The sequence below is a fragment of the Triticum urartu genome, chromosome 3A, assembly GCF_056163025.1.
Source record: "Triticum urartu cultivar PI428250 chromosome 3A, HENAU_Tu73, whole genome shotgun sequence".
Classification (NCBI taxonomy): domain Eukaryota; kingdom Viridiplantae; phylum Streptophyta; class Magnoliopsida; order Poales; family Poaceae; genus Triticum; species Triticum urartu.
This window is the reverse complement of record NC_141875.1, coordinates 532,609,769-532,681,857: the sequence shown is the minus strand read 5'-3', so window position 1 is coordinate 532,681,857 and position 72,089 is coordinate 532,609,769. Positions and strand designations below refer to the sequence as shown.

General features: G+C 41.7%; 2 protein-coding genes and 1 pseudogene across 2 annotated transcripts; 1 reads left to right on the top strand and 2 right to left on the bottom strand.

Annotated features, from left to right (window-relative positions):
• Nucleotides 1-41,210: 41,210 nt before the first annotated feature.
• On the bottom strand, nucleotides 41,211-45,187 carry LOC125544864 (glutathione S-transferase 1). The gene is made up of 3 exons (XM_048708638.2): nucleotides 44,791-45,187; nucleotides 42,472-42,520; nucleotides 41,211-41,858 (listed from the first exon to the last, which is right to left on the bottom strand). Exons 1-3 carry the CDS (start codon nucleotides 44,938-44,940, stop codon nucleotides 41,419-41,421), a joined length of 639 nt encoding a protein of 212 aa, XP_048564595.1. The 5' UTR covers nucleotides 44,941-45,187; the 3' UTR covers nucleotides 41,211-41,418.
• Nucleotides 45,188-50,797: 5,610 nt separating this feature from the next.
• Nucleotides 50,798-53,819, top strand: LOC147980386 (uncharacterized; annotated as a pseudogene).
• Nucleotides 53,820-56,377: 2,558 nt separating this feature from the next.
• LOC147980385 (uncharacterized) lies at nucleotides 56,378-57,259 on the bottom strand. Its single transcript, XM_087515585.1, has 3 exons — nucleotides 57,200-57,259; nucleotides 56,958-57,104; nucleotides 56,378-56,824 (listed from the first exon to the last, which is right to left on the bottom strand). Exons 1-3 carry the CDS (start codon nucleotides 57,254-57,256, stop codon nucleotides 56,378-56,380), a joined length of 651 nt encoding a protein of 216 aa, XP_087371711.1. The 5' UTR covers nucleotides 57,257-57,259.
• Between the last annotated feature and the right edge of the window lie 14,830 nt (nucleotides 57,260-72,089).

Sequence of the window (72,089 nt, the reverse complement as noted above, 5' to 3'; positions counted from 1 at the left end):
AACAAATCGCTTATATCTTCACAAGCTACTCGGCAAGACGGCATACGAGCTTCTCACCGGTAACAAACCCCAAGTTGGATACTTTAGAGTATTCGGCTCAGAGTGCTACATTCTTGATAACCATCGTCGTTCAAAGTTTGCTCCTAAATCTCATGAAGGTTTTCTACTTGGTTATGGCTCAAACTCTCACACTTACCGTGTCTACAAAAATTTCACCCGAAAGGTTGAAGAGACGGTAGATGTGAAGTTTGATGAATCTAATGGCTCGCAAGTAGAGCAATTGCCAATTGATGTAGGAGACAAAGACCCTTCAGAAGCAATTCAAGACTTGTCCATTGGCAAAATTTGTCCAACGGAGGTGAAGGAGAGTACTTCATCCGTCCAAGTGGAAGCTTCTACTTCATGACAAGGTGAACCAAGAATCGACACGGAAGCATCCACAAGTGGGACACACCAAAATGAAGAAAACGAGGAAATACATCAAGACAAACATCAACAACCTCCTTCTCCACCACAACAAGAGAACGACGACGTCAACAATGAAGAAGGCCAAGAAGAAGAACAAGATGAAGAAGATGTTCAACGAAGACCCAAGCAAAAGCTTTCACGAGTTCGAGCAAGAATTGCCAAAGATCATCCCGTCGAGCAAATCCTCAATGATATACAAACTGGGAGAATCACTCGCTCAAAAACTCGTTTAGCTAACTTTTGTGAAAACTATTCATTCATCTCTAGCATTGAACCTATGAAGGTTGAAGAAGCATTGGAAGATCCGGATTGAATAAACGCTATGCATGAAGAGCTACACAATTTTGAGAGAAACCAAGTTTGGACATTGGTTGAGAAGCCCAACAACAACCACAACATCATTGGTACCAAATGGGTGTTTCGCAACAAGCAAGATGAAGATGGACAAGTGGTTCGCAACAAAGCGCGTCTCGTCGCCCAAGGATACACACAAGTCGAAGGTATGGACTATGGTGAGACATATGCTCCCGTTGCTAGACTTGAGTCCATTCGCATCTTACTTGCCTATGCTAATCACCATAATATCACCTTGTACCAAATGGACATTAAAAGTGCTTTTCTAAATGGTGAAATAGAGGAGGAAGTTTATGTCAAACAACCTCCCGGCTTTGTCAATCCTAAGAAACCAAATCATGTTTACAAACTTCACAAAGCTCTTTATGGTCTTAAACAAGCTCCTAGAGCATGGTATAAATGCTTGACCAAGTTCCTTACTACAAGCGGTTTTGAAATTGGTAAAATTGATTCTACTCGTTTTACTAAAAGGGTTAATGGAGAACTATTTGTATGCCAAATTTATGTCAATGATATCATATTTGGTTCAACTAACCCTCTCTTTAGTGAAAAGTTTGGAAAGCTAATGTCAGAGAAGTTTGAGATGTCTATGATGAGTGAACTCAAATTCTTTCTCGGTTTGCAAATCAAGCAAACTAAGGAAGGTACATTTGTCTCTCAAACGAAGTACACCAAGGACTTATTCAAGAAGTTCAATATGCAAGAATGCAAAGGTATGTATACACCCATGCCTACTAGTGGACATAATGATTTAACCAAAGATGGTGAACCGGTTGATCAAAAGGTTTATCGCTCTATGATTGGTTCATTATTATACCTATGTGCTTCACGTCCCGATATTATGCTAAGTGTGTGCATGTGTGCACGATATCAAGCTGCTCCTAAAGAATGTCATCTTAAGGCTGTGAAAAGGATAGTGAGATATTTAATCCATACACCAAATTTTGGCATTTGGTATCCTAAGAGGTCTTCTTTTTATCTTGTTGGCTATTCCAACTCGGATTATGCCGGAGACAAGATTGATAGAAAGTCCACTTCGGGTACTTGTCAATTTCTTGGTAGATCTCTTGTGTCTTGGTCTTCCAAGAAACAAAACTCCGTATCCTTATCCACCGCTGAAGCGGAATACATTGCCGCTGGTTCATGTTGTGCTCAATTACTTTGGATGACCCAAACTCTTAAAGATTATGGGATTTATGTGAAACATGTTCCACTGCTTTGTGACAATGAAAGTGCTATCAAAATTGGTCATAATCCTGTACAACATTCTCGAACTAAGCATATTGAAGTTCGTCATCATTTCATTCGAGATCATGTTGCTAAGGGTGACATTAATCTTAAGCACGTTCGCACCGATAAACAATTAGCGGATATATTTACTAAACCTCTTGATGAGAAAGTGTTTTGCAGGTTGAGAGGTGAATTGAACATCATTGATGCTTCGAACTTGGAGTAGAAACTCCATTGGATACATGCAAGACATGAGCTTATGACTAATCCATGATATATCTCTTATGATAACTATCTTATGTCTTGGATATATTTGTACCATGCATGTTGTCTAACCCATGTAGGTGCTTGGTTGAATCTAATTCCATGAGATTGCGACTCACTCACATCTTGAGCAATCTCTACATCACCAAGACTCTACACAATGGTGGTTGAAGACAAGGAAGCACAAAACCATTCAAACATATCCTTTGACAAATTCTATGATTGAGCTTCATGATTGTCATTTTTGGATACACAAGTGCTCTTCCTTGCAAAGAACTAACCCATGTAGGTAGATGAACTCAAACTCCAAGTGGTGCTCCCAACTCTTGATGAGCTACATCAACCTTGAGCACCCACACAAGTTCAACTACATGAGCAAGAACCACACCGCCACCCAAGGTATGTTATTCCATCTTAGAGAAGCTTTACTCCAAGACATGAGTCAAAGAAACTCAATAAGATGAGAATACATCAAGATGCTTAAACGAAAAATGGTAACCCCATTTTGAGCTTAAACGATGAGTATGACCTATGATCAAGTGTTCTCACTTGACTCCTAAGTCAATATACTCTAACATAAGTGACTATGTCACCGCCCAATTTTAGATGAAGTTCGCTTGTGTTCTTTTCTGAGTTATTGCATTTGTCCCTTGCATATTTGTTTCTTTCTTTTTCAAAAAAAAAACTTCATCCAGAAACTTTCACTCTTTTCTTCTTGATTTTTGTTCTGCATATTTCTGCATCAAATTCATTGCAAATCTGTGTGAGATCTTACTTGACTAGTGAGCTGAGGTGACAAGTGTTTTTCTCTGTGATGAACTCGGTTTCACCGAATTGTCATTTTCGGTCCAACTGAATCCCTTCGGTACTACCGAAACATGCCACTCGGTGCCACCGATTTCGCAACAGGAAAAACAGTTTGCCACATATTCTATATTTCTTCTGATCCAGCTCCACTCAATGAATCTTCTCCTCTACAAGCATCACAGTTCTATTCACTGCTTTGCGCTGAATCTCAAGGACCAAACCTATTCGACGGATTCCAGGAAAAACCTTCTTGGAAATTGATGTCAAAGGGGGAGAGAGAGATCACATCAAAGCTTATCATCGGGGAGAAAGAGATCACATCAAAAGCTTATCACCTACAAAGGAGAAAGTACTAAGGGGGAGAGAATACTCAAGGATCCCAAATATTAAGGGGGAGAAAGAAATCTCCAAGGGGAGAGAATACTCAAGGATCCCAGATGCTTGATGTTCAAGAGGAGAGATGTCACATGTCTTTTTGGGGGAAAGACATGTTCATATGTACTCATTTGAGTTAAATTCTATTCATATCTTTCAGCTCTGATTTTCTGTTCCCTATCTTCTCCCAATATCCCATGTCAGATTCAGGGGGAGCAAGACACCTAAGGGAAATAAATCAGTCAAATTCTTTGCATATCTTTATTCTTGGGGACATGTTGAATCCAATGTGGTACCTTGTACTCACTCTCTACATGTCATCCCAGTCTTGGTATTCTTGTGGTTTCTTTTGTTTGCTCTGGCTAGTGGATGTACCTGTGTTATCTAACTTTATTTGTGCAGGTTCATTCCATCCTAAGCCAACCAAAGACTACAAGGTAAGTATATGCATCAAAATCATGAGTATGAGGAGTTCTTGCTTTTGTACATACTGTTTGCAAGAAGGACTCATGAGCATGAAGGTATTTTCCTTGATAATCTTTTGCTCTGATGCATATGGCCAAGATACATGTAACACATTGCCTACTCTGTCATGGTTATGCTCTCACATGCCTCTATATTTCATATTTACATGAGTGCATACATGTAGGGGGAGCCTATGCTTGTTACATGTCCTTCCAAAGCTTTACTTGCTACTCTTTATATCTTTATCTAAAGATTTGATGTATGTTGTCATCAATTACCAAAAGGGGGAGATTGAAAGCACAAGTGCTCCCTAGGTGGTTCTGATAATTGATGACAACATATCTCTTGTTGGACTAACATTTCTATCTAGCATGTTTCAGATAAGTTCAACAATGGAGTGGCATGGACTAAAGGTTGTGGGAACTCCTTCAAGATGCTAAGGACAAAGGATTGGCTAAAGCTTCAAGCTCAAGACTCTTCATTTTACATTTTAGTGATCCAAGATCACACAGAGTCCATAGGAAAAGCCAATATTATCAAGAAGGGATGAGGTGTTGCTTAATGAGCCTCTTGCTTCGTGTGCTTAATGATATGCTCCAAAATCCTCAGCTACTTCCCCACTTCCACAAATGACCTAAACCCTAAGCCAAACTCGGTCATACCGATTCTTTCTATCCGGCGCCACCGAGTTTCACTTTCATAAGCCACTGCCAAACCCTAGCAATTCGGTTCTACCGATAGGGATCTCGGTCTCACCGAGATGGGATTGCAAACTCTCTGTTACCTATTGCAATATTTTCGGTCCCACTGAAATATGCAATCGGTCCCACCGAGATTGCAATGTAAATTCAGTGTTTCCTTTTTGTAACTTCTCGGTCTCACCGAAAGAGCAAATCGGTCCCACCGAGTTTGCCTGACCAACTCTCTGGTTAGCTAATTACCAAATTCGGTCTCACCGAGTTTGTGTAATCGGTCTCACCGAGATTACGTTATGCCCAAACCCTAACCATATCGGTCCTACCGAGTTGCATGTCAGTCCCACCGAAAATCTCTAATTGTCACTAGGTTTACATTTTCGGTCCAACCGAGTTTATTGATTCGGTCCCACCGAGATTGGAAAACTGTGTGTAACGGTTGGATTTTGTGTGGAGGCTATATATACCCCTCCACCTCCTCTTCATTCGTGGAGAGAGCCATCAGACTAAGCCTACACTTCCAGCATCCTATTTCTGAGAGAGAACTACCTACTCATGTGTTGAGGCCAAGATATTCCATTCCTACCATATGAATCTTGATCTCTAGCCTTCCCCAAGTTGCTTTCCACTCAAACCTTCTTTCCACCAGATCCAAATCCTATGGGAGAGATTTGAGTGTTGGGGAGACTATCATTTGAAGCACAAGAGCAAGGAGTTCATTACCTACACACCATTTGTTACTTCTTGGAGAGTGGTGTCTCCTAGATTGGCTAGGTGTCACTTGGGAGCCTCCGACAAGATTGTGGAGTTGAACCAAGGAGTTTGTAAGGGCAAGGAGATCGCCTACTTCATGAAGATCTACCGCTAGTGAGGCAAGTCCTGTGTGGGCGATGGCCATGGTGGGATAGACAAGGTTGCTTCTTTGTGGACCCTTTGTGGGTGGTTGCTTCTTCATGGACCCTTCGTGGGTGGAGCCCTTTGTGGACTCGCGCAACCGTTACCCTTCGTGGGTGGAGCCCTTTGTGGACTCGCGCAACCGTTACCCTTTGTGGGTTGAAGTCTCCATCAACGTGGATGTAGGATAGCACCACCTATCCGAACCACGGGAAAAACATCCGTGTCTCCAATTGCGTTTGAATTCTCCAAACCCTTCCCTTTACATTCTTGCAAGTTGCATGCTTTACATTCCGCTGCTCATATACTCTTTGCATGCTTGCTTGATATGTATTGTGTATGTTGAAATTGTGCCTAAACTCGACTTAAACCGAAAAAGCTTAAATATCATAAATTTAGCATTAAGTGTCTAATCCCCCCCTCTAGACACATCTACTTCTAGATCCTACAATTGTGTCCCTAAGAAGGGAGGTATTACTGTTGTTCCTAATGATAAAGATGAATTGATTCCACAAAGAATTATTACCGGTTATAGGATGGTAATTGATTTCCGCAAATTAAATAAGGCTACTAAGAAAGATCATTACCCCTTGCCTTTTATCGATCAAATGCTAGAAAGATTATGCAAACATACACATTACTGCTTTCTAGATGGTTATTCTGGTTTCTCTCAAATACCTGTGTCGGCTAAAGATCAATCAAAGACTACTTTTACATGCCCTTTTGGTACTTTTGCTTATAGACGTATGCCTTTTGGTTTATGTAATGCACCTGCTACTTTTCAAAGATGCATGATGGCTATATTCTCTGACTTTTGTGAAAAGATTTGTGAGGTTTTCATGGACGACTTTTCCGTCTATGGATCTTCTTTTGATGATTGCTTGGGCAATCTTGATCGAGTTTTGCAGAGATGTGAAGAAACTAATCTTGTCTTGAATTGGGAAAAGTACCACTTTATGGCTAATGAAGGTATTGTTTTGGGGCATAAAGTTTCTGAAAGAGGTATTGAAGTTGATAAAGCCAAGGTTGATGCTATTGAAAAGATGCCATGTCCCAAGGACATCAAAGGTATAAGAAGTTTGCTTGGTCACGCCGGATTTTATAGGAGGTTCATCAAGGACTTCTCAAAAATTTCTCGGCCTCTGACTAATTTATTACAAAAAGATATACCATTTGTCTTTGATGATGATTGTGTAGAAGCATTTGAAATACTTAAGAAAGCATTAGTCTCTGCACCTATTGTTCAGCCACCTGATTGGAATTTACCCTTTGAAATTATGTCTGATGCTAGTGATTATGTTGTAGGTGCTGTTCTAGGGCAAAGAGTTGATAAGAAATTAAATGTTATCCATTATGCTAGTAAGACTCTAGACAATGCTCAAATAAATTATGCTACTACTGAAAAAGAACTTTTAGCAGTTGTATTTGCTTGTGATAAGTTCAGACCTTATATTGTTGATTCTAAAGTAAGTATCCACACTGATCATGCTGCTATTAAATATCTTATGGAAAAGAAAGATGCTAAACCTAGACTTATTAGATGGGTTCTCTTGCTACAAGAATTTGATTTGCATATTGTTGATAGAAAAGGAGCTAAAAACCCCGTTGCAGACAACTTATCTAGGTTAGAGAATGTTCTTGATGACCCACTACCTATTGATGATAGTTTTCCTGATGAACAATTAAATGTCATAAGTACTTCTCGTAGTACCCCTTGGTATGCTGATTATGCTAATTATATAGTTGCTAAATTTATACCACCTAGCTTCACATACCAACAAAATAAAAAGTTCTTCTATGATTTGAGACATTACTTTTGGGATGACCCACATCTTTATAAAGGAGTAGATGGTGTTATTAGACATTGTGTACCTGAGCATGAACATGAACAGATCCTACACAAGTGCCACTCCGAAACTTATGGAGGACACCACGCGAGAGATAGAGCTGCACATAAGGTATTGCAATCCGGTTTTTATTGGCCTACTCTCTTCAAGGATGCCCGTAAGTTTGTCCTATCTTGTGATGAATGTCAAAGAATTGGTAATATTAGTAGACGTCAAGAAATGCCTATGAATTATTCACTTGTTATTGAACCGTTTGATGTTTGGGGCTTTGATTATATGGGACCTTTTCCTGCCTCTAATGGATATACACATATTTTAGTTGCTATTGATTACGTTACTAAGCGGGTAGAATCTATTCCAACTAGTAGTGCTGATCATAACACTTCTATTAAAATGCTTAAAGAAGTTATTTTTCCGAGGTTTGGAGTCCCTAGATATTTAATGACTGATGGTGGTTCACATTTTATTCATAGTGCTTTCCGTAAAATGCTTTCTAAATATGACGTCAATCATAGAATTGCATCTCTGTATCACCCACAGTCTAGTGGTCAAGTAGAATTGAGTAATAGACAACTCAAATTAATTTTGCAAAAGACTGTCAATAGGTCTAGAATGAATTGGTCCAAGAAACTTGATGATGCATTATGGGCCTATAGAACTGCATATAAAAATCCTATGGGTATGTCTCCGTAGAAAATGGTATATGGAAAAGCATGTCACTTACCTCTCGAACTAGAACATAAGGCATATTGGGCTATTAAAGAGCTCAACTATGATTTCAAACTTGCCAGTGAAAAGAGGTTATTTGATATTAGCTCACTTGATGAATGGAGAACCCAAGCTTATGAAAATGCCAAGTTGTTTAAAGAAAAGGTTAAAAGATGGCATGACAAAAGGATAAAAAAGCGTGAGTTTAATGTAGGTGATTATGTATTGCTATACAACTCTCGTTTAAGATTTTTGCAGGGAAACTTCTCTCTAAATGGGAAGGCCCCTATGTTATCGAGGAGGTCTATCGTTCCGGTGCCATAAAAATCAACAACTTCGAAGGCACAAATCCGAAGGTGGTAAACGGTCAAAGAATCAAACATTATATCTCAGGTAATCCCATAAATGTTGAAACCAATATTATTGAAACCGTAACCCCGGAGGAATACATAAGGGACACTTTCCAAAATGTTTCAGACTCCGAAAAGGAATAGGTATGTGGTACGGTAAGAAAACCGACTCCAAAACAATTTTTAAGGCAATATTTCTCCGTTTTGGAATATTTAGAAAAATAGGAAATTAAGTAGCAGTCCGGGAAGGACACGAGGGCCTCACGAGGGTGGAGGGCACGCCCTGCCCCCCTGGGCGCGCCTCCCTACCTCGTGAGCACCTCATGTGCCTTCCGGACTCCGTTTTCTTGCACGATACGTATTTTGGTCAATAAAAATTCATTGTATAATCTCCCGGGGGTTTTGACTCCCGTATCACGCAAGAATCCCTTGTTTTTGTTTTGAGTTGTCCTACAGCAGACAGAGCAACATGTCGTCCCAGGATTCAGAAGGAGAAAGCTATGTGGGTGATTACCTTGCAGATCCTAAGGTTTATGGGGATGTGGAGCATTGTGGTTGGACTACGGAAGAAGAAGAAGAAGAAGAAGACTATGAACCGAAGAGAAAGGAGGAGACAAGCTCAGATGAAGATGAAGTCCCACTACCTCAACCTGGGGACATGCATGTGGAGTTCAAAAAGTCAAGCCTCCCGGGTAGGGTAAAGAAACCTAAGATCGAGTTTATCCCTTTTCGCCTCTTGCAGGAAAACAAGCAGGAACTATGCAAAAAGATACTGAGCTTGGAGCAGGAGATCGAGGACCTAAGGGACCAAAATTCTGTCCTCAAACGTACATTAAGGAAGAAGCCTACGCCATCAACAAAATCACCACCGTCTCCTCCAACAAAGAAGAATTGAGTATCTGGGTATGGGCACTCCACCTGGCAACTGCCAAGCTTGGGGGAGTGCCCCAGTATCGTATCACAACTCCTATCTTTACCGTTTTCCTTAGTTCGATCTTATTAGTAGTATTTTGATCTAGTAGAATAAAGTTTGTGGCATGATCTAGTTGTGAGTTTTGCTTTATTATCCTTCTATGTAGTCGAGTCCGTGAGCTATATAATAAAGATTAGTGTTGAGTCAAGGGGCTTGATTGTTTTGCCATGATACTAAGTGAATAAAAGAAAAGAGAAAGAAATAAAAAGAAACAAAGAGATCATATGGATCTCATTGAGAGTAATGAGCTCACATAGAAAAAGTATGATGAATAAAAGTTGTTGAGAGTTGACAAGCATAGTTTTGGTAGTCGTTGCAATTAATAGGAAGTAATAAAGAAAGAGAGGTCTTCACATATAAATATACTATCTTGGACATCTTTCATGATTGTGAGCACTCGTTAAAATATGACATGCTAAAGAGTTGACATTGGACAAGGAAGACAACATAATGGGTGATGTTTTCTTACATCTGAGATAAATTATATTGTCTTGGATCTTCCAACATGTTGAGCTTGCCTTTTCCCCTCATGCTAGCCAAATTCATTGCACCAAGTAGAGATACTACTTGTGCTTCCAAATACCCTTAAACCAGTTTTGCCACGAGAGTCCAGCATATCTACCTATGGATTGAATAAGATCCTTCAAGTAAGTTGTCATCAGTGCAAAGCAATGAAAATTGCTCTCTAAATATGTATGATTGATTGGTGTGGGAGAAATAAGCTTTATACGATCTTGTGATGTGGAAGTAACAAAAGCGGCGGACTGCATAATAAAGGTTCATATCACAAGGGGCAATATAAAGTGACGTTCTTTCGCATTAAGATTTTGTGCATCCAACCATAAAAGCGCATGGCAACCTCTACTTCCCTCTGCGAAGGGCCTATCTTTTATCATTATCTTCTACCTTATGCACGAGTCATGGTGATTTTCACCCTTCCTTTTTACACTTTATCCTTTGGCAAGCACAGTATGTTGGAAAGATCCTGGTATATATGGCTAATTGGATGTTAGTTTTCATGAACTATTACTGTTGACATTACCCTTGAGGTAAAACGTTGGGAGCCAAGACTATAAGCCCTATCTTTCTCTGTGTCCGATTAAAACTCCATACCCATAAGTATTGCGCGAGTGTCAGCAATTGTGAAAGATTATATGATAGTTGAGTATGTGGACTTGCTAAAAAGCTCTTATACATTGACTCTTTCCTATGTTATGATAAATTGCAATTGCTTCAATGACCAAGATTTTAGTTTGTTAGTTTTCAATGAATTTTACGATTCATACCTGATATCGTGATTGAATTATTACTCTAGCATTAGAGATCATATGACAATAATTATATAAGTTGTTGTTATAAGAATGATCATGATGCACTCATGTCCGTATTTTATTTTTATCGACACCTTCATCTCTAAACATGTGGACATGTTTTTCGATTTCGGCTTTTTGCTTGAGGACAAGCGAGGTCTAAGCTTGGGGGAGTTGATACGTCCATTTTGCATCATGCTTTTATATCGATATTTATTGCATTATGGGATGTTATTTCACATTATGTCACAATACTTATGGCTATTCTCTCTTATTTTACAAGGTTTACATAAGGAGGGAGAATGCCGACAGCTGGAGTTCTGGGCTAGAAAAGGAGAAAATATTAGAGACCTATTCTGCACAACTCCAAAAGTCCTGAAACTCCACGGAACACCTTATAATAAATAATGAAAAATCCTCGCCAAAGATGAAGACTAGGGGGCCCACACCCTTCTCACGAGGGTGGGGGCGCCCCCCTAGGGCGCGCCCCCTGCCTCGTGGGCCCCCTGGTGGCTCTCCGATGACCATCTTCTCCTATATGAAGTTTTTCATCGAGAGAAAAAAAGAAGCAACCTTTCGGGACGAAACTCCGCCGCCATGAGGCGGAACCTTGGCGGATCCAATCTAGAGCTCCGGCAGAGCTGTTCTGCCGGGCAAACTTCCCTCCCAGAGGGGGAAATCATCGCCATTGTCATCACCAACGCTCCTCTCATCGAGAGAGGGAAATCTCCATCAACATCTTCATCAGCACCATCTCATCTCAAAACCCTAGTTCATCTCTTGTATCCGATTCTTGTCTTCAAGTCGGGGATTGGTGCTAGTAGGTTGCTAGTAGTGTTAATTACTCCTTGTAGTTGATGCTAGTTGGTTTAATTGGTGGAAGATCATATGTTCAGATCCTTTATGCATATTAATACCCCTCTGATTATGAACATGTTTATGCTTTGTGAGTAGTTACGTTTGTTCCTGAGGACAAGGGAGAAGTCTTGCTATTAGTAGTCATGTGAATTTGGTATTCCTTCGATATTTTGATGAGATGTATGTTGTCTCTCCTCTAGTGGTGTTATGTGAATGTCGACTACATGACACTTCACCATTGTTTGGGCCTAGAGGAAGGCATTGGGAAGTAATAAGTAGATGATGGGTTGCTAGAGTGACAGAAACTTAAACCCTAGTTTATGCGTTGCTTCGTAAGGGGCTGATTTGGATCCATATGTTTCATGCCATGGTTAGGTTTACCTTAATACTTTTGTTGTATTTGCGGATGCTTGCAATAGAGGTTAATCATAAGTGGGATGCTTGTCCAAGTAAGGGCAGCACCCAAGCATCGGTCCACCCACATATCAAATTATCAAAGTATCGAACGCGAATCATATGAGCGTGATGAAAACTAGCTTGATGATATTCCCATGTGTCCTCGGGAGCGCTTTTCCTTATATAAGAGTTTGTCCAAGCTTGTCCTTTTCTACAAAAAGGATTGGGCCACCTTGCCGCACTTTATTTACTTTTGTTACTTGTTGCTCGTTACAAATTATCTCATTACAAAACTATCTGTTACCACTTATTTCAGTACTTGCAGAGAATACCTTGCTGAAAACCGTTTATCATTTCCTTCTGCTCCTCGTTGGGTTCGACACTCTTACTTATCAAAAGGACTACGATAGATCCCCTATACTTGTGGGTCATCAAGGACAAGCAAAGGTTTAAGCTTGGGGGAGTTGATACGTCTCCGTCGTATCTACTTTTCCAAACACTTTTGCCCTTGTTTTGGACTCTAACTTGCATGATTTGAATGGAACTAACCCGGACTGACGCTGTTTTCAGCAGAATTACCATGGTGTTATTTATGTGCAGAAACAAAAGTTCTCGGAATGACCTGAAACTTCACGGAACATCTTTTCGGAAATAATGAAAAATCCCTGCAAAAGATGAAGGCCAGGGAGCCCACCACCTGTCCACGAGGGTGGGGGGCGCGCCTGCCCCCCTAGGGCACACCCCCCTACCTCGTGGGCCCCCTGGAGCTCCTCCGACCTGAAGACCAACTCTATATATTTGCTTTCGGGGAGAAAAAAATCAAAGAGAAGGATTCATCGTGTTTTATGATACGGAGCCGCCGCTAAGCCCTAAAACCTATAGGGAGGGCTGATCTAGAGTCCGTTCGGGGCTCCGGAGAGGGGAATCTGTCGCCATCGTCATCATCAACCATCCTCCATCACCAATTTCATGATGCTCTCCGCCGTGTGTGAGTAATTCCATCGTAGGCTTGCTGGACGGTGATGGGTTGGATGGGATCTATCATGTAATCGAGTTAGTTTTGTAGGGTTTGATCCCTAGTATCCACAATGTTCTGAGATTAATGTTTCTATGACTTTGCTATGCTTAATGCTTGTCACTAGGGCCCGAGTGCCATGATTTCATATCTGAACCTATTATGTTTTCATCAATATATGAGAGTTCTTGATCCTATCTTGCAAGTCTATAGTCACCTATTATGTGTTATGATCCGTTAACCCCGAAGTGACAGTAATCAGGATACTTACCGGTGATGACCGTAGTTTGAGGAGTTCATGTATTCACCATGTGTTAATGCTTTGTTCTTGTACTCTATTAAAAGGAGGCCTTTATATCCCTTAGTTTCCGTTAGGACCCCGCTGCCACGGGAGGGTAGGACAAAAGATGTTATGCAAGTTCTTTTCCATAAGCATGTATGACTATATTCGGAATACATGCCTGCATTATATCACTGAACTGGAGCTAGTTCTATGTCACCCTAGGTTATGATTGTTACATGATGAACCGCATCTAGCATAATTCTCCATCACTGATCCATTGCCTACGAGCTTTCCACATATTGTTCTTCGCTTATTTACTTTTCTGTTGCTATTGCTATCATCACTACAAAATACCAAAAATATTACTTTTGCTACTATTACCTTTTGCTACCGTTACCACTACTATCATATTACTTTGCTACTAGACACTTTGCTGTAGATATTAAGTTTCCAGGTGTGGTTGAATTGACAACTCAGCTGCTAATACTTGAGAATATTCTTTGGCTCCCCTTATGTCGAATCAATAAATTTGGGTTGAATACTCTACCCTCGAAAACTGTTGTGATCCCCTATACTTGTGGCTTATCAGGCACAACCCACTAGGGTGCGCCCCCCTCACCAGGCGCGCCCAGGTGGGTTGTCCCCACCTGGTGGCCCGCAGACCCTGATTCCAACTCCATAAATACCTATTTTTCAAAATAAAACAGGGAGAAAGAATTATGGCGATCCACGAGACGGAGCCGCCGTCACCTCCTATTCTTCATCAAGACGCCAGATCTGGAGTCTTTTTGGGGATCCGGAGAGGGGGATCTTCGTTCTTCGTCATCACCAACCCTTCTCCATCGCCAATTCCATGATGCTCCCCACTGAGTAATTCCTTCGTAGGCTCGCTGGTCGGTGAGCAGTTGGATGAGATTCATCATGTAATCGAGTTAGTTTTGTTAGGGCTTGATCCCTAGTATCCACTATGTTATAAGATTGATGTTGCTATGACTTTGCCATGCTTAATGCTTGTCCCTTTGGGCTCGAGTGTCATGATTTCAGATCTGAACCGTTTATGTTATCACCATTATATCTATGTTCAAGATCCGATATTGCAAGTTATAGTCACCTACTACGTGTTATGATCCGACAACCCAGAGTGACAATAGTCGGGACCACTCCCGGTGATGACCGTAGTTTGAGTTAATGTATTCACTGTGTGTTAATGCTTTGTTCTGGTTCTCTATTAAAAGGAGGCCTTAATATCCCTTAGTTTCCAATATGGACCCCGCTGCCATGGGAGGGTAGGACAAAAGATGTCATGCAAGTTCTTTCCATAAGCACGCATGACTATTTACGGAATACATGCCTACATTATATTGACGAACTGGAGCTAGTGTCATATCGCCCTAGGTTATAATTATCTCATGATGAGTATCATCCAACAAGTCACCGATCCAATGCCTACGAATTTATCTTATATTGTTCTTGCTAAGTTACTACTGCTATCATCACTATTACACTTGCTACAAAATTACTGCTATCACTATTACCGTTACCGTTACTGCTGCTACTATTATCAAAACTATCATACTACATTGCTACTGATCACTTTGCTGCAGATAATTAATCTCCGGGTGTGGTTGAATTGACAACTTAGTTGCTAATACCTTCAAATATTCTTTGGCTCCCCTCGTGTCGAATCTATAAATTTGGGTTGAATACTCTATCCTCGAAAACTATTGCGATCCCCTATACTTGTGGGTTATCACCCCCAGGCACTGCCTTGGCTCATTAGGTGTCTTCTGGTCCATAAAAAAATCTCTGTAAAGTTTCGCTGCGTTTGGACTCCATTTGGTATTGATTTTCTATGATGTAAAAAACATGCAAAAAACAACAACTGACACTTGGCACTATGTCAATAGGTTAGTACCAAAAAATGATATAAAATGACTATAAAATGATTATAAAACATCCAAGATTGATAATATAACAACATGGAACAATAAAAAATTATATATACGTTAGAGACGTGTCAGAATCCCCGAGCTTAACTCCTACTCGTCCTCGAGTAGGTAAGTGATAAAAACAGAATTTTTGATGTGGAATGGTGCCTAACATGTCATATCATATTCTTTTCTTCATAGCATGGACATTTGGACTTTTATATTGTTCAAATTAATAGTCTAGTTTTCACATGATAACTTAAATACTCAAGCATATCAACAAGCAACCATGTCTTTCAAAATATCAATGCTAAATTAAGCTATCCCTAGCCCATCATGCTCAATCATTGATCCATTCATGAAACACACTCACATATTAACTACACCCAATGCTCAAGTATGATCAGAGTGCCTCCTAGTTGGTGATTTTATAAGAGAATATGGAGACTCAAATTCAAAATAAAAATTGCATAAAGTAAAAGAAAAGGCCCTTCGCAGAGGGAAGTAGGGTTTTGTAGAGGTGCCATAGCTCAAAGCGAAAAACTTAGAGATAAAAACATTTTGGGAGGTGTGTCCTTCCCACCAACGAAAACGACTTAGAGTTCCCAACACTTTCCATGCTAGATATATCATAGGCGGTTCCCAAATAGAAAATAAATTTTATTCCTTTTTCCACCATACTTTCACTTTCCATGGAAAACCATATCCACGGGTGCCTTCCATACCAACACTTTCCAAGGAATTTATTATTTGACAACATAAAGTAAATTCGTTTTTTTTTCATTTCGGGACTGGACATCCCTAATACCTTTGCCCTACTCTCGTGCAATGACAAGTGAATAAACACTCATCGTGAGAATAACACATTTAGCATGGAAAATATTAGCCACCCCTCACCGCTCCGCGAGCGAAACAAACACACAAAAGAGAAGTTTATTTTGAAAATTAGAGATGGCACATACAAATTTGCTTAGAACGGCAAAAGAATACCGCATATAGGTAGATATAGTGGACTCATGTGGCAAAACTGGTTTAAAGGTTTTTGGATGCACAAGTAGTGATCATACTTGGTGCAAAATGAAGGCTAGCAAAAGATTGAGAAGCGACCAACCAAGAAACGAATAATCTCATAAGCGAGCATTAAGCATAATTAACACCAAATAATGCACCACAAGTAGGATATAATTTCATTGCATGATTATTGACTTTCGAACTTGCATAGGGAATCACAAACCTTAACACCAATATTCTTACTAAAGCATAATTACTCATCAACATAACTCAGATATCACATCATCATATCTCAAAACTATTACAAGGAATCATGTTTATTTTGTCCAATGATCTTCATGAAAGTTTTTATCATATCCTTCTTGGATATCTATCACTTTGGGACTAATTTTTTCATATCTTTCTTTTGATAGGCTCAAACAAATATAAGTGAAGATCACGAGCATAATTTTTCTTTCTCCCAAATTAATTTAAGTGAAGCAAGAGAGAATTTCTTGAAAATTTTACTAACTCTCAGATAATCTAAGTAAAGCAAGAGAGCATTTCTTCAAAAATAGTAAAGCACAGTGTGCTAAAAAAGATATATGTGAAGCACTAGAGCAAGTCCATAGCTCATAAAAATTTAAGTGAAGCATAGAGAGCAATTCTAACAAGTCATGACATAATTTTGGCTCTCTCAAATAGGTGCATCCAGCAAGGAATCAAGACTTAAAACACAAAATAAAACAAGCAAAGACTCGTATCATACAAGACGCTCCAAGCAAAACACATAGTATGTGACAAATAAAAATATAGCTTCGAGTAAAATACTGAGGGTTGTTAGAAGAAAGAGGGGATGCCACTCGGGGGGCATCCCCAAGCTTAGTGGCTTGCTTTCTTTTGGATAATAGCTTGGGATGTTGGGGCATCCCCAAGTTTAGGCTCTTCACACTCCTTATTCCTTCATCCATCGTAAGATAACCTAAAACTTGAAAACATCAACCACACAAAATTCAACAAAAGCCTTCGTGAGATCCGTTAGTATAAGAAAACAAATCACTACTATAAGTGCAGTAGTAAACCAACCATATTTTGTTCTTGCATTATATCTACTGTATTCCAACTTTTCTATGGAAAAATCTCATCAAAGAAAACCATAGATCCATCAAAATAAGCACACAACACAAAGAAAACAGAATCTGTCAAAACAGAACAGTGTGTAGCAATCTGGGTGTTTTGAATACTTTTGTAACTCCAAAAACTCTGAAAAAATAGCATGACCTGAGAAATTTGCATATTGATCTACTACAAAAGGAATGGGTATTTTATGATCTCTGGTTAAAAATTATAATTATTTTCGTAAGCGCAAAAGTTTCTGTTTTTTCAGCAAGATCAAACAACTATCACCCAAGAAGATCCTAAAGGCTTTACTTGGCACAAACACAAATTAAAACATAAAAAACACAATAATAATAGTTTCATAATTGTGTAAACACTCAAGAACATGAAGCAAAAAGCAAAAATAAATTTTATTCATTGGGTTGCCTCCCAACAAGCGCTATAGTTTTACGCCCTTAGCTAGGCATAAAGCAAGGATCTAAGTTTTGTCATCTTTGGTTCTAGATCCATAAGATGCTCTCATGATTGATTCATATGGTGGCCTAATTCTTGTTCTAGGAAAGTGTTCCATACCCTTCCTCAAAGGAAATTGGAGCTTAATATTGCCTTCTTTCATATCAATCACGGCACCGATAGTGCGTAAAAACAGTCTACCAAGAATAATTGGACAAGACGGATTGCAATCAATATCAAGAACAATAAAATCTATGGGAACATAATTCCCATTTGCAAGAATAAGAACATCATTAATTCTTCCTATAGGCTTTTTAATAGTGGAATCCGCCGGGTGCAAATTTAAATAATATGATTCAATATCGGTAAGACCAAGCACATCACATAAAGATTTCGGAATTGTAGAAACACTAGCACCCAAGTCACACAAAGCAAAACACTCATTATTTTTAATCTTGACTTTGATAGTAGGTTCCCATTCATCATGTAATTTTCTAGGAATCGACACTTCTAATTCCAACTTTTCTTCTAAAGCTTTCATCATGGCATCAACAATATGTTTAGTAAAAGCCTTATTTTGTTCATAAGAATGGGGTGAATTTATCATGGATTGCAACAAATAAATACAATCAATAAAAGGGAAACTATCATAATTAAAGTCTTTGTAATCCAAAAGAGTGGGTACATCACTAGCTAAAGTTTTGACCTCTTCAAACCCACTTTTATCAATTTTATCAATACGATTTTCACCCTCCGAATCATCGGGATGCCTTCTAGCTAAAGTTGACTCTTATCTAGTCCCTTTTTCATCACTCTTAACTTTACTAAACAAGGAATCAATAGAAGAAACACCAATCATTTTAAGATCTTCATTTTTATCCTCTAGTGAGATTGGTTTAGCGGCCATTTGATTTACTAGAGTAGCTTGTGCATCGGATATCTTTCCTAACATACTTTCAACAAAAGCATACTTAGATTGGAGATTGCAAACTTCTCTACTAATATCATCAAGTTGTTTTGTTATATCATCAAGCACAACAGAGTGTTCCTTAAGTTCTTCGGTAAAATACTTATTATGCTCAAACTGTGTAGTCATATATTCCTTAGTACTTTTTTCAATTTCAAGTATAATATTGGGGTAAGGAACATCATAATATTTTTCTTTGAGGCATCATGACTACACAAACAAGAACACACACAAAAACAGATCCGACAAGAAAACAACGAACAAAAAAGAGGGTGAATAAAACGATAAATTTTTGTGAAGTGGGAGAAGGAAAATGAGAGGCAAATGGAAAATAATATAAATTGCGAGGAGATGAGATTTGTGATTAGGAACCTGGTATATGTTGAAGATTCTCCCCGGCAACGACGCCAGAAATTCCTTTTGATGTCGCTTGAAGCTACGTCGGTATTTCCCCAAAGAGGAAGGGATGATGCAGCACAGCGACGGTAGGTACTTCCCTCAGATATGAAACCAAGGTTATCGAACCAGTAGGAGAACCAAGCAACACAATGTAAACAACACCTGCACACAAATAACAACTACTCGCAACCCGACGTGCAAAAGGGGTTATCATTCCCTTTCGGGTAACGGTGCCAGAAATTGGCAAACGGACGGGAGAAAGTTGTAAATATTGATAGATCAGACGTCAAATAAAATAAATAAGAATAAATTATAGCAAGGTATTTTTGTATTTTTGGTTTAATAGATCTGAAAATAAAAGGCAAATAAAATAGATCGTGAAGGCAAACAATATGAGAAAGAGGCCCGGGGGCCGTAGGTTTCACTAGTGGCTTCTCTCGAGAAAAATAGCAAACGGTGGGTAAATAAATTATTGTTGGGCAATTGATAGAACTTCAAATAATCATGACGATATCCAGACAATGATCATTATATAGGCTAATAGGCATCACGTCCAAGATTAGTAGACCGACTCCTGCCTGCATCTACTACTATTACTCCACACATCGACTGCTATCCAGCATGCATCTAGTGTATTAAGTTCATGGAGAAACGGATTAATGCAATAAGAACGATGCCATGATGTAGACAAGATCTATCTATGTAGAGATAGACCCCATCGTTTTATCCTTAGTAGCAACGATACATACGTGTCGGTTCCCTTTCTGTCACTAGGATCAAGCACCGTAAGATCGAACCCACTACAAAGCACCTCTTCCCATTGCAAGATAAATAGATCAAGTTGGCCAAAAAAAACCAAATATCAGTGAAGAAATATGAGTCTATAAGCAATCATGCATATAAGAGATCAAAGAAACTCAAATAACTTCCATGGATATAAAAAGATAGATCTTATCATAACTCAAAGTTCATCCAATCCCAACAAACACACCACAAAAAGAGTTACATCATATGGATCTCCAAGAGACCATTTTATTGAGAATCAAACGAGAGAGAGGAAGCCATCTAGATACTAACTACGGACCCAAAGGTCTACAAAGAACTACTCACGCATCATCGGAGAGGCACCAATGGAAGTGGTGAACCCCTCCGTGATGGTGTCTAGATTGGATCTGGTGGTTCTGGACTCTGCGGCGGCTGGAATTGATTTTTCGTCGACTCCCCTAGGGTTTCTGGAATATTGGGGTATTTATAGAGCAAAGAGGTAGTCCAAGGGGCACCCTAGGTGGGCACAACCCACCAGGGCACGCTTGGGCCTCCTGGCGCGCCCTGGTGGGTTGTGCTCTCCTCGAAGCACCCCCAGGCGCTGCCTTGACCCATTAGGTGTCTTCTGGTCCATAAAAAATCTCCGTAAAGTTTTGTTGCGTTTGGACTTCGTTTGGTATTAATTTTCTGTGATGTAAAAAACATGCAAAAAACAGCAACTAGCACTTGGCACTATGTCAATAGGTTAGTACCAAAAATGATATAAAATGATTATAAAACATCCAAGATTGATAATATAACAGCATGGAACAATCAAAAATTATTGATACATTGGAGACGTATCATACCACAATAATATGATAGTTTTGATAGCAGCGGTAACAGTAGCAATAGTAAGAGTAACAGTGACAATAACATATTTGTACTCCCTCCGTCCAGTGAAGAGTGTACGTTTTGCTTTAAAATTTGTCCATAGAAGAGTGTACTTCTATCTTCTCAATGCACTTTAAAGTAGAAAAAAATATTTTTCTGTCAACACACGGTAATCAAGACCAATAATATTTTACACATGGTCACGTTAATTTCTACATGCACTTAGCTCACTATGGGTTGGGTAATTAAAGAGGAGAGAGATGGTGATTTGCATCTTCCTAGTGCATTTTGTACTCTACTTCATACTTTGTTCCAAAATTTCTATATGTACATTTTTCACCGGACGGATGGAGTGGTAATTGGAACAACAACAACAATAGTAGTAACTTAACACAGACAATATGAGCAAAGCGTAGGAATGGAGTAGCGATGGATATTTGGATGTAATTCATCATGTAACAGTCACAACCTAGAGCGATATGCAATAGCATCGATTCATCAATTATATGTCAGCATGTATTCCGTATATAGTCATAGGTGCTTATAATAAGAACTTGTATAACATCTTTTGTCCTACCCTCCCGTAGCAGTTGGGTCCTGATGGAAATCTAAGGGTAATTAAGGTGCTTCTTTTAATAAAGAACCGAAACAAAGCATTAACTCTTAGTGAATACATGGACTCCTCAAATTACCGTCATCCCCGGAGAGTATCCCAATTATTGTCACCTTGGTGTCTAGGGTTTAGGACAATAATTGGTGCATATAACTTGCATATAGGATCAAGAACTCAAATATATTCTTGAAAATATAATGCATTCGAATCTAAAATCATGACACTCGAGTCCTAGTGACAAGCATTAAGCATAGCAAAGTTATAGCAACATCAATCTCAGAACAAAGTGGATACTAGGGATCAAGCCCTAACAAATTGACTCGATTACATGATAAATCTTATCCATCTCCATCTACCTCCAGTATGCCTACGATGAAATTACTCACTCCCAATGGTGAGCATGATGAGGTCATTTATGAAGAATGGTCGTTGATGATGACAATGACGAATTGCCCCCTCCAGAGCCCCGAACAGACTCCATGTCAGGCATCCTGATAAAGAACACGAGGTGGCAGCGGCTCCGTATCGTAAAATGATACGTCTCCCACATATCTATAATTTTTGATTGTTCCATGTTGTTAAATTATCATTCTTGCATGTTTTACATTCATTCGATAGCAACTTTATATCATTTTTGGGACTAACCTATTGACATAGTGACCAGTGCCGATTGCTGTTTTTTGCTTGTCTTTTACTTCGCAGAATAGCAGTACCAAATGAAGTCCAAATGCCACGAAACTTTTTGGAGATTTTTTTGGACCAGAAGACAACTTGGGAGCCAAGGAAGCATCAGAGGGGAGGCCCGCGGGGCCCACAACCCACCAGGGTGCGCCAAAGGCCACGCCCAGGTGGGTGGTGGGGCCCACGGGAGTCCTTTGCACCGCCTCTCAGCTCTATAAATTTCCAAATATTCCAGAAACCCTAGGGGAGTCGACGAAACACAATTCCAGTCGCCGCAAATTCCAGAACCACGAGATCCAATCTAGAGCCCTTTTCGGGCACCTTGCCGGAGGGGAACATGATCACGAAGGGGTTCATAATCCTCATTGGTGCCCCTCCGATGATGCTTGAGTAGTTTACCATAGACCTACGGGTCCGTAGGCAATAGCTAGATGGCTTCTTCTCTCTTTTTGATTCTCAATACAATGTTCTCCTCGATATTCTTGGAGATCTATTTGATGTAATGACTTTTTGCAGTGTGTTTGTTGGGATCCGATGAATTGCGAGTTTATGATGAGATCTATCTATGAATATTATTTGAGTCTTCCTTGATCTCTTATATGCATGATTATTACAGCCTCGTATTTCTTCTTCGAAACTTTGGTTTAGTTAGGCCAACTAGATTGATTTTTCTTGCAATGGGAAGAGGTTTTTTGTGATGGGTTCAATCTTGCGGTGTCCTCACCCAGTGACAGAAGGGGTAGCGAGGCACGTATGTATTGTTGCTATTAAGGATAAAAAGATGGGTCTATTCCTACATGAATAGATCTTGTCTACATCATGTCATCGTTCTTATTGCATCACTCCATTTCTCCATGAACTTAATACACTAGATGCATGCTGGATAGCGATCAATGTGTGGAGTAGTAGCAGTAGATGCAGGCAGGAGTCAGCCTACTAATCTTGGACGTGATGCCTATATACATGATCATTGCCTTGAATATTGTCATAATTATTTGCTCTTCTATAAATTGCCCAACAATAATTTGTTTACCCACAGTATGCTATTTTCTCAAGAGAAGCCACTAGTGAAATCTACGGGCACCGGGTCTATTTCCTATCATATTGTTTTCAGATCTATTATTCCAAAAAACTAAAAATACCTTGCTGCATTTTTTCTTTCTTTATTTTATTTTGTGTTTTTGTCAGATCTATGTATCCAATCTCACACAATTTAATCTATCTCAATACTGAGGAGGGATCGGCAACCCCTCTTACGCGTTGGGTTGCAAGTATTTGTTCTTTGTGTGCGGGTACCGTTTACATAGTGTTGCTTGGTTCTCCTACTGGATTGATAACCTTGGTTTCATAACTGAGGGAAATACTTACCGTGATGTGCTGCATCATCCTTTACTCTTCGGGGAAATATCAACGCAGATACGAGCAATCATAAAACACGATGAAACTTCTTCTCTTATTTTTTTCTAGGGAAGGCAGAACTGATAGGACTAGAATTAGGTCAAACGGTCGAACGTGGGCCCCACAAGGCACCAGGGCGCGCCCTAGAGGGTAGGCGTGCCCCTACCTTGTGGGCAGCTGATGGCCTCCTCTAGTAGATGTTTGCACCAATATTTTTGTTGGGAAACATAGTAGAAAACAAAATTTTCGCCCTACGATCACCTAGGAACAATATGAAAATATGACCGAGGGAGTAAACGGTGGACGGGGATGCCACACACGCCTAAGACAATGTCATGTCCTTGTGTGGCGCCCTCTCCCCATGTATATATAGGTGGGAGGGGAGAGGGAGGCAGCCATGGCGCGCCCCTAGGGGCTAGCCACCGGCCCTAGGGCTCCTGCCCTCCTGCCCCCCTTTCCTTGTATGGACAAGGGGGAAAGGAAAGAGGGGGGAGAGGAAAGGAAGTGGGAGTCCAACTCCACACTTTCCTTTCCTCCTCCCTTTCATTTCCCTCCCCATAGGGCCCGTCCCTAGGTGTGTTCTCTCACTTGGCCCATAAGGCCCATAACTTTGCGGGGATGCCCGAAACTCCTTCCGGTGACCTGATAAGTACCCGGTACCCTTTGAAACACTTCCAATGTCCGAATACTTTCATCCTATATATCAAACTTTACCTCTCGACCATTTCAAGACTCCTCTTCATGTCCATGATCTCATCCGGGACTCCGAACAACATTCGGTCACCAAATCATATAACTCATATAACACTATATCGTCAACGGACGTTAAGAGTGCGGACCATACGGGTTTGAGAACTATATAGACATGACCGAGACACCTCTCTGGTCAATAACTAATAGCAGAACCTAGATGCCCATATTGTCTCCTACATATTCTACGAAAATCTTTATCGGTTGAACCATTATGACAACATACGTAATTTCCTTTGTCCATTGGTATGTTAGTTGCCCGAGATTCGATCATCGGTATCTTCATACCTAGTTCAATATCGTTACCGGCAAGTCTCTTTACTCGTTTTGCAATACATCATCCTGTAACTAACTCATTAGTCACTTTGCTTGCAAGGCTTCTTATGATGTGTATTACCGAGAGGGCCCAGAGATACCTCTCCGAAACTTGGAGTGACAAATCCTAATCTTGATCTATGCCAACTCAACAAACACCTTCGGAGATACCTGTAGAGCATCTTTATGATCACCCAGTTACATTGTGACATTTGATAGCACACAAGGTATTCCTCCGGTATCTGGGAGTTACATAATCTCATAGTCGAAGGAATATGTATTTGACATGAAGAAAGCAATAGCAATAAACTGAACGATCAATATGTTAAGCTAACAGATGGGTCTTGTCCATCACATCATTCTCCTAATGATGTGATCCCGTTTATCAAATGACAACACATGTCTATAGTTAGGAAACCTTAATCATCTTTGATCAACGAGCTAGTCTAGTAGAGGCTTACTAGGGACACGACATTTTGTTTATGTATTCACACATGTATTTAAGTTTAAGATCAATACAATTCTAGCATGAATAATAAACATTTATCATGAATAAGGAAATATAAAATAAAAAATTTATTATTGCCTCTAGGGCATATTTCCTTCACAATAAAGCATATAAGAGCCACTTGACAATTCGTACGAAGTCTACTCCTTACGATGACTCAAGAAAAGAAAAGGATTCAGAGAAACGCATTGAAATATTTTTGGAGTTCTTAGTTTTTCTGAAGAAAATGAACAAAAGAAGAAAAACGAAAAGCAAGAGAAACTATTTACATCGAAGAACTGTAGCGACCCGACCCGAATGGATCAAGTCTCTGTGCTTAAGTGTCATCCCTGGATCGGTATGCTGACACACACAGTACTCGAAGGATTTATAACAGAGGTAAATCACATGTATAAAGTAACGTAAATACTATTACCTCAATCCATAATGCGGAAGCAACAAGGTTGTGGATTCCCATCAACACCAACGGCAAAGTTGAGTGTAGAAATCGTAACCCTAACGTATCACTTACTCGTCGTAAGATAATCCTGCAACATGAGACGTTGCAGCCCGAAACGGGTCAGTACATTGAATGTACTGGCAAATTCACACCATAGAGAAAATGAACAATGGCTATCACTATATGCATATATGGCTGGTGAAAAAGCTCTATGGTTATAAGGTTTTTGCGAAAAGCCAATTTTTCCCTACTTCAAAGGAATAAATTTAATTACTATCATGGTGGTTGTTGAACATTGAGAATGGTTGACAGCATTCTCAATCCCAATTAAGTAACATCATTAAACCCAACAATATTCATTTAAAGTAACATGATGAGATCAACAGGATAATCCAAGAACTAGATACTCAAGATGTCCGTAACCGGGGACACGGCTAATCATGATTAGTTTATACACTCTGCAGAGGTTTGCGCACTTTTCCCCACAAGACTCGATCGCCTCCGTTGGATTTCTCGCACTACATGGTGTTTGAGAAACGGATGACCGAGACATAGTCTTTCAGAAGCGCTAGCACCTTACGATCGGGTAGACCGTACCACCTACAACACCTACATCTGCTAGTCTACCACTGTAAGAGTTCGCACAACTTAGTCAACTATGCCAGAGCCCATAATGGCTTGTGGCTGCACACGGAAGTTTCTAGTATGAATAATCTCATGATCCCTTTGAGCCTGGGTGGCGGTCCAAAAGAAAAACAGGCAAGTCCTGGAAACCCCAGGTGCCTCAATCCACCCAGATGTGTGTTAGGTTGTCACCTTAGATAAACCATTAATTAACAATCTCACATCTGTCATGGATTTCACTCACCCAATCCACGTCTACTAGCATAGCATGGCATAATAAGCAAACGTAGAAGTAACTTCCAAAGGTTTGATAATAAACAGGTAATAGGTACTACCTCATCTACTTCCCATCCCACAATTTAATTAGATCCTATTCATGCAATGTGTGAGGATTGATCTAATGCAATAAAACTGGGTTGTAGAAAAAGTATGATCAAAGTGTCAACTTGCCTGCAATGTTAATGAAGATGATTCGCACTCAAAACTCTTGATAGATCTACTCGTCACACTCCGGTCAATCTATCATAATCAAGCAATAGTAACCACACATAAGCAATCACTCAAAAGATCGCGAAGAACGAAGAAAACAATTCGGAAAACATCGAAACCAAGCAAATAACTCTTGCAACATAAAACAATTTCTAACAGTACCAAAATTATGTGAATTTGTCCTTATTGGAATGTTTAGGTCAAGAGCTTCGATTTGCAAAAAGAATCAACTCAAACGGAGCTACGAAACTCCAGTTATGATCAAACGAAGTTTGAATTCAAATCTGATCTAATTCAAATTTTAAACTTTTCAAAAACATGTTTGAGTTGGATTACTGGATAGAGGAGATCATAACGAAGAAGTGGGCGTTGGTTTCGTTGGATTTGGACTAACGAGTAAAAAGATGTGCTTGTTTGAAGAACAGGGACTATTCTGTAAAGAAAACTCCTCACATATAAGTCCCTGGCCGAAAATAAAATAGAAAAAGAAAAAGACTAAATTGCAAACGTTCGTTACCGAACGCTAACGGATGGATTCGTTCGCTCCGAAGGGATAGACAGCGAACGTTCTCTGTATAGGACTAACCAAAAAAACGATCTAAAAGAAAAACCGAAGAAAACCGGATCGGGTTTTTTTTGCGGGTTTTACCGGTTCACGACGGGTTGGCGGTTTTCAGAGAGAAAACCGGTGGCGGCGATGGCGTTCTCCGGCGAGACAGGACGGCGGCAGCGGCTCGGGTCCGGCCGGGGCGGCGGCTCCGGTCGTCCAGGAGGGCGGCGAAGGGGTCGGGGTGGGGCGGCGCGGCGAGGCGAGACGAATGGCAGCATCGGCGGCGGTCAACGGTGACGGGACGAAGCGGGCCGGCGGCAACGTATCTCGCCGGCGGCGGCGGAACGCGGCGCAAGGGCGGCGGTGCTGTGCGGCAGAGAGGGAGGGCGGCGGCGGATCGGGTCCTGGGGCCCGGGTGCGGCGACTTTATAGGAGGGGAGGGGAGGCGTGGGAGAGGGGGCAGGAGGAGGCCGGAGATGGCACGGCGGCGGCGATGCGTGCTTGCTCGGGACTCTGTCCCGAGCTGGAAGACGGGCGACGAGGTGGGCTGGGCCTTGGCCTGGCTTCGGCTGGGCCGGCCTGGCCTGGCGCGGGGAAAGAGAGAGGGAGAGCAGTGCTGGGCTTCGGCCTGGCACTGTTCGGAGAGTTTTTTTAAAAAAAAACACAAACAAATGAAAATAAAACAAAAGCAAATAAAATATTCTATAGGCATATTATATATAAAAATTTTCAGAAAAAGATTTTCTACACGGTGAACATTTTCCTAGCATTAAATAAAATACACACGAATTCTAATAATTCAAAGAGTGCTACTGGTCTATTAAAATCCAACTAAAATCATTTTAAAAATACCAAAATGATTTCAAATTAATTTTTCTCCAAGTTTCTATTGTAGGGAATCATGTTACCCTAATTTCCATATATTTTATTTTTGGAGAAAAATAATTTGAATAAAACTCAAATAACTCCAAATTGAAAATAAATTCAAAAGAACTTTGAATTTAATTCTTTGAAACTCCCAACTCATATTTCATATAATTTGAAGAAGTCATTTTATCTTCTCTCATGAAAATCATTGAGTTGCATAAAGTTCCAGATTCGGAAATATTTACAAATGAAATTCAAATATTTTCAACACCCCTTGTCATTTAAATAAATGGAAGAAGTCATGTCATCTTCTCTCCAGGGTTTTGTGGTGAAAAGAATTTGAATTCATGGAGATCATAAAATGCAAAAATGAAAGTTTGGGAAAGTCCTTTTATTCCCTCTCATTTAACTTTCAAAAGTTTCGAATTCACTCACTTTCAGACAATCAATCAAACAATCAATCAAATCTATCTATTTATTATAACATTCCAAAATTTAGAATTTTGGGATGTTACAAACCTACCACCCTTAAAAGGAATCTCGTCCTCGAGATTCGGAGAGGCTAGCAAGAAAAAGGTTAGGGTTTGGGGTCTTCTCAAAATCCATCGATCATCCCAGGGGTCTGGGGTGCTACCACCTTAGAAGCATGGTTACTGTTCCATCAAAAACTCATATACTCCATCCTTATTCTTGACAGTGTCGGTCTTCTCAGATCCTCGAGAAAATTTCTCCTCTAAGCTCTTCCGGTAACGGCATAACCTTTTTCCTCAATTCTTTTGTCCTTTTCTCTTAGTAAGGTTATTCCAAGATTTGGTCTTCTTAGCTGACGGGTCTGGCGCCATTACTAAACAACTATCGATATCTCATGGTGGTCAACCATTTATGGTTTCTCCTGCAGGAAATGGGTCTGGGTTGATCCTCACCATATAACCTACGGTTGGCAAAGCTGCCTTGTACAAGGGAAAAAAATACCTATACCATTCTAAGGCTTAAACAAGGTTTAATATCGCCGTCTCTCTACTATAGGTAAGTCACTCAGATTTACCATCCCATATAGCAAGGCGAATAATAAGAGTAAATCGGTATGGTGATCAATCCATCCCGCACCCAAATCATTACCTTGTATACGGTTTAGCGAATCTCGCATTCTAACACTCGGTCATCCTCACAAGCATTGCAGAATTTCTCTTGTCGACGAACCAAGTTCGGATAAATCCATAGATTCTGCAAGCCAAACAACCATCTATCGTTCCTTCACAACTCTCAGGTTTTGCGTTACTCCTATAAGATCGTCTATCGATAAGGGCATATCCTCTTCCAGGGTTTTTCCTTCAGCAAGAGTGTGCTTGCTTCTTGGCAGGTTCTGGGGCCTGTAGGTTATGGCACACCTCATCACTTGTAGTCCTTGAACTTATCATCGGGCAACTTATCGCTATTCCAACTTCCAACTTCCAGCTTCTTAGAATCCATCCAATTGTATTGTCTTCTTCCTTCTATTGGCATCTAATCTAGGACATGATTACTCAGACTCATCATGGAATTTCCCTTGATCCATATTTCCAACATCATACCTCCTTTATATCCAATAGTAATTTATCTCTTCATCCTCGTGGGATATCCCTCATACCGAGATAAGAACTTATACTTATGAAGTCCATATTCCACTTCGTGGAACATCATTATCCTTTCCGCGGTCAAGCGTCCTTATAGGGGAATATTGGCCATCTCTGCATGGCACTTCTTCAACTGGGAAACGTGAAACACATCCTGAACTCCTGACAGTCCTTCGGATGACTCCAACTTGTAGGCCACTTCTCTCATACGCTTCAAAACTCGGTATGGTCCTACAAATCTCGGGGCTAACTTTACCTTAACTCCAATTTGTTTAACTCCTCGCAGAGGGAAACACATGAAGACATGCTCTGTCTCCAATTTCATAGACTACCTCCTTGCTTTTTTTAAGTCTGCATAACTCTTCTGTCTGGACTGAGCTACCTTCAGTCTATCTCGAATCAACTTAACATTCTCTTCTGACTCCTTGATCACATTTGGTCCAAACAACTGACGGTCTCCAACTTCATCCCACAAACTCCTGGGGTATCACACATATCGAGACAAAATTCATATTCATTTTGTCCGAAATCCACTCAGTGGAGTAGCCTTATCTTTCCCAGGGGTCAAGGGTTCTTACAGGGTACTACCACCCTTAAAATGCACAAATCTTCCATAGACCATATTTCTCTTATCCTCAAAATGGTCAAAATCCTTCTTCACAGAGTAATAACTCATAAAATCCATATCAGTACCAACGTTGCTACTTTATTCATTCTCCAATGATTACAATCTCTTGCTTTTCCATTACAAGTCTCAACTCACCACCTCAATATAAAAGAAAATGTTCTCACTTCTACTACTCCACTTCTTTTATTGCAAACTCAACTATCTAGCACAAGTTTCCCTCTCCTTGGGGCATTCTCTGGCAAAGTGCCCTGCTTCATTACAACGAAAACATATTACTTCCGACAAGTATCGAGGTTTCCTTTTTGGGCAATTGTTGAGGTAGTGCCCTGACTCCTTGCACCTGTAACAGGTGATATGACTCAGGTCCTTCCTGGAATCCAATCGGTTTCTCTTCCTGGACTTTTCCATTCCAATCAGGGCTTCTATTTCCTGTGGGTCATATTCTACTTCCTCTGTCGAGAATTCTACTAGATCCCCATTCAAACAATTTTGGGAGATGTGTCCTTCTTCTCCACATGAATAGCATGACTTGGTGCAGGGTTTAATTGGCTCTTCTTTGGGGGTGTCCTCCACATCTTCCTTCATCACAGGTTCTTCTAAACTTTCCATAAGGGCTCTTTTCATTACTTCTTTCTTCTGCTGGAGGGTTCGTTGTACCATGGGGTAAATGTGACACTGAGCAAGATAGTGGATAGTCCCTTCACACAAGAAACAAGTAATCTGCCTAGTTGGGCATTCTTCAACTAGGTGACTTCCTTCACAATTAGGGCACTCATCCTTGTGTTCTTTATGGGTGTGTCCGATTTCTCCACAAATCTTGCATGCACAAGGTTTCTTCATATCCTTTCCATAAGGCTTCAAATTCTGGGAAACAAGCCGAGACTTTGGCAGAGTCAACTTAAATTCTTTCCAAGTGGTTACTTCTTGCCATCCATTGATGGTTTGGTACATCCTCCACCAAGTAGCAACACCTCTTTCAAAGCACCGAAGAGCATGCAGGGTCATATCATTTCAAACTATAGGGTTATTCTCCATGTGATCCGCCATGTTCTGAATCCATCGGTCTGTCTCCAACTGACTCATCGGTCCAGAAAATACAAGCTCATCTTCATTCATCCTCTATTGGGTCCATGGGTTTTGGGGTGAGATAAGAGAGATAGAGAGGGATGCACACAATACAAACAAAAGTTTTGAAAAGACAGATTTTTGTTGTGGCTGTCGAAAAAACATCAAACAAATGACAACTCACAAACATCGCATCTAACGTAAGTATATATAGGGGTTTGGTCTTCTAAAGGTCAATAAATCTTCAAAGTCATCAAACTCTTCAAGCCTTGTTCATGCCTCTAATGGATTCTTCCGATCATGCTTGTCTTTCTCAAGCTCTTTCGCCAGATCAATCTCTGTTGACGTGAAATCTCTCATGACATCCTTTAATATTCCGGAGTTGCATTTCAAACTTCTGGTTTCAACATCCTTCACATGAACCATGGTCATACTGTCCTTCAGTTCTTGACAATTCTCCGGTATCTCGAGGTTGTAGCTCCTCCAGCTTGGCTACTCTCATCTTCAGGATCCTGAGTTCCTCATGAAATACTTCCTTGTCTAATACGACTTCCTGGAGCTCCATTTTAAACTTCTTGATGTACTACAACAGATCCTGGTGATATACCGGCTAGGGCTAAAACTTCATCTTGCTGATAGGTGCTCCATCAGCCTTCTACCATTTAATCCTTCCATGCATATGCATGCTTAGCTCAGCTCGGTGACCACAGTATCAATGGTGATGACATCACGGATAACCGTGTTTCTGCTCTTGTCATTTCCATGAGCTATCTCTCCATAGTTGATATCTCCTGCCTGAGGGTTTTCCTAAAAAAAACTTCGAGTTCTCATGCTCCTTGTTTCAGTCTTTCTCCAATACACCTTGATCTCGGGTATTGACAGCTTCCATAGTCTGCCAAGTTCCATAAGGGTAGCCTTCCTAGGTCATACAAATCTGGGAATTCTTCAGAGCCTTCAATTCTCCTAGTCTTCGGAGTCTTCAACCGTTGTAGTTTCCATTATTCAGATGCACAGTAAAATCCTCTTCATTCCGAAGTGGTCTTAGTTGTCCGATATCTTGTACTTCTTGGAGTGGTCTCATCAGTCGAATCTTCGTGTGGTTTAAAAGGGGAAAGGGGTATGGTCTCACTAAAGGGAATTTTTTAATAAACTCAGAAGAGAAGAGAGGTAAAAGATCTTTTTGAAAGGGAAAGTTGTAGAGAAAAGTCTTTGCTATGGGCTTGCCAGTTTCTAGGGTCACGTCCTACAGTCAACATGTGCTCTGATACCATCTTTTAGCAACCCGACCCGAATGGATCAAGTCTCTGTGCTTAAGTGTCATCCCTGGATCGGTATGCTGACACACACAGTACTCGAAGGATTTATAACAGAGGTAAATCACATGTATAAAGTAACGTAAATACTATTACCTCAATCCATAATGCGGAAGCAACAAGGTTGTGGATTCCCATCAACACCAACGGCAAAGTTGAGTGTAGAAATCGTAACCCTAACGTATCACTTACTCATCGTAAGATAATCCTGCAACATGAGACGTTGCAGCCCGAAACGGGTCAGTACATTGAACGTACTGGCAAATTCACACCATAGAGAAAATGAACAATGGCTATCACTATATGCATATATGGCTGGTGAAAAAGCTCTATGGTTATAAGGTTTTTGCGAAAAGCCAATTTTTCCCTACTTCAAAGGAATAAATTTAATTACTATCATGGTGGTTGTTGAACATTGAGAATGGTTGACAGCATTCTCAATCCCAATTAAGTAACATCATTAAACCCAACAATATTCATTTAAAGTAACGTGATGAGATCAACAGGATAATCCAAGAACTAGATACTCAAGATGTCCATAACCGGGGACACGGCTAATCATGATTAGTTTATACACTCTGCAGAGGTTTGCGCACTTTTCCCCACAAGACTCGATCGCCTCCGTTGGATTTCTCGCACTACATGGTGTTTGAGAAACGGATGACCGAGACATAGTCTTTCAGAAGCGCTAGCACCTTACGATCGGGTAGACCGTACCACCTACAACCCCTACATCTGCTAGTCTACCACTGTAAGAGTTCGCACAACTTAGTCAACTATGCCAGAGCCCATAATGGCTTGTGGCTGCACACGGAAGTTTCTAGTATGAATAATCTCATGATCCCTTTGAGCCTGGGTGGCGGTCCAAAAGAAAAACAGGCAAGTCCTGGAAACCCCAGGTGCCTCAATCCACCCAGATGTGTGTTAGGTTGCCACCTTAGATAAACCATTAATTAACAATCTCACATCTGTCATGGATTTCACTCACCCAATCCACGTCTACTAGCATAGCATGGCATAATAAGCAAACGTAGAAGTAACTTCCAAAGGTTTGACAATAAACAGGTAATAGGTACTACCTCATCTACTTCCCATCCCACAATTTAATCAGATCCTATTCATGCAATGTGTGAGGATTGATCTAATGCAATAAAACTGGGTTGTAGAAAAAGTATGATCAAAGTGTGAACTTGCCTGCAATGTTGATGAAGATGATTCGCACTCAAAACTCTTGATAGATCTACTCGTCACACTCCGGTCAATCTATCATAAGCAAGCAATAGTAACCACACATAAGCAATCACTCAAAAGATCGCGAAGAACGAAGAAAACAATTCGGAAAACATCGAAACCAAGCAAATAACTCTTGCAACATAAAACAATTTCTAACAGTACCAAAATTATGTGAATTTGGCCTTATTAGAATGTTTAGGTCAAGAGCTTCGATTTGCAAAAAGAATCAACTCAAACGGAGCTACGAAACTCCAATTATGATCAAACGAAGTTTGAATTCAAATCTGATCTAATTCAAATTTTAACTTTTCAAAAACATGTTTGAGTTGGATTACTGGATAGAGGAGATCATAACGAAGAAGTGGGCGTTGGTTTCGTTGGATTTGGACTAACGAGTAAAAAAGATGTGCTTGTTTGAAGAACAGGGACTATTTTGTAAAGAAAACTCCTCACATATAAGTCCCTGGCCGAAAATAAAATAGAAAAAGAAAAAGACTAAATTGCAAACGTTCGTTACCGAACGCTAACGGATGGATTCGTTTGCTCCGAAGGGATAGACAGCGAACGTTCTCTGTATAGGACTAACCAAAAAAACGATCTAAAAGAAAAACCGAAGAAAACCGGATCGGGTTTTTTTTGCGGGTTTTACCGGTTCACGACGGGTTGGCGGTTTCCGGAGAGAAAACCGGTGGCGGCGATGGCGTTCTCCGGTGAGACAGGACGGCGGCAGCGGCTCGGGTCCGGCCGGGGCGGCGGCTCCGGTCGTCCAGGAGGGCGGCGAAGGGGTCGGGGTGGGGCGGCGCGGCGAGGCGAGGCGAATGGCGGCATCGGCGGCGGTCAACGGTGACGGGACGGAGCGGGGCGGCGGCGGCGGATCTCGCCGGCGGCGGCGCAAGGGCGGCGGCGCAAGGGCGGCAGAGAGGGAGGGCGGCGGCGGATCGGGTCCTGGGGCCCGGGTGCGGCGACTTTATAGGAGGGGAGGGGATGCGTGGGCGAGGGGGCAGGAGGAGGCCAGAGATGGCACGGCGGCGGCGATGCGTGCTTGCTCGGGACTCTGTCCCGAGCTGGAAGACGGGCGACGAGGAGGTGGGCTGGGCCTTGGCCTGGCTTCGGCTGGGCCTTGGCCTGGCTTCGGCTGGGCCGGCCTGGCCTGGCGCGGGGAGAGAGAGAGAGGGAGAGCAGTGCTGGGCTTCGGCCTGGCACTGTTCGGAGAGTTTTTTTTAAAAAAAACACAAACAAATGAAAATAAAACAAAAGCAAATAAAATATTCTATAGGCATATTATATATAAAAATTTTCAGAAAAAGATTTTCTACACGGTGAACATTTTCCTAGCATTAAATAAAATACACACGAATTCTAATAATTCAAAGAGTGCTACTGGTCTATTAAAATCCAACTAAAATCATTTTAAAAATACCAAAATGATTTCAAATTAATTTTTCTCCAAGTTTCTATTGTAGGGAATCATGTTACCCTAATTTCCATATATTTTATTTTTGGAGAAAAATAATTTGAATAAAACTCAAATAACTCCAAATTGAAAATAAATTCAAAAGAACTTTGAATTTAATTCTTTGAAACTCCCAACTCATATTTCATATAATTTGAAGAAGTCATTTTATCTTCTCACATGAAAATCATTGAGTTGCATAAAGTTCCAGATTCGGAAATATTTTCAAATGAAATTCAAATATTTTCAACACCCCTTGTCATTTAAATAAATGGAAGAAGTCATGTCATCTTCTCTCCAGGGTTTTATGGTGAAAAGAATTTGAATTCATGGAGATCATAAAATGCAAAAATGAAAATTTGGGAAAGTCCTTTTATTCCCTCTCATTTAACTTTCAAAAGTTTCGAATTCACTCACTTTCAGACAATCAATCAAACAATCAATCAAATCTATCTATTTATTATAACATTCCAAAATTTAGAATTTTGGGATGTTACAAGAACTCCCAACAATAAATAAAAGAAGAAATTAGAAATCTTTTTAGATTTTCTTTTAATACTACAAACTAACTAAACGAGAAAGAAGAACCGAAAAGAAGCGAGAAATATCTTTAGATTTTCGAATTTTTCCAAATACACAAAAGAAACAAAATAAAAATGAAACATGGGTATACAAAGAGAACGATGAACACCGACAAGTGTAATGAATATGTGAACATGTAAATGAAATGTCAGTGAGAGTACGTACTCCCCAAACTTAGGTTTTTGGCCTAGCTTGGTGATCACCACTGCTGGTCTGGGTAGTATCCTTGGTGGAAGCTCTGGTTGGCGTTACATGCAACCTCTTCAGCAAGGCGAGCGGCCTCCACTGCATCGTTGTGTTCCTCAACCTCCTCCAAATAGACAAAATGTATTTGTTTGCTCTGAAAGTCAAAGAGAGTAGGCGCAGGCAGAATAATAGAGACATCATGGTGTTTATCAAAGGTTAGTTTATATTCACACTCATTGGTCCCATACTCAATAAACATGTGGTGTTGCTTCGCCTAAAAATCCAAAAAGTTAGGAGGGAGCATAGGATCATTGGGTCTAACAGAAACACCCAAACTTGCAGCCAAACAAGAAGCATAAATCCCTCAGTGCAAATCACCATCCCGCGAATTTCTGCCTAAGCGATGTGCAATTATAGACCCAAAGTTATAATCTCTAGAACCATGTACAATAGCATGTAGTATACTCAAATCAGGTGTACATGTTGCACTAAGATGATACTTACCAGCTAGGCATCTCCCAACAAATACTGCAAAGTAGCGAATGGTAGGAAACTGAATACTCCTAATTCCATCATGTATCATGCTTCTATCCTCCCCGTTACAAATACTACTAAGAAATGCATCATAGTCAACCTTCCACGGTTTGTCGAGTGAACCCAAATACGGAATTTTACAGATATAACAAAACTCTTCAAGAGGCATACTATAGGATTTTCTCATAGAGATGAAATAGAACTCTAGATGATGCAGACACGTACTCAAAATTTTGCACAAAGGTGTTGGTAAGGTGATAGTACTAGGTGCACTTATCTGAGAGGAAAGTGGTTAGCTCAGCATTCTCTATATATTGATCGAATTCTTGCTTGATGCCGGCGCCCATCATGAAAGTGTCATGAGGCCATTGACAAGATTTTACATCGGCACCTCGCACAAAACTTTCTCGGGCCTCATGATACGTCGGTCGTGCCGCACTTTGGCTTGAAGAGCCTCCTGAAGACCTCCTTCCAAACATGTTTCCTTCTCTGTTTTTTTATTTTTGGGCCACAAATAAGAGGTGAATAAAACTCAATAAAATTGATAGAAACAACTCCTACAAGTGTCTAGAGGCTATATCGATCATTCAAGCTACTTGGAACCAAATGAATTCAACATGTAAGCTTATTTTCTTGGTCACCAACGACAGCAAAATAACCAAACTATAAACCAGTAGAACAAAAACTAATTGGACAAATGGAGGAGTCGCATACCAAGGAGCAATTTCTTTGAAAAGTTTCGAAAACAGAGCTCCGAGCAAAGAGATAAAAAATTTGTATGCAGGAGCAAGAACACGAGTTAAGAACTAGACACGAATTTTTCTGGAGGTAAGTGAGTGGGGTCCTGTGGGCCCCACAAGGCACTTGGGCGTGCCCGGGGGTAGGCGCGCTCTGCTGCCTTGTGGACAGCAGGTGCACTCCCCGGGGATGTGTCAAGTGCCAAAAAATTTATTTTATTTTATAAAAATTCATGTTCAAATTTTATGACATTCTAAGCACTTTTATTTCTGGATCATTTTTTATTACACGGATAATTCAGAAAATAGGATAAACATGATAGTCCATTTTATTTAACTAAAAGTAACAAAAAGTAAACTAAAGTTATAGAAGGTTGTGCTTACGGAATTCATCGACCATATGCCCTTAAAAAGAATCCATTAATAAGGTTGATCAAGTTTTATTAACAAATTATTTCCTAGAGATATAGAACCATCTTTTTGTATATCACTATGTTACCTCAACTGGGATATGCATTGTCCCAACAATAAGAGTTTGATATTTCTTTTCGGGAACCCGGAGAGGAAATTCAAAGTCTACAATAGTGTTTGTCATAATTTTTTCAATGGAATTTATGCTATTCACTTTGTTTTGCTTCGTCGGAAAATATATCGTATGCTCATTGTTGTTGACATGGAAAGTGTCCTTACTTTTATTACAATCAATAATAGCCCCTACAGTGTTAAGAAAAGGCCTTTCAAGGATAAGTGACATATTGTCATCCTCGGGCATATTAGGAATAACAAAGTCCGTTAAGATAGTAACATCAGCAGCAACAACTGGAACGTCCTCTCAAATACCGATGGGTATAACAATAGATTTTATCAGTCATTTGCAAGGAAATTTCAGTAGGAATCATTTTACTCAAATCCAGTCTTTTATAAAGAGAGAAAGGCATAACGCTAACACCAGATCCTAAATCACGCAAAGCAGTTTTGACATAATTATTCTTAATAGAGCATGGTATAGTGGGTATCCCTAGATCTCCTAGCTTTTCAGGTATTTTTCCTTTGAAAGAATAATTTGCAACCATAGGGGAAATTTCAGCCTTAGGTATTTTCCTTTTCATAGCATCGGCCAAAGGTACTTGCAAGAATAAAGGTCTAAGCAATTCAACAAAACGACTGAAAGCATCATCGTCTTTGGACTTAGTAGCTTTACTAGGAAAAGGCATGGGTTTCTGAATCCACGGTTCTCTTTTTTACCATGCTTCTTAGCAACGAAGTCTCTTTTATCGTATCTTTCATTTTTAGGAGGTGGGTCATCAAGCTCAATTTCAGGTTATATTTCTACATCATTACCAAGTTCACTATTATCATTAGGTGGAGCATAAACATGATCATCATTAGCATCATTATTATCATTATCGCTAGGTAAATGCTCGTCACCAAATTTTGTCTCGGCCTCAGAGATAGAAACATCATTAGAATTCTCAATAGGTTTTTCTATAACAGGTTCGCTAAAAGCATGCAAAGTTTTATTCTTACACTTTTTATTCTTCTTCTTAGGTGAACCAGCCTTAATTCTCTAAGAATCTTGTTCAATTCTTTTAGGAGGATTCTTAGGATACAAAGGTTCTTGAGTCATTCTACCACCTCTAGTCTGATCATTAGTTTTACTGGACATTTCATTACTCTAACTGGTCTACCAAGTCGATATGTCTTCATCGAGCCTACCTAGTTTCTAATTCATCACCCATTTACTTTAAGTTATTCCGCTACTGAAGATTCTGTGATCTACTTTCTGAAGAACGTGAAGACTTTCATCATGGTGCCTTTTATTTCTTCAGTTCATCTTCTGTACACTTCAATGTTTGTATGATTGCATGTTCACCACTTGCATCTATCTTGTTTGCATGCTTTTATGTTTTTGTGATGAATTAGTCTCGTCCTCGTTTTTACTTCCTCACTCCAATCTTCATCAAATTCATCAGAGTTTGACGAATTTTCAAAAATCTCCCATTCACTCCCCCCTCTGGGAGTGAACCTGCGCTTTCACCTTGGATCGCTCCCGAGTACGTCGGTGCTTGGGGGGGGGGGGCGGGGGGGTCTTTTTCCTCCTCCCCGTCCTCCTTAGGGGTGTCGACCATATAGACGTCATAGGTAGAGGTTGCGGCCCAATTACTAGTATGTGATATGGACATGGGTGAAGCCACTCCTGATGCACCATCGACATCTTCATCCATGCCGGTCCCTCATCGGAGGCGTAGTACAGTACGTCGATTAAATCGTCGACCGTAGTGACTAGGTGGGTGGTTGGAGGGACATAAATTTCCTTATCGTTGGCTTTAAGTCTGATCTGATCATAAATCGAGGACTGTCCGTCTGAAATCCCAAGGTTTTGGATCCAGTCTAGCATCTCGTTCAAAAGTGAGAGGTCCGCCGGACCCACCATCTGACACTAGGCGGGACCTGCAGAATGCTTGCAGGTTGCGTGATGCGACCTCAGAGCACTGGCCGGCCAAGGTTAAGTCCTGGTCTGCTAGCGAAGCGATCGGGTCCGAGCTTGAGGCTGGTTCCGAGGTTTGGGTCGGAAGTAGAATCCGCGGTCAACACCTCAGCGTCCGTGGGGTTCTCGAGCTTATGTGATGTCAATCCTCATAGCACTAGATCACAAAGGGAGTCGGCAGTATATTCTAGATTTCCAAATCCGATCATTTGATCTAGGGCGAAACAATCAACTTGGCCGAGGTGGCTATTCGAATCAGCGTGAAGGACAACGCTGCCGAACGCGAGAAGCTGGCCGGGGAGGAAGATACCTCCATAGCTAATGTTGCTATCGATATGCACACGAGCCATTGATCCTTTATGACCATACAACGGGACTTGTATGGACCACACAGCGGGACCTGTATGGGCCACCAATGCCGGTGCTAAAACCGGCTGATCTCGGATAGGGAGTCCCGAGCAGTGGATCTGAGAACAATGGGTAATAGGAGACAAGGGAGACGATGTTTACCCACGTTCAGACCCTCCCGGAGAGGTAAAACCCTACGTCCTGCTTTGATTGTATTGATGTGATGGGGTTTTGATTGTATTTATGTGATGGGGTACAGAGTACAAGAGAATCTACCTCAAGATCATATAATTGTGTTCCAAACCCTAAGGCTCGTAATTGTGCTTTATGGACTAAACACCTCGGCTTATATATGCACCGGGGTGCCTAGGTCTACACATATGGTCGGTTGGTAACTAGGAATAAACATGCCAACTATTAGAATTGTCCTTCAAGTATATGAAGTCTCCAGTGGTTTCCATCTTGCTTACGAGGTTCACAGCTTCAGCTATCCTCCAAACGACGGCTAGTGGGCCATTAGCTCGGCCCATAGATAACATGCCGCATAGGTTAGACCCCTAGTCCGGGACACTCTCACTTAGCGCCTCATCTAAGCACCTGTGCATGGCAGAGGCCCTTTTCGGCGTGGCAAACTGCACCAGGGAAACCTGTTTATCATCTTTACAGACGTGATTCAGCTCTAGTGTTGCCAGGCTTGTGGGACAGGAGTGCAAACATCCTCTGAACAATGACACCATGGTGAAGAAGCATTGGACAAATATCACTACACATGCTAGGTGTGCTCTTTGGCCGTTGAAACTATCCAATATAGAAGAATCATATGGTTCTTTGGCCGTTTAAACTATTCAACTTGGGAGGATCAAATGGCATAAACAGGTTCCCAATCTTATGGATCTGCTTCAGATTTTCACCGCGTCTTCCGAAACAGACTCCCTACTCACATCCAAAAAGGATACATAGGCAGCTAAATTGCTAATGGACAGATCATCGAAGCAACAGATGAGAAAATATTGAAGCTGAGATAATCTCTGGGCACAATTTATTATTAAACCAGAGCATAGGAATGCTCATTTCAGTACAAGATCTAGACAGGATCGCAAGCACAAGCCTGAACATTCAACACGAGGAGACATCACAAGAACACACACTCGGACAGGCACACATCGGGGGAAACACACCTCGGCTTATTTCGCGACCAACGAGCGCCAGAAACTAAGATCATGGCTTCATCAGCGCAGCAACCTTCTGGACGGACGGCCTCGCCAGCAGGTCAGTCCACCAGGCCTTCACATGCGGGTACGCGTCGAACAGAGACGCATAGGGTGTAGCCGCCAAGCACAGGGTGACAGACACATGGTTAAGGTCCGCAAGACTGAGGAAGTCTCCAGCCAGGTACTTGGACTTGCTCAGGTGCGCCTCGTACACCGCCAGCACGTTCTTGATCTTAACAAGGTTAGCATCGATGACCGTCTGGTCAGTGGCTCCCCCAAGCATAGGATGGATAAGGCACTCGAAGAGAATGGGGCTCAGCGCGGCGGTGTACTGATGGGCCTCCACCTCGAGCCACACATCCACCATAGCTGACTCCTTGATGTCGCCCTCCTTCAACAGCTCTGGCTTGCTCTTGCGGCACGCATACTTGCAAATAGCACGTGATTCTAGTACGAAGAGAAAAACAAAATAGAACCAGAGTTATGAGGATTCTAAAGGGAGTATGGTACTGTTTTATTCCATTTCAATAAATCGGTCTAAAACTAGTAAAATGATCATTTCTAAACTTGATAAGATATCAAATTAGAACTCATAAGCATAGACTATATGATTGTTTGGGAAACCTTACCATAACTCATGTTTTTGTCTTCCGACCAAGCTTGTGGTTGTTAACTAATTATTACCTCATCATTCAAAACTCAAGCTTCAAGCATACCAGGATAGTGGATTAAAACTCCAAACGGTATAACTCCTAATATAATGCCAGGCGACAGCTAACAATTAACATTGTTTTTTACTCATGTCATCACATACTGATGTGTGAAGAACACGTTCAAAGGTTTATCATTAATCCAAATGAAACAATTCCTTTGTTTCTAGTAAAGGCTCAGGTACCATTTAAGCCCAAGTGGAAATGCTAGCTTTGTTATACTACAAGGAAACAACATTAACAGCAAAACAAACAACCACAACAACAGTAATGTAAAAGCATCATGACCCTTTATAGTTCTGTTTATGAGGGGTAGAAAAGAGAGAACATCTCAAGAGGTAGCATCATACCGAAGACGTACAAGTCACCATCCTGCAAAGCTGGCACCTGGCCAAAGGGCTGCAGAGAACAACATGAAGAGAATGAGTTCTATCCTGTGTCAAATCTCTAAAAACAGAAGCCACATGCCACAATTACTATCACACTAAGATTAGGTGGTCAAACAAAATATGACTTATGCATGTTTTTTTGTAGTGTCTCCATGAGATGCTGCTGTAGTGGCCATGGAACAAAAAAAAATGCAACAGGACGTAATGGGTGGTACTGAATGCAGGCTACATTTTGCTCTGCTTTACGTTTTGCTGTAGACGTTCTGAGCATTTGCAGGTTGCTTGGGACTCCTGGGTTAATGTTGTAAGATAGTTTGCTGAACCAAGGATCGTCTGTTCCATGAGCAACACAGGGAAGGCCTCATACTGGAAGAGAATATGCTTCTTACAAACCTTAACACCCACCCTATTATTACCACACCACACCTTCCCTACCACCAAGCAAACTGATGGATGTATGTCGTGTATTGATAAGAAACAAGTCAAAGGTAGGAATGGCTAACCTATAAGACGTACCCAAAAAAAATCTCTAATCGAACTAGCATAGGACTAAAAGGCACATCCAGATCCAAGTCTTTTACACTTAATCCAAACCATTATATTTAGGACTACAAGGTTTAGGGGGAAGATCTCTTGGTACAAAGTGACACAATTTGTAATATAACAGGGTGGGTGGTGGCGTCGGTGCTGGGTGCAGGAAGTGCTTCGGATTTGCACACTGTATACTGCTTGAGTGGGATTTGCTGCAAGATTAATCTGTCAAGGTAGTACCCACGAAGTAGCATAGCACTAACACGTCTAGAACAAATTTCCACACCGAATCCAAATCTTTGTATTTACGAGGTTTAGGAGAAGACGTAAACTAACATACTCTACTTGATACAGTGAAGTGGGTAGCCGGTGGCGTGGGAAGTGTGGATGTGGGGAAAATATGATTTATCCACACTGCAAGTGGCCTAAAGTCAAGTGACTAAAAGATTGTGTAGCAGCCAGGTATTAATTAAGGTCACCACTCGGTCCACGCCCAAATGGCTCGCCGATCTGAGACGAGCTGCGGAAAAACTCATACCATATACTACTGGGATAAGTATATTTTTCGTCCTCGAACTCTTCCAAGAGTTTAGAAATCATCCCTACCAGATAGTATTTGTCCTTCAACTATCAAAACCGGATAATTTTCGTCCCTCATGCCGCTTCGGGCGGTTTTCGTCTGTCATGAACAGTAAATCAACGAACAGTAAATTCGAAAAAATAGCAAAAAAATCTGAAAATTTGCGGGATCAAAGTTCCTCGGGTGCGCAAGGTGCGTATAAATTTTTATATTGTTTGGACATTTCAGGTGCTCGTGACAAAGAAAAAATTGTAAATATGTACGTCAGTGAACAGTAAATTAAAAAAACAAAAAATATGATTTTTTTTTGGCATCAAAGATGCGTGCATATTTTCGCGCTCAAATAACATAGGAGGAGCTCTAGCCAAAAAAAACAAAATAGTGCACTTTTTCAAAGTTTCTTCCCCAACCAATTTTTTTTTGCCACAAGCTCCCAAATGTCCAAACACCATGAAATTTTGCAGGCACATTGAGCACCCGAGCATCTTGTATGTCAACATTTTTCATATTTTTTTGAATTTGTTTTCTATTTTTTTAATGAATTTACTGTTCATCGACGTACATATTTATGGTTTTTCCTTTGTCACGAGCTCCTGGAATGTCTAAATAGCACAAAAAATTTCACACACCTTGCGCACCCGAGTATCTTTGATCCCACAAATTTTCAGATTTTTTTGATTTTTTTTTAATTTACTGTTCATGCAGACAGAAACCGCCCGAAGCGGCGTGATGGACTAAAACTATCCGGTTTTAATAGTTGAGGGACGAAAACTATCCGGTTTTAAGTTAAGAGACTATTTCTAAACTCTCGGAAGAGTTTAAGGACGAAAAATATACTTATCCCTATACTACTAGAATGATCTGTAAATATCGAACCCCAGTCTCGAATCGTTTTTCTTCTGAAATTCGAATCGTGATATACTAGATTATACGAGAGCGACAGCGACATCTCTCCGGCCCCCGCTAAAATAAACAGCGATAAGAGGCATGGAAGCGACCCCTCGCCGGGAGTTGACTGACTTTTGTTCCGCCGATCGCAGCACGAGGACCGAACGAATCGACACCATCCTCGTGAAATTAGAGGCAAGCAAACGGCACAGGGCCGAACCATCGACAGTCACGGATGGGAAATTCAAGGGGAGGGCGGCGGTTAGGGCATGAGTACGTACGTTCCTGGCGAGGTGGTCGGGGCCCTTGTGCTCGCCGGTGCCGAAGTTGATGGGGACGAGCTCGTACTCGACGCCGGCTTCCTCCAGCGCCGCCACGCACCTGGTGACGTTCCACGACAGGGTCGCGCCGTACAGCTTCACCGGAGCCATCTCTTCTCACTCCTCACTCTCGAACGCACTCGAACCTTTTTTTCTCTCTTCTTCTCGGTAGGTAATAAAGCCGCTGCGGATGGGATGGGATGTGGGATGGAGAAGACCACGCTCGGGGTCTCGGCTAAATAGGCGACGGAGGGTTTGCTCCCTTCCAACGGAGCAGGTGCGGTGCGGCCGTGGAGTGGGGGAGGGAGAGGGAGCGGGTAGGTGAGGTGAGGTGGAAGGTGCGGCTCGTCAATGGCCCCCGCGTCTCTAGGAGCTTCCGTTTCTTCAGCCATTTTAGTCGTCCTTATTTTTGCACGAGTTTTTTCTAGTACTACCCCCCGCTCTATTCAGTTTTTGTGATTGATATTCTTTTCGGATAATTGGTTTTCACTTTTCAGCGACCGACCGACGCAAGTGATGACGCTCGGTAGTGCGCCAGCGGCGCCTTGAGATCCGCGCATCTCCTTTCTCCAGCACTTTTAGTTTTTATTGATTGATTAATTTTTTAGCTTCTTCCGATGAAGCTTCGTCAGCCGTACGCTGCTGAGGGGCCGGAAATTAAGCTTGTTTCCAACAATCTCCGCTTGGTTTACTTCCTTTTACTCTATGGGACGCTTGTTTCTTTTTTATTTTCTATATACTAGATGCACATTCTTTTTTTTATTTTTAAACACAGAACAATCGAAGATGCTTATATATATATACATATATCACTATGTACACACGCACGAACACTCTAGACGCACACCCTACCCCCTAAGCTTCAATGAGATACTGAACCGACACACAATTTTGAGATGGACGAAGTTATCACAAACATTTCATAGTGACAAAAACGTCTTCCTTCACTGAACGAAGTCATTCGGATTAGCCGCAAAACTAATGCCCAAGCCTTACCTAAGGCTTGAACAATGTGGTGGTTTAGAACATCTCTAGCGGATCTCATATAAACTCGTCGGTCCTTTTACATGAAAAGGCTCGGCTCGTAAAACCATGGCATCTCCGCTATATTTACCAAATCTAGCCGATTTAGGATTCCTATCCTGTAAATCCCGAACTCACCTTCGTCGCAATTTCTCTGTCTCCGGTGCCAAACCCCTCTCTCTCTCTCTCTCTCTCTCTCTCTCGCTCGCTCGCGTTTTCCCCGCGCACAGCCACTCTTCAACCACCTCGCCGTCGCGCGCGTGGTGGCTGAGGGGGGTGTGGCGGCTCGCTACCGCACAAGCGAGCCCACCATGACGACGAGGCCGGAACCCCTGTGGAGGAATGGCGCCACGTGCAGGCGAGAGAGCGTGGCGGCCTCTCCCACAGCGACGGTCGGAGAAGTGGAGAGATTTCGGACGCCTCCACGACATCATTTGTTCGATCACCAAGCACCTCCGCGAGGCGGAGCGCGAGTTTGCTTAGGCAAAGAAGCCGGTCACCGCCGGAGAAGAAGGCGCCTCCACGAGGCGGAGCGCGATTTCACCGAGGCGAAGGAGTGGATCGTCGCTGGAGAAGAAGGCGCCGCCACACGGCTCGAGGCCGCCAAGGAGGCCAAGAAGGAGTACGACCTCGCATTTGTCCTCTCCAGCTCCGCAATGGAATATTTTTTTCATGTAAAGAAGGATGAGTAGTTTAGATTAGGTTTAAATTTAGTGTGTTTAAATTCCTACGAAGTATGGTGACGAAAACTATGTTTGTCTAGTATGTCTAAATTCTGCAGCCGTGCGGTCCGCAGTACCGCAAAATCATTTTACAGTATTTCGTAAACAAAATTTACGGTACCGCGGTTTACATGATCTACTAGAGATATGCCCTTAGATCTACAGTCGGATATAGCAAATATGTCCCCTTAAACGCCCGCGGACGCGCTCGGTTCAGTGACCGAACGTGTCCGTTTTAAACCCTATTTATCCTTCTGCGCAGCCACATTTTTTATTTTTCTTCTCATATGCCCGGTCACTTGTACGTGATTGGTGGAGATGAAGAAAGAGAAATAAATAAATAAATAAAGAGAAAAGGTGGTCCAAGGTGGGACCACCTCCTATATGGCGAAATGCTCGGGCGCGCTCGTGCGCGTCCACGGGCCCTCATATCCTCCTCATATTTGAGATGGATATGATGGTTCGCGGACAGCTCGAGCATATATAAAAATAATACGAGAGATCTGGTTGGGTCATATATTTTTTGTTCGGTCAATAACCAGACACACCCGCAGACGTATAAGGGATGATTTGAGTAGTCCGGCTGTAGACGCTCTTACATCCTTCAGAATATCTGAATCTTGCGCCCGGCATCGGACGTACTCCCTCCGTTCAAAATTACTTGTCTCGAATATGGATGTATATAGAACTAAAATACGTCTAGATAAATTCATCTGTGACAAGTAATTCTGAACGAAGAGAGTAGTTTCCTTGCAAAAGAGGAGATTGATTTAAAAGAGTACTGTGTGCACTCTGCATTAATTAAGGTCGGTGCAAACAATGTTGGAAGTCGTGATGGGAACGAACCGCGTAGAAAATCCTGGATAACTCAGCAGTGATGCAACGAATTGTGAGTGTCAGCAGTGACCAGCGTTTGCTCTACTTGTCAACGGTTGCTGATTGTGACTGAGCAACCGGACAATAGAAGCTAGCTCAGAGTCAAATATCCACCAAAATATACAAGGACACACACGTAGTGCAGTTGACAATGAAGCAAAAAACTCTTCCAAAAACACACTCGCAGAAAGTAAAGAAGAAATCACAATCACATGTAGACGTGTGGAGTAGTAGCACGTCTAGCGCACCGCGACAAGTCTTGGTTCTCTCTGAATAAATTGGCAACGCTTTCCCCTAAAAAAAAGACAAGTTTTGGTTCTCTCGTAACTGGAGGCGAACATCGTTAATAATCTTTTTCATGAGCAGAGCTGCTATGTGTTCCGCATCATAGGCGGTAGGCGCTAACCCAAGTACTATGATTGATTCTTCTTATTTCTATCAGCGCCTAGAAAAAGGGGCAAAGTGGACCACGAAGATGCCTTTAACAGAGCATGTCACCAAAAAGCACATACCAATTATATGTAACTGAAAAAAAGTGACGAAAACGTAGCACAAACAGATCAGCTAGATGTTGCGAAAATAATATAGCACGAGTATATTTGTCTATCCTCTAATTCCTTCATTAAGTTCATGGTGCAGCTCACAATGCGTATATGAAGTTAGAGGGTAGGGACATATTTATACTCATATTCCTGAATGTTCAAATCTGTATCCAGATAGAATTCAGTTAGAATCCTAATCGAATTAACCAACCACGATCATAACCGATTATTTTCCAAGTCAAATTCCTTTTATCCCTAAGCACATATATGTGAGATATATGCCACATTTAAATAGTATGGTCCTATTTAAACGTGTAGACTTATCAATCTACATAGAGCTGAACCTGTAAATAACTTACTCGCAAAAAAAAACTGTAAATAGCCTAGTCAATTCCAAACCTATATTGTGCCCAAACAAATAATTACAGTGTACATATACACACTATATTCCAGTATAGTTTGTACCCAGCTCCTTGAGTATATTCCCTCAAGTTCAATTGCAAATATTTGTACCAATCATTCATACATCAATTCCGTATGATTTCATTCATCAACCAAATAAATGTAGTATATAATGTTTTGGAAGACACCAAAAATTCCTACATCTCCCACTTATCTGAAAAACATTCAGTCAAAAATCCTAAGGCCCATGTTCCTGACATGTTTGCAAAACAATTTCCGACTAAGAGGTTTAGTCAGTGGATCTGCCAACATATCAGTACAAGGCAAAAACTCAAGCCGAACAGTTTTTAGCCTATTTATTACGGAAAAACTCTGTTTTTGCCACTCTAGTTTTTGCCAATTTTGCTTATGCCACTCTAAAATTCAACATCTCATTTTTGCCACTTCTTGTTTTTGACAATGTATTACAAATACCATTCTGTCAGGTCAAGGCATGTTTTGACCAAACGAAGCAGGGCAAAGACAATATTGCCCTAGGTTTTTTGTTTTGCTTTTGCCACTCCAGTTTTCGTTGAAATTTTACTGATACCTGACAAACACAGCAGATGGGTTGATTCCACTGAGTTCATCTGCTAATAAGAAAAAGAGAAAAAATCACCATAGGTCACAAAACTTGAGCTGGCTGACACTTAAGTACCACTACTTCAAAATACCCGAAATACAGTCCATCTACTTGCGCAGGGGGTTCACTTTGGTCCGTATATACGATTGGAGCTACGTATTTGCTGACTTAGCCGAGTCAGCCGTTGCCAGCTGTGCTTTGACTGCCACTTGTGCAGCACCTGTCGGGGGGGGGGGTGTTAATACTAGATGGCTGGAGGTTTTTTTTGCAAATGCGCGCACCTGGTCGGACTGCACCCCACCTGGTCATTAAACGGCCCGCACCTGGTCGGACCGCACCGGGTCGCTCCTTTCTCCTCCCTCCCGCAACCTCTCTACTCCCGCACCCTCTCTGCTCATCGTCGCTGCCGAGGTCGGACGTCGTTGGCGTCGACGACGGCTCCATGAGCACGTCGTCGGACGCTGAGCCGCCGCCGTCCGCGCCGTTCGGGAGGGGCCTGCGCGACGTGCCTCTTGCTCCTTCGCGTCGCCGTGATGGTGCCTCGCCGCCCCTGTACGGTACGTCGCCGTCGCCAGCAGCTCCTTTGCTCGATCTGTGCAATTTAGCTCCCGTAAAGAGTTCTTGGCCGCATCAATTGCGCGTAGGAGCTAGGGTTTGGCCGTTCGTTCTACTCTCTGACGGGTTGGGTGTGGGGTGGTAGGGTTTTAACAGTTTGTGAAGATCTTTCTGACAGGCCAAAAATAGGGATGCTTCATGGGGGGTTTGCAGTAGGAGCTAGGGTTTGGCCATGTTTGTAGAGATCTGGAGTGGTTATGGTTCTTTCTCCCCCCAATTTTTCATCGGTCCAGGGGTCTAGGGTTTAAGCAGTAAAGTTTGCTCTTAGTGTCAGAGTGTTAATTGGACCAAAAATTGTTGTAATTTGCAATTACATTGTGTCAGATTGACCAAAGATGGTTGCTTTTCGACCTGTAAGATCATACATTTGTTAATTGGAGCCATGAATCTCTGTTTTTCTTTCTGAAAAAGTAAAAAAGTCTAAATCTTTGAACTGTAGTCTGAAATGTCTGAATCTCTCTGTAGTCTGAAATGTCTGAACTTTTTCAACTTGATTGTTTTGCAGGTCACTTAAGCAACCACTTCTCTGTTGAGGTCATACGTGGTGGCTACATTCTGTGTGCTGGCAAGCATAGGGGTTATCACAAAGGTCACTCCATTTGGTATGATTACTGTGACATAGATAATTGGACACCTAATGTTGTTGCCAGTCTAGTGGAGGAAATTGGATATGAGTTTGAGGGCAGGATCAGGGCTTATTGGTGTGTTCCTGGATTGACAGTGTATAAGAATGGATTAAGAGAGATCAAGATAGGGGACAACACTATGACAGAAAACATGAAGGATTGTGTTCTAAATGGCAACCACTTCCAACAGATATTTCTTGATCATGATGAGAGCATGAGATCATATATTTCTGTTGTTCAAGTCCACTCTGATGATGAGGATCCACCAATTGTCAGGTTCAGTGGCATTAGGCCAAAGAAGGAGAATGCCCACCAGCAGCAAGCAGAGCAGACACAACAGTTGCAAGAGGAGCAGGATCAGCTCACTCTAGTGGAACATGAGATGGCTCAGCATGATCAAGAGCATGAGCAAGATGAAGCAGAGTCAGAAAGTGGAGCAGAGTCAGAAGAAGATGATTTCATACCAAGTCCACCCCAGCCTGGAACTACTTACCTTCTCAGTTTGGGTTTAGGGCAAGGAAATCCTGTAGGTTTTTGAACATGGATGCAGCAGACACAGTAGTGCAGGATTCAGATGAAGATTATATTCCACAAATTGTTGATTCAGACATTGATCTGCAGGATGATGATGACTTGTTTGACAAACATGTTGATTGTGAGAAGGGCAAAGGACCAGCAGTCCAAGAAGAAGTTGATGATCCTACTGAAGATGTGGATATTTGTCTGCCATCCTCTGATGAAGATAAGGTGAAGCTGAATTTCAAAAGTTTTAGAGAGGAAGACCCGACTAAACCACAGTTTCAAGTTGGCCAGACCTTTGGATCTGTTGAGTTCCTTAAGAAAGCTATCAAAGAGTACAGCTGTCAGGAGAGAGTTGACATTAGGTGCCCTAGAAATGATAGGAAAAGACTGAATGCCATTTGTGAAGATGGGTGCCCTTGGACCTTGTCTGCATCATTTGATGGGAGAATCAACTGCTTCATGATCAAGAAATACAACCCGAAGCATACATGCATAAAGAAATGGTGTGTTAAGTCATTCACTGCTCCTTTTATGGCTGGAAAATATCTTGATTCTTTCAGAGCAGATGAAAACATGAACATGAAATTTTTTGCAAGGGTGGTTCAGAAAGATTGGAACATGACAGCAACAAGAAGCAAGCTTAGAAGGGCTAAGAGGTTAGTGAAGAAAGTTATTGAAGGAGATGAGTTGGAGCAGTACAACAACATGTGGGATTATGCACAAGAATTCAGAAGATCAAACCCAGGGAGTTCTTTCTATGTGGGTGTCAGTAATGGCATATTTGCAAGTTGTTATTTCTCTCTGGATGCCTGCAAAACGGGTTTCATGCAATCTTGTAGGCCTTTCATTTGTTTGGATGGATGCCACCCGAAGACAAGTATGGAGGTGTTATGATGTGTGCTGTTGGCATGGATCCTAATGACTGCATTTACCCTCTAGCTTTTGCAGTTGTTGAGGTAGAGAACACTGACACATGGAAATGGTTTCTGTCAAATCTGAAGAGTGACTTGGGAATTGTAAACACAGACCCATGGACTATAATGTCAGACAAGCAAAAGGGCCTGATCAAGGGAGTGAGGCAGCACTTTCCTGATGCAGAGCACAGACACTGTGTTAGGCATATATGGCAGAATTTTCAACAAACACACAAAGGAGATGTTCTTAAAAACCAGCTATGGAAGTGTGCAAGGAGCACAACACCAGAACTGTGGGCTGCAAGCATGGAGGAAATGAAGGTCATAAGCCTAGAAGCATACAAGTGGCTTGAGAAGCTACCACCCAACACTTGGGTTAGGGGCTTCCAAAGAGAATTGGTCAAGTGTGATATCCTTCTGAACAACAACTATGAGGTTTTCAACAAATATATTCTTGAGTCTAGGGAGATGCATCTCAGATCAATGATTGACAAGATCAAAACACAGCTCATGGTCAGGTTCTACAACAAAAGAAAAGAGGCAGAGACCTGGCCTGGCTCAATATGCCCAAAAATTAGGAAAAGAATTGAGAAGAATATAGAGCTGTCAGCTACATGCATGGTTTCAGGGGCTGGTGATGGCATCTTTCAGGTTGACAACAGGAACAGGACATACATTGTTGACCTGAAGGAACAAAGCTGTACATGCAAAAGGTGGGATCTTAGTGGAATTCCATGTCACCATACAATTGCATGCTGCAGACATGAGAGGATTGATCCTGAGAGTTTGGTGCACTCCTGTTACAGTATAGAAGCATTCAAGCTAGCATACAAACCCATTATCAAGCCTTGCAGAGATAGGAGTGAGTGGCAGAAGATGAATGGCTGTGAAATCAAGCCACCTGTCTTTGAAAAAAAAGTAGGGAGGCCTTCAAACAAAAGTAGGAGAAGCAGCCTTATGAGATTGAAAAGAAAGATGGAACCAAGGTGATGAGCAGACATGGAATCACAATAACATGTTCATACCGCCATGAAACAGGCCACAACATCAAAGGATGTAATCTCAAAAAGGCTGGCATTTTGCCAAATCTAGCAGAGAGAACAACAAGAAGGGGTCCAAGGGCCATTCCTGATGATGTGTCAGATGATGAAATTGTTTTGGCACAACAAGATGATGGCCAAGGTACACAGGAGGAGGTTCAGGTCACACAAGAGGATGGTCAACTTACACAGGAGGAGGTCCATGTTGATGGCCAAGTTACACATGAGGAGGCCCATGTTGATGGCCATGATACACATGAGGAGGTCATTGTCACACAAGATGATGAGGTCATTGTCACACAAGATGATGGAGCAGATGCACCAGTTGTTTTTCAGGAAAATTCTCCACTTTTGTCCCTTAATTTTGAACTCTTTTGTCCAGTCATTTTTGTTGTACTGATGTTTTCATGTGATGTTTGTTTTGTACAGGTGTAGGACTTTGGATTTACAATGCTTCATAGGATGCAACAATCCAGACCTGTTCCTAGAGAAGAACCTGAAATCATTTTTCCAGATTCCTCATTCATCTCAAATGCACCCAGCTCTCACACTGCAGCACAGACAACAACAGCTACAAATGAAGGCAACCTGACCATGAAGTTGCTGAAGATGAAGAGAGACAAAGAAAGACAGATGGCAGCCAGGAGAGATGCAGCACTTGAGGCCATGAATGAGATGGCAGAGAAGAAAGCAGAGGAGGCAGAAGCAAAAAGGCAAGAAATTGCAAGGAGGAAAGCAGAGTCTTCACAAAGAAGAAGAAGAAGAGCAGCACAAGAGAAGAAAGCTTTGGAATCTGCAGCAAGGAAGGAAGCTGCAGCAGCAAGAAAAGCTGCATTGCAAGAAGAGAAGGAGGCCAGAGCCCTTGAAGCAATGGCAGCTAAAGCAGAGGCAGCACTGAAGAGAAAAGAAGATCAAGAAGCAAAGAGAGCTATGGCAGCACTGAAGAGAAAAGAAGATCAAGAAGCAAAGAAGATACAGCAAGAAGAGGCCAAGAGATTAAGAGCTGAGCTAAGGAAGCAGGCAGGACCAAGTGGACATGTTCCCAAGAAGCCGAAGAGAGTGAACATGTTTGATGAGTTTAGATGATTCAGTGCTTTTGCACTTGTAATTTTTTGGCAAAAAACTTAAATGAGACTCTTTGAAACTGTTGGAGTTGGGATGATTCAGTGCTTTTGCACTTGTAATATTTTGGCAAAAACTACAATGAGACTCTTTGAACTATTGGAAATGTGAAGATTCAGTGGCTTCATACTGCCATTCAAAATGAAAACTGTTGGAGTTCAAAATGAAAAGAAATCCCAAATGAAAACTGTTGGAGTTCAGTGGCTTTATTATTCAGTTGGAGTTCATTGATTTATTCACTGTTGGAGTATAGATAATTAACTTCATAAAATTTAAAAATTAATACAAAAAAGGTTGGCCTGGGTGTCGAACCTAGGACCTGTGGTGTGATAAACAGGGTGCAATGCCAATGTGATAGGAATGGTGCTTTGCTCAAGTGTTACTTGACTATCTACTTATTATATTTCCACTCCCCTCCAACCTACTTAACTGAATTTTTACAGTTCACTGAATTCAAAGTTATCTGAATTTTTACAGTTGACCGAATGTAGTTTGTAAAGATATCTGAATTTAGTTTGAAAAGCTAACAGATTTTTTACAGTTGTCTGGATTTAGTTTGAAAAGCTAACTAATTTGATTATAGTTAACTGAATCTTAACAATTGTATGTATTTAGTTAAGACATAATTTAGTTAAGACATAATTCAGTTAAGACAGAATTCAGTTAAGACAAAGATTCAGACAAAAATTCAGTTAAGATTCAAAACCTTAGCAGCTACTTCTTTTGGAATTATTGCCTTATATAGCAACAAGAGAATTCTGGATTGTTGCCTTATATAGCAACAAGACTGCATCAACACCATTACATACCAACAAAACACTTTTGGATTACTGCCACTTTTGCATCAACACAGTTCAGCACATATATAGCATCACATCCAGTTCAACACTTATATAGCATCAACAACCAGTTCAACAGACAGAAATTACAAATAACTTATGTGCTTAATATACAAGCACACCTAACAAACTAATATTTTATAACTTATATGCTGAAAATCTGTATATTTCAGCATACCTAACTACTGCAACTGCATCTTCTTCATGCCTTCTACTGCAACTGCATCATCTTCAGTTCTTCAACTTCTAGAGGCGCTCCGAGCGGCGAACCTCCATGTCAGCTGCCACCTTCCTCTTCTTCTTCCTCTCTGGCTGTGCTGCAACGTCTTGTGCTTGCAGGGCCAAGACCACCTCCACCTCCTGCTTGACGATGTCAGGAACATTGGGAAGCAGCTCGATGTCAATGGGGCGGTGCTTGTCACCCTCCCTGGCGACCGGCGCCACCATGTGGACCTCCGGCTCGGGGACGACGGGCGCTGCCACATTGACCTCCGGCTCGTCGTCAGAGAGCACAATCACCTCCGGCTCCTCCCAGCCAGCCGACTAGGACGAGTCGGCGGCGTAGCCAAAGTCGTCGTCAGAGCCGGAGTCGTACTTTGAGTCGGATGAGATGTACTCGGAGACATCGTCACGCCCGAGGTAGTCGGGCTGGTAGTGGTCCCAGTAGGCAGTGTTGACAGGTGCGGGGACAGCCAGGTCGACGTTGTGGCGGACGCGCACCGGATCCGGCTGCCGCGGTGCAGTGGCGGACCGGTACATCCACCACCGGGCTCGTTGCCCCGGGTCGTCGGAGCGCGTCTCCTGCATCATGAAGCGGAGGACGAGTGCATAGTGGATACCGTCATGGTCGGGGCAGGCGCGGTCCAGCTCGTCGTCGGTCATGACCTTCAAGAGGCCACGCGCATGGTGACGCAGCGTCGAACAACTAGGGAACCACTTCCCGATCTCCGCCAGGTCCACGCGCATGGCCTTGTCATCGCCTGCGAGGTCATCGATGACCCTCTTCTAGGCAGGGCAGTTCTCCATGTCCGCGGTGACGGTGTGGTGGTCGGCGGCGAGGGTTTTCTTGCGTGGGGGTTTGGTGCGGGGTAACTGAGGCGACGCGGTGGACTAAATGGAGAGTGGAGAGTGGAGCGGTGGGTGGGTGGGCTTAAAGAGCAGACAAGGAAACGGAAGAGGCGTGAGCCATTGGGCCACTAGCAACTGCTAAATAGCTACGTTAGTACCTGCCCTTGATCAAAGCACTACTACTTACCACACTGGCATTGCCACCAATGTTCAATACCACAGGTCCTAGGTTCGAGACCTAGGCAAAACTCTTTTTGTGTAATTTTTTTCTTTAAGAAAAATTTGGTACAGGCATACAAATTCAATCATATAAAACAGCTATTGTAGACATATAAATTCAGACAAATTCAGTCATATAAAACAGCAACTGCAGGCATATAAATTCAGGCAAATTCAGTCATATAAGACAGAGACAGTTAACTTCATTTTCTTATCTGAACCAACTTCAGTTTCTTATCTTAACCCACTTCAACTTCAATATCTTATCTTAACACAATTTAGTTGACACAAATCCAGGAGGAAAGATACAAAGTGTTTTTTTACAATGACACAGATTCAATCAAATTCATTCAGCATGCCCTTTAGCTTCCTTATCTTCTCCTTGGTGGCCTCTGTCTATTTGAATAGGTCACCAATCATGTACTCAAGATTCCTTTTCTCATGCTTCAAGTCATCCCTCTCTTGCACTGCTTGGTCCCTCTCTTTCTCTGCTTTAACCCTGAATACCTGATGAATGTTGGTTACTGACTTGTCTAGAATCTTCTTCTTCTCAAGTTCTTCCTTTAGATCAGTCAGAGTAAGTTGTGTGCTACCTAGTTGGCTCATTGCCTGCTCCTTCTCAGCCACCATCTTAGCAAAATCAAGCTTGAAATGCCTCAACTCATTCTCCATCTTCTTCTTCTCTTCAAGAACCTTCAAATTTTCTTCAGCACTCACAACATTCTGTCTGAGCCTCTGTTTTTTCTCCTCTTCATACATGGTCCATATAGTAGCTAGGCTCATCTTCAGAGCATCAGGCCACTCAGGGTCAACCCACTCAACATATCTGCATTTGGGTACTTCCTAACAATTTAGAACATACAAAAAAGAGATTCAGTTAACTGCCAGTATTCAGTACTGTGCCTGATGATGGAACTTAAGACATACTACAAAGAGAAAAATGTTTAACAGTGCCAAATGCAAAAAAATTACTAACCTTTTGTGCACAAGCTAGAAACCTTCTACCAGTATCAACAGATTCAAATGCCACATTCTTCTCACACAAAGATCCATGCCCACATCTAAAGCTAGGCAGATCTATAGCCAAGCCACTCCATTCCTCACAGGATATTGTGGCAGGTGGCTAAACAAAAGAGAGACATTTGGAATCAATTGAGAGAGAAACCCTAGCTGAGAAACCCTAGACTAGATTTGTGTGAGATTGAGGAGCACACTAACCTTGCTGGTCACTGAGTCATCTTCAGAAGAAGCGGGAAGATCATCCCAGGACACCATGGTTGCTGCTAGCTGAAGATGAGAAGGGGATCTGTTGGTGCTATTGGATAGAGGAGAGAAGGGATATGGTGGTGCACGAAATTGAAGATGAAAGATGAGGAAGAAGGGGATCTGGTGGTGGTGGTGGTGGTCAACTGGTGGACCAAAGCTACATGTAGAGTGCAAGTTGCTGGGTGGGTGTTTGCAGCAGGTGCAAGTACATGCTTGCTTTTGAGTTCAGTTGTGCTGAGATTCACTTACTTCATTTAGTACAACAATTAGTTTGCAAAGTTTGCAAAGTTAGTTCAGTACAACAATTAATTTGAAAGCAATGAGGTTAAGTACAATGAGGTTAACTTTGCAAACTAAATTCAATTAACTATAAAAATTTAGTGAACTGCAAACATTCTGTCAGAATTAGTTTAACTACACTTCTGACATGAAATACATCTGTCAGTTTTTTTCAAAGCAATTAGGTCTAGCATTTCAAAGCAAGTTAGGTCAAGCAGGCTTCACATTACTGACATATTATCCATTACAACAACCATCACAACTAAGCATTACTGAGCAAACAAAAGCAACCATTTTAGTATGCTCAGTTTACACACCTGCACCTACTGAATTAACAACACTTCACTTCTTCATAATTAAGGTGAAACACATCACACAAAGCACTATAACAAAACCAATCATCAGCTTCAGCAGCATCAAAATCTCTCTGCCTAACCCTAAAAGCATAGCAATTTGCTGCTTGGTAGCATACTTATTCTCACTGGAGCTGCCATAATTATCTCTTCCAGCCCTGCCTCTCCCAGCCATGACCCTTCCAGGTGTGCCTCTGCCTGCCATTGATTCAGTCCTTTGCCTCTCAAGCTCTTCCCTCTTGTCCTCAATAGCACCAATTGCATCTACAGCAGCATCACCAACCAGACGCCTTGTTTCAACCAGATGATGCACATAATCGAGCTCCCAGTGCCAGAAATCACAAGTGACCTGATTAATCAGTGGCAAAATTAGTTAACCAACTCCAGAAAATTATAGATTTAATGATTCAAGTACTGCATTGCTCTAAACTACTGCATTAGTTAACCAGCTGCTCTGCTTCATTACTAAAGTGAGCTGACACGGCATGAATCTACTGAACTGGCACTTACATGGTGGTTCACGCACTTGTAGAAGATCCATCCATCGTGCCCATCGGTGCTAGACCGGTAGAACCTCACCTGCTCGCCGCAATCCGGGCACCCGATCAGTGGTACAGCAACGGAGTGGCCACGCAGCGCTGAGCGCATGGAGCTGGAAGACGGCATGAAGGAGGAGACAGAGGAGGCAGAGGAGGGCGTCGGCAATGGCTGCGGCGGCGGAAGGCGACGGCGGCGGCGCACACGGGAGTTGGCTAGGGTTCGGAGGAGAGGAAGCGGAGAGCGAGAGGATAAGGCAGGGCGACCAGGTGGGTTGCGGGAGGGAGGAGATAGGAGCGACCCGGTGCGGTCCGACCAGGTGCGCGCATTTGCAAAAAAAAACCTCCAGCCATCTAGTATTAACGCCCCCCCCCCGACAGGTGCTGCACAAGTGGCGGTCAAAGCACAGCTGGCAACGGCTGACTCGGCCAAGTCAGCAAATACGTAGCTCCAATCATATATACGGACCAAAGTAAACCCCCTGCGCAAGTAGATGGACTGTATTTCGGATATTTTGAAGTAGTGGTACTTAAGTGTCAGCCGGCTCAAATTTTGTGACCTACAGTGAATTTTTCTATAAGAAAAATAATTGCAAACAGATAAAGCAGCCACGCATCCACATACATCTCCATTTCACCATACTTCCACACACATACATCAGGCGCGCAAGGCACAACACATACATATGCATCTCCGTCTCTCCAATTCAGCAAAATTCCACACGAATCAACGTCAAGCACGCACAAAGTATAATACATATGCATCGCCAATTCACTGTGTGTAGATCAACTGACAAGCAACCTGGAGGGTAGTGGAGCTACCGCGTCGAGGACGGATGGAGGCAGCGCCATGGACGGAGGGGAGTACGTCTCAGCCATGGAAACATGCACCCAGTCGGTGCTGGTGATGAAGCTGAGTCCCGAAGGTGTATAGCCGGCATTGGTGACGAGCGAGGCACGCAGGCCCATGGGGTCCCAGATCCCGAGTGAGCAGGGGCTGCGTCCCCGTCCCGGACGAGAGGAGGTAGGGGAGGTGGGTCGTTGCCAGTGCTACAGAACAAGGAGAGCGGTGCGGAGCGAGGAGATAGGCCTCGAAGGCGGGCTCCTCCACGAGGATCGCAGGCGGCGGCCAGGCCTCGCGTGCGACCAGGCTGCAGCTGTAGCAGGGGCCGCGCCGGATGGCAGGGGTGGAGCACCGTGCGTCGGGATGGAGGCGGCTGGCTGCGGTGGCGCGCGGGGGCACGGCCAGAGGTGGCAACGCGGCGGCCGGAGTTGACGGCGGTGACTGGATGCGGGTGTGTGTGGTGCGGTTAGGAGCTAGGACGGCTGGACGGGTATGTGTATAGATTAGGTCTGGGTCACTTCCAAAATGGTCCCACAAGTCAGTAGGGGCAACTTATGTCATTTTTGCAAATACTGACATGTTTTTTCTGGGTCAACTGGGTAGAAGAAATGGTCAACTCACGAAAGTATAACAAAATGGCATTTGTGATATGCTGTTAAAAATTAAGAATGGCAAAAGTGAGATGTCAAATTTTAGAGTAGTATAAGTAAAATTGGCAAAAACTAGAGTGGTAAAAATAAAGTTTTCTCATTTATTACATCTCTAATATAATGGTATTTTCCCTCAATATCTCTACCCCTGCTATGAAACTTGGGATCCCTGGAAAGTTTAATCGCCGCTTGATTATCACAATAAACAGTGACCGGATCTGACGCATTTTCATCTATCTCTAGAGAAACCAGAAAGTTCCTCAACCAAACTCCATATTTTATAGCTTCATTCGCAGTAATGTACTCTGCTTCCATAGAAGACTGCGCCACAAAAGTTTGTTTCTTGCTCTTCCAAGAGATAGCACCTCCAGCCAAAGTAAATAAACAATCTGACGTCGACTTCCTTTCATCAAGATCTCCCTGTCAGTCAGCATCAGTATATCCATGCAGCTGAAGATTATCACCATTAAAGCAAAGAGAAAAGTCGATCGTTCCTTTTATATATCTCATAGCATATTTTATTTGCTTCCAATGGGCTTCCCCGGGATTTTTGTGAAATCTGCTCAACATCCCAACTGTGTGACACAAATCTGGTCTAGTAAATAGCATTGCATACATAAGAGACCCCAGAGCAGAAGCATAAGGTATATTTTTCATTTCCCTTATTTCCTTAGGAGTTTTAGGACATTGTTCCTCACTAAGTTTAGTTCCTTTTATCATTGGTACATTTGCATATTTGCAATCTTCCATAGAAAATCGTTTCAAAACAGTTTTGAGATAAGCTTGTTGAGACAGCCCCAAAACTTTTCTTTTCCGATCCCTATGTATTTCCACCCCCAAAACATAAGAGGTTCCCCCAAAATCTTTCATATCAAAAGTGGATGATAACCAAGATTTCACTTCCATTAAGGTTCCCTCGTGGTTTGAAGCAATTAAAATGTCATCGACATACAAAGATAATAATGCAAAGTTTCCTCCCACTATTTTGAAATAAATACAGTGGTCTCCTTCCATCATAGAGAAACCATATGATGTGATTGCAGCATCAAATAAGGTATTCCATTGCCTAGAAGCCAGCCTCAAACCATAGATTTACCTTTTTAACTTACATACTTTATTCTGATTCCCTTTTTCCACAAAACCATCTGGTTGTGTCATATAGATTTCCTCTTTTGAATAATCATTTAGAAACGCAGACTTGACATCCATTTGATGGAGATCAAGATCAAAATAAGCAGTTAAGGCACATAAGATGCGAATAGAAGTGAATTTTGCAACAGGAGAAAATGTTTCCACAAAGTCTACTCCTTCCTTTTGTGTATATCCCTTAGCAACTAATCGAGCTTTATATTTTTTCCACACCTCCTGAAGCATTGAGTTTCCTTTTCAATATCCATTTAGATCATATGGCCTGGCGGTTTAGGGGTAAATCAATAAGTTCCCAAACACCATTTCTTTCCATGGAGTTTAGTTCTTTCCGCATAGCTTCCAACCATAGTCCATATTCGGCATGTTTGTAAGTTTTAGGTTCTTCCTCTAAAGACACTTTAGAGTGCACTTCCCCTAAAAACACAAAGTAATCATCTAGATAGGATGGTGTTTGTGTGTTCCTCCCACTTCTTCTAGGCATACTAGTTGAAGGAGTTTCTTCCATATTTATGTCAGGGATTTGGCTTGAAAGATTACCATTAGAGTCACTTACTATTTCCTAGGATTCTTCATCTATCAATTCCACTCTAGCCCTCTTAGCACGACGAGGAGTGTCCTGATCTAAAAACATAGCATCTCTGCTTTCCAATAATTTCTTATTGTTGGGATCATAAAACCTATAACCATTGGAACTAGTAGAATATCCAATAAAAATTCCTAGAGTGGTCTTAGGTTGCAGTTTGGTTCTGTTCTGGCTAGGGATTTTAATTTGAGCATTGCAACCCCAAACAACCAGGTGCCTTAGCGTTGGTTTCCTCCCTTTCTAAATCTCATAGGGAGTGACCTTTACTGATTTTGAGGGTGAGTGATTTAATAAATAAACTGCAGTATGCAGTGCTCCCCCCCCCCCAAAAAAAACTTAAAAGGTAAATCCGAGTAAGCCATCATGGATCGAACCAGATCCATCAACGTCCTATTTCTTCTTTCCACTACACCATTTTGTTGGGGGTATAGGGTAATGTGTAGTGGTGTACTATCCCATGTTCTTTACAGAATTCATCCAAAATTCCGGATGTCTACTCTCCTCCTCTGTCGGTCCTAAGGACTTTAATTTTCCCATTTAATTGGTTTTCCACTTCAACCTTGAAAGTTTTGAACATGTCAAAACCCTCAGACTTGTGTTTAAGGAGGTAGACATAACCGTATCGGGAAAAGTCATCAATGAATGTGATAAAATACACCTTCTGTCCTATCGTGGGTGTTGTCATTTCCCCACAAATATCTGAATGAATTATGGCTAAGGGCTCTCTAGATCTTTCGGCTTTAGGAAAGGGAGCTCTAGTCATTTTTCCCATGATGTCACAAATTCCATAATCTTCTCATTTAAAATTCAGAATTCCAGAACTAATCAATCTTTTAATCCTATTCTTTGATATATGTCCTAGCCTTAAATGCCATAGGTAGGATTCGGAACAATTGTCATTTCTGGCTATATTCCTTACAATGGAGTGGTTTTCAGCAACTAAAATGTCCATAGCATCAATATCGGAAATATCTTCAATATAATAGAGGCCTTCTACACAGTTCCCTGATTGTATTAATTTTCCTTTTAGCAATATTTTAGCCTTCCCATTGCCAAAGTTAACATCAAAGCCTGCAGATTCTAGTCTAGATACCGATATGAGATTTTTCCTCATATCTGGAGCAAATACAATATTCTTAAGGAGTAATATTCCTCCACTTGGGAGTTTTAGATTATAGTCCTCAATTCCTACTATATCTGCCTTTGATGTTGTTCCTAGATAAATATATCTAGTTCCCTTTTGGATTGGTTTAAATGAACAGAAAGAATTCCTATCTCTTGTAATGTGTGAGGCGGAGCCAGAATCAACCACCCAACTATTTGACAAGGAAGTTGTAAATAGAGATTCTGAAAATACAAAACATGTCACATACCATCAGGTGACGAATTTCCCCTTCTATTATCCTGACGTTTGGACTAGTTGTTGTTATACTTCTTATCATCCGGCTTCCTCTTCTTAGTGCACTCAGATCTGAAGTGTCCTTGTTCACCACAATTATGGCAGTTAAATTTCCTCTTGTCAACCTTCTGATTTGAGTTTCTTCCATTGTAATCATTCCTATCACGCTTATGATTTATTTTATCCCTCAAATATGTCCCAAATTTCCTCTTTTGCCAGTTCCTCTTGCTTGAAGACTTGTCCTCACCAAGGTGTATTTCATCATGTTGAGACCTTCTTTCTTTCCCTTGTGTGGACTTCTTGTCTTCTTCCATGAGTAGATGATGCCTTAGCGTCCTCATGTTTAGCACACGCTCAATATGAAAAAAAGGATATTTTAAATTGTTACCAAGAGTTTGGCAAAGAGTTAAGAGCAACCATAACTTGAACTTCTTTAGGGAAAGGGTACCCAACATTCTTTAGTTCCTCTACTAGCACACATAATTTATTCAGATATGCACTAACAGTAGTGATTTCTGTCATCTTCGCAGTCAAAAACTGATTCACCAAGCTAAGAACTTTGATAAGTGAAACTTCACCAAAGTCCTTTTCCAATCTCCTCATTATTTTGCGAGATCATTCCTCTGGTTCATATTCTCCGGCTAGAGAATCAGACATGGATGCAAGCATAAACACTCTAGCCTTTTTGTTGTACTTAGTCCATTGAGTAATTTCCTCACGGTAGTTTTCCTTTTCCTCATCTTCAGCCTCCTCTGACGGTCGGGTAGGCTTAGATTGAGATATGATAAAATCAATGTTCTCAGCGGTGAGGAGAAACATGTATTTTCTCTTCCAAACAGTAAAATTCGATCCATCCAATTTACAAAATCTAAGTAATTCAGCAAACACACTGTTGGAAGCCATTGGGAAGGATGATTACCGTAGCAAAATTCCAGAAATCAATCTGTAGCAGCAAGCAGGAACAAGTAAGGCCGTGACCTGCAGATTCAGAGTACCCAACAACAGCTCGTGTGGCTTGGTGACTTCTCTAGGAAGAGGACATGGAGCAACGACGATTCCAGCAGGTCGGAGGTCCCGGCTGGTTGACGGTGACCCGGCGGTTATAGCGGAGACGGCGGCCGCGGCGAGGACAGCAAGGCGGTGACCGCGGCTAGGATGACAAGGTGGAGTCCGGTGGAGGCAGCAAGGCGGGCTTGCGGTGGAGGCAGCAAGATCGAGCGAGCGGTGGAGGCTAGAATGATTTTTGTGGCTTGGTTCCGGCTATGGCATGAGTACGAGTACGCAACGGAAGTTTGTTCCCACGAAATTAACAAGAGTTTGACGTCCTTTTTCCTATCTCTAAAAAGGAGACTTTGTTGCGGCCGTCAAAACTCTAAGCGATCTGCTCTGATACCAATGTTGCGAAAATAACATAGCACGAGTATATTTGTCTACCCTCTAATTCCTCCGCCAAGTTCGTGGTGTAGCTCACAATGCGTATATGAGGCTAGAGGGTAGGGACATATTTATACTCATATTCTTGAATGTTCAAATCTGTATCCAGATTGAATTCAGTTAGACTCCTAATCGAATTAACCAACCATGATTATAACCGATTATTTTCCGAGTCAAATTTCTTTTATCCCTAAGCACATATATGTGAGATATATGACATGTTTAAATAGTATGGTCCTATTTAAACATGTAGACTTATCAATCTACAGAGTTGAACCTGTAAATAGCCTAGCCAATTCCAAACCTATACTGTGCCCAGACAAATAATTCCAGTGTACATATACACACTGTATTCCAGTATAGTTTGTACCTAGCTCCTTGAGTATATTTCCTCAAGTTCAATTGCAAATATTTGTACCAATCATTCATACACCAATTCCGTATAATTTCATTCATCAACCAAATAAATGTAGTATATAATGTTTTGGAAGACACCAAAAGTTCCTACATTAGAGTGATAAACGCTTCAGAGTTGAACTTGGTCATTGGCGCAGGCAAGGACATCCTACACTCAGGCTCAGAGTGATGATGCTTCACTTGCGAAAGTCATCTTCTCCTCGTGACCTTAAATGAGCTCGCAATGAACATTAAAATCCAAAAAACAGAAAACAAATTTAAAACATCCTAAATTTTTTTGTTGAACTTCGACAAATGTTTGGAGTGTTTGCAAAGTTCCATCATTGAATGACATTCGTGCAAGGTGGAAAAAATGACAAAATCAGTACTTAAATGCTTTTGAAATAGCACTTTTGAAGCATCGAATTTTTTTCCACGATTCCACGAATGTCATTCCCTGATGAATTTTTGTGAGCAATCAAAACATTTGTCAAAGTTCCCACAAAGAAATCGGAATTTTTGGATTTTTTGTTCAATTGTTTTGGATTCACTGTTCACCCGAGCTTAGAAACACGCATTCATTTACTTTTATCTATTCTCCTAAATTACTGCTTTTCAAACTTTAAAACTTATTCCCACATCTCACCTCCTAATGACGCGCGAAACTTTTTAGCATGATTAATACACATAGCCATCCAAACACTTTGGCACGACTTAAATTTGTGTTGGCAGCCCATTGGACATGGCAAAGAGCAAAGATGCCAAACAGTACGTGTATTAGACATGCTAAATCGTTTGGTGTCACTATGTGTATTAATCGTGCCAAACGATTTGGTGTGACTTTATGGGGAAGATTTTATAATAAATTTTGCAAGGGTTAGTGATGTTAAATTTGAGAAAAGGGCCATTAAGTAAAAATGGTACGATTCATTTATAATAGTTTGAGTTTTTGCAAGTGATAAGTCATGATTTTTTTGGTAGAAAAAACTTGCATTACTCAATCATAAGGATTACAATCAGTGATGCATCCGTACTCAACATCTTCAGGATCAGAGCTTAACCAAACAGCTATACGACCACTATGTCTAGCATAGTTCGCTAAGAAATGACTAATAGCGTGCATGGTGTACTGGTTGGCTCGTGTACAAGTCACGTGTACATACCAAAAAACACCGTATTTGCAAGTAAACTCAAGTCTAGTCACCGAAACCATGTATTTTGCAAGATATAGCATCAAAGTGGTCATCGAGCACATGTTCTAGCACCGCTAGTGTATTTATCTCTAAAAATAAAGCTTGAGCAATATTGATCTACATACTACCAATGAGAAAACAAATTAGTCACCTACATTCCTATACATACAAGACATGAAGAAAACAATTGATTAATTTGAGCAAACAGTCACCTTGGCCCCGTCATTTGCGCCACTTGGGTTCAAACATTTGACATGTGTTCACTAGTATTGCATGCATCGAAGAACTTCTTGATCCGCTTCCAGGAAGTGTTCATTGGTCGCTCTCTACCCACGGCTAGATCAAAACTAATTTTTGGCCATGCCAAACACATCAACTTGTCTTGTTTCACTTGGTACTTCGCTGCTATTCCCTTCTGAGTTGCATTATAAAAACCCTACTCATCCATGTAAAAATGTGTCTCCTCCCATTGTTCTTTATATTCTTAAGAGACAAAATCTTGAGATGCGGCATTTATAGTGCAAGAAAGTATCATCGTCGACACTACATGCATCAAAATTCAATAACATAGGCACACATCACCTCACAATTGCATTCAACAAGAAAAAATTGAGACAAAGATAACAAAAAGAATGAAAATATTTTTTATACTTTTGTGACATTTCATCGAACATGTTGAAGGCACCAGTGCCCATGATTATATCACCTTTTTTGGAGTTATTTTACCATGCCATGCCAACAGGCCGTGTGGAGCCCTGGTGGGTCCCATATGACCCCTCTTTGCTTCATATTTTTTTATATATTCTAAAATAATTTCTCAAAAAACCACGTTGCATTTTGAGCTCTAGAGAATTGCTTTTTCTTCTGTTGCATTTTAGGTGCAGATTTCCAGATGTCAAGCAATCCCCCTCTCTTTGTATTCCTTGCATTTTAAGAGAAAAAAGGCATTATAATTTCACCATAATGTGAGTTGACCCTAACACATAAACTATTTTTTTTACAATTTTCCCCTTCAAACTTTTTCTGTGTTGAATATACACCACTAAAATCGCCATGCTCAAGCTTGAGACTACGATTTGGGTTGATAAACATGATACGAGCAAGAACTTTCCTTAATTTCAAGATTTGGGGCGGGCGGTAGTTTCGGCCTGCCACTGCTAACTTTGATTTTTTTTAAAAAGTTTAGGCGTGGGTTAGTAAAATATTGTAGTGGCGGGCTTCTTTAGACACCTGCCACGTGTAAGAAGAGAAGCAGTGGCGGGTGTCGTAAAATACCCTCTACTGTTGTTTCTATCTACGGCTTATTATGTGCAACCCTAGGTATGGCTGATGAGAAATAGTGTCCACCACTTCGACGGCTTTAGCAGTGGTCGGCAACTATTTTCCCCCGCCACTAGAACTTTTCTAAAATAGTTGTGTCGGGTTTCTGACAAGCCCGCCACTAATTTGAGCTCACCTATAAGCCTTTTTCCAGTGGTGAACCACAATGATCCCTCTTAATAACATGATATCTGTATTAACTCAAGAACAAAAAGGGTAAAACTACGCTTCACTTCGTTGCACATACTTATTGAGGCATTAACGTTTTGGCGAGTATACGATTCACAACACGATGTATTCATGGGGGCTAAACCTATAGATTTACTTAGCAAACATATAGTCACATATAAATATATTGTCCTCAATATCAAAATATAATTAAGGGCATGATTGTGCTCTCAATACTCATCACTAAATAGGTCGGACATGTGATTATAGGCTCCACGGCCTTCACGAGCACCAGCTCTACCAGCACCACAACCCTTTCCTTTCCCTTGCCCAAACTACCTTCCACACACATGCTCCACATAGCTTGCGTATCTTTGAAGATCAGGAAAGACGGTGGATGGACACCATCTCCATGCCATTTGAACATATTACCAAGCATTGCACGCACCGCACCAGTTAGAAAGCCTCTCATACTTAACTATAAAGATCTCCCTTTTAATTCCTAGAGTGATTGAGAGTGCCTTCTTAAGCGATTTTCACACATCGGTCTTAACACATGCACGATAAAAAGATCTCAAGAAATAATAAGATGTTTCTATCATGATAAACTCTCCCACCTTTGATGCCAATGCTTTTGAAAGGGCATGTACCCCTAAGTGTGGTTTTGGTAATTAATGACAATCTCTATGGACTAATGTTTTCATTGAGATATATTTGAAGGGATTGTCCATAGATGATGCATCAAGGATATTAGATGGAATCAACGATAAAGTCCATATATATGAAGATATGTTTGCTCTAAGCGTTGGTATTAATTGACAAATTCCTATGGAGCATCAAGTGCACTGAATCCTATATGAAGAAATGTCCCATAGTGATGCATGAAGCATGTTGGATTTATGTGGGAAGAATGCCATCAAAACATTCAAATCAGTCCTCATGGTATCCCTCTCTGGATACCCCGTGCGCACGGGCCTCCTGACCCCCGTGCGCACGGGGTCGAGTGTCAACTCTCTGGATATAGAGCCATCAAGATTGATTTTATTGTCTAACCAACTATATTCAAGGTGGAGTCCGTTGGAGGATCTCAAAGATTGACATATGTGGGATTTTGAGGATCAAGAGCTTGAGAGTATAATAAAATAGGAGAATTCAAGTTATGGTTTCAAGACAAGATCATGGTAAGCTCATGTGTTAGGTTTTCGGTTGATCAAGTCTTGAAGCAAGCAACTAGAGTGAAGAATTCATTGTGCCTCTAAAGAGATTATGATGGTGTTTTTAGAGAGCAAACGATGACAAATATGATATTCATAGTGAAACTTGATATGGTCATGAAAGAGTATTTGGTGATCTCTTTCTTGAAGCAATGAAGGGAAATGAAGACTTCATTGTGGCTTTCAAGAAACCAAGATGGGACATGAAGTAAAGATGTTGGTTGACCAAGATGAAGCTCGAAGATTATCTAGATGGTCAACTCTCAAAGCGCAATCTTTGTACCACGTGGGATCAAGTGATTGATACGTCTCCAACGTATCTATAATTTTTGATTGCTCCATGCTATATTATCTACTGTTTTGGACTATATTGGGCTTTATTTTCCACTTTTATATTATTTTTGGGACTAACTTATTAACCGGAGGCCCAGCCCAAAATTGCTGTTTTTTTGCCTATTTCAGTGTTTCGAAGAAGCGGAATATCAAACAGAGTCCAAACGGAATAAAATCTTCGGGAACGTGATTTTCTCATCGAACGTGATCCAGGAGACTTGGACCCTGCTCCAAGGAACAAAAGAGGCGGTCACGAGGGTGGGGGCCCCCCCTAGGGCGCCCCCTGCCTCATGGGCCCCTCGTTGCTCCTCCGGCATACTTCTTCCTCCTATATATACACACGTACCCCCAAACGATCAGAACAGGAGCCAAAAACCCAATTCCTCCGCCACAACTTTCTGTATCCACGAGATCCCATCTTGGGGCCTGTTCCGGAGCTCCACCAGAAGAGGGCCGTCATCACGGAGGGCTTCTACATCATCATAGCCTCTCCGATGAAGTGTGAGTAGTTTACCTCAAACCTTCAGGTCCATAGTTAGTAGCTAGATGGCTTCTTCTCTCTCTTTGAATCTCAATACAAAGTTCTCCCCCTCTCTTGTGGAGATCTATTCGATGTAATCTTCTTTTTGCGGTGTGTTTGTTGAGACCGATGAATTGTGGGTTTATGATCAAGTCTATCTATGAATAATATTTGAATCTTGTCTGAATTCTTTTATGTATGATTGGTTATCTTTGCAAGTCTTTTCGAATTATCCATTTGGTTTGGCCAACTAGATTGGTAGTTCTTGCCATGGGAGAAGTGCTTAGCTTTGGGTTCGATCTTGCGGTGTCCTTACCTAGTGACAGAAGGGGCAGCAAGGCACGTATTGTATCGTTGCCATCGAGGATAACAAGATGGGGTTTATTTCATATTGCATGAATTTATCTCTCTACATCATGTCATCTTGCTTAAGGCGTTACTCTGTTTTTAACTTAATACTCTAGATGCATGCTGGATAGCGGTCGATGAGTGGAGTAATAGTAGTAGATGCAAAATCGTTTCGATCTACTTGTCACGGACGTGATGCCTATATACATGATCATGCCTAGATATTCTCATAACTATGCTAAATTCTGTCAATTGCTCAACAGTAATTTGTTCATCCACCGTAGAATACTTATGCTCTTGAGAGAAGCCACTAGTGAAACCTATGGCCCCCGGGTCTATTCTCATCATATCAATCTCCATCACTTTAATCTTGCTTTGCTTTTTTACTTTGCTTTTACTTTTTACTTTGCATCTTTATACCAAAAATACCAAAAATATTATATCTATCAAATCTCACTTTCGTAAGTGACCGTGAAGGGATTGACAACCCCTAATCGCGTTGGTTGCGAGTAGCTATCGCTTTGTGATGGTATCGTCATTAGCGGCAAAGACAATTACATCCTCAGACGAATGAGTCAATTGAATCTGCCTTGCAGCACAATCAAGCTGAGCCTTGTGCTTAGAAAGCCAGTCCATTCCAAGAATAAGATCAATATCCGAGTTACCAAGGACCATTGGAGAAGCCAGAAACTTGAAGTCGCCCATCATGATAGAAACATCCGGGACTATTGAAGTAGCCCTCATAGACTTAGCCGGAGAAACCACTCCCATAGGTTTACCCAACATTTGCGAAACGAATTCATGCTTGGAAACAAATGATCTTGACATGAAACAATGCGATGCACCAGTGTCAAAAAGAACTTTTGCAGGAGTAGAGTTAACTGGAAAGTTACCCATGATGACATCTGACGAGTCCTCTGCCTGAGCTGCATTCAACAAGTTGACCTTGGCGTGCTTGGGGTTATGCTTGACCACTGCGGTACTTGCAGATCTCACAGGAGGAGGAGGAGGAAGACGCCTCTGATTGAAGCATTTGTTGACATAGTGACCCTTCTGTTGGCACTTGTTGCACGTGACCTCTGAGAGAGGACGGTGATACGGAGCACTTGATCTTGGAGCTTGAAACGAAGTCTTGTTCTGAAAGCCAGGGTTGGGTGGGTGGGAAGATCCACTGCCACCTTTGCTCTTCTGCTGATAAGGCTGACAGAACGGAGGAGGAGGCAGCCAATACTTTTGCTGCTTAGCCACTTGAGTTGAGGAAGAAGGAGTTGCATCTCTGACTCGCTTCTTGGAAGCATCGCACTTCAGTTGAGCAGTCTCTTGCTTCATAGCCATATTGTAGAACTCATCGTACTTCTTGGGCTCAAAGAGGACGAGCGCTAGCTGGAGTTCTTCTCTGAGACCACCCCTGAACTGGTATATCATGCTCTTCTCGTCAGGGACGTCCTGCTTGGCGAAACGAGCGAGCTTCTGCAACATGATGTTGTACTGGCAAACAGACATAGTGCCTTGCTTCAGGTTGCAGAATTCCTCACGCTTGCTGTCAACCACACTCTGAGGAATATGATGAGCTTTGAAGTCTTGACGGAATTCATCCCAGGTAATCACACGGCCTCCTCTGGAATCTTTGTACTGCTGAAACCATTCTGCAGCTTGGTCTTTGAGTTGGAAGGAGGCGAACTTGACAAAGTCCTCAGGCCTGACATTACTGCATTCGAAATGCTTGCATATGTCCACGAGCCAATCATCAGCGTCTGTTGCCTCAACACAATTGTTGAAGGTCTTTGGCTGGTTAGCAAGGAACTGGTTGAGTGTAGCAAACTGATTCTGATTGTTGCCATGGCCCTGGTTCCCTTGGTTGCGCTCTTGAAGAAGTTGCATGATCAGCTGCGTGTTTGCATTGGTAGCGGCCATCACAGCTTGCCATGCCTCCGAAGGTGGAGGTGGTGGTGGCGGATCAGGATTCGGCGTCGTGCACGTTGGAGGAGCCATCCTGAAGAGGTTGACATCCGTTAGCATCTTGACAGACAAATATTGAAGCTGAATCAAGCGGGTTGAAATTGCAACATAAAGTCTTCACATCCGAACCAAATGAATGAATACATTCGAATTGAAATGGTCAC

Excerpts from the sequence above, each read along its gene's own strand:
- LOC147980385 (XM_087515585.1), bottom strand. The coding sequence starts at position 57,256 with ATGGTGTCCTGGGATGATCTTCCCGCTTCTTCTGAAGATGACTCAGTG. Across the intron at positions 57,105-57,199 it reads ATGACTCAGTGACCAGCAAG|CCACCTGCCACAATATCCTG; the intron begins GTTAGTGTGCTC and ends TCTTTTGTTTAG. Across the intron at positions 56,825-56,957 it reads TTCTAGCTTGTGCACAAAAG|GAAGTACCCAAATGCAGATA; the intron begins GTTAGTAATTTT and ends CTAAATTGTTAG.
- LOC125544864 (XM_048708638.2), bottom strand. The coding sequence starts at position 44,940 with ATGGCTCCGGTGAAGCTGTACGGCGCGACCCTGTCGTGGAACGTCACC. Across the intron at positions 42,521-44,790 it reads CCGACCACCTCGCCAGGAAC|CCCTTTGGCCAGGTGCCAGC; the intron begins GTACGTACTCAT and ends TGTTCTCTGCAG. Across the intron at positions 41,859-42,471 it reads TGGTGACTTGTACGTCTTCG|AATCACGTGCTATTTGCAAG; the intron begins GTATGATGCTAC and ends TCTTCGTACTAG.